Raw genomic sequence first — 72,089 nt, 5'->3', positions numbered from 1 at the left:
GACCGGAATCAAGCATCCTAGGACCGGTTTATGGCTATCAGCTGTCTTCAGCCAGGATAGCTTGACTCCAGTGGTGTGGAGAGCATGGGACTCACGTCTGAGCATACCTAACCTCCCTCGGACAGAATGCAGAGCAATGTCATACATTCACCCCAGTACAGAATGTATAAACCATTTATGATTGAATATCTGTGTATATCATGATTACTATTCTACTTCTTACCAACAGAAATGTATTAAAATGGAGTCAAGCACCCATGCCCGTACCCACGTCAACTATCTATCGGTGTCAGTGTAACTATTATGTTTGTAAAATGGTGCTCCTGCGCCCTACCACATTATTCCTCCTTTGTTCTTTTTTACCATTTTTTTTATGGCGCAAAATCAACCCAAAACTATGTCAGCGATTTACATGAGCACTGTATTTACAGTACAATTTCAGGCATGCGTAGATTACGTCAATACTCTACAAAGGATGTTGAGGCAACTCCGAGCCTTGAACACTGATTTCCAGCTCTAAGTTCGACCGTGCGTGTACCTGAATGACCACATACATATATATTTGCTGCCCTTCATGTGCCGAAAACTACAACTTAAACCTTTCACAGCCCTGTATTACTACAGCTACAACACTCCACTGAATGTACAACAAACATTCATAATCTTCAGAAATGTCCATCATCTTTTTTGTGTGCAACTATGGATGAATATAGATTCAGTGATACCCCGTACCTTCCATGTTGGCCATGTTGTGAAAATGTACAGATAAAATAATACATTTGCTTTTAAGACACAGGTGTCGTCAGCACCACAAAATGGACAACTTAATCATTTGATTTCTCATATAGCTAATGACGGAACCACGCCCATAGCTCCGGAGTCATGGTTCAGAGCCTCGAGCAGCACTGGAGTACATCAGTCCAGCCCACTCCACTTACGCTTCCAGGAAAAAACAAAAAAGCAACATTGCCCAGATTTCCATGGTACTTATTCCTTAGTTCCAGGTCTAGTTGTCAGAACAGCAAGCACACACGCCCTCATGCCTGGCATACTCCCACACCACACCCATCCAGCACATGTGTCACTACACACGTGACCCTTCCAATAAAAAAGACGGGGCACATGTGCTCTACGCCATTTTAGAGTTGCTCCAATCGCAAGCGCGGTGATGGCCCGTCCTTGTGGTTCGGACGCCTCATGTAGGCCCGAACCACCGAGTACAACGGTCCACCACTATGTGCATGGCCTCTTTGGTCACAGAGTTAGTGATACCGCATAGACTGCGCGGGTAAGGAACCTGCGATGATGATGGGAGCAAGAGTATGTCCTTTCCTATAACCATATCAAGACTCAGCACCAAATGTGAGACTTCTTGGTGGCAGAGCGGGATTACATGATGTAGAAGGTGTCCTGTCCATGAAAAGGTGAGCAATGAGGTCGATGGGGTGTACCAGAATGGATACAAAAAGGTGACGCAGCGATTTAGGCGTACGCAGTCTTATATACTGTATCTGATTGCATTGATATATTTTTTTCCATAAGCAGTAACGTTTTTATAATCCGTCAAACGTCCGACGCTCGTGATAATTGAAACCACGTGTATCACTTCCCACCACTTTCTTTCACAACCGCATAAAAACATTAGTTCTATAGTAATTTTTCAAAAATTGAAGCCTATTAAACAAGTTGGAATTGTACAAATTGTTGTTTTTAAATGCGGGAGGGAAGCTGTCTGAAAAGACGATGTAATTCTACTCCACATTAAGATAGTAACAAATACCAATCATAACATATTTCTTTTACTATCTTGTAGACGTAGAGCTTCAGGGTGCATTATGTCCCGGCACGTGGTAAAAAACACACCGGTGACAGAAAGGTGAGCTGCGAATATTCTTTTCAGTCACTCTCCCACATCCTCTCTCCTTCGATAAAGAAATGACCCACAATGCTAACTTCCTTTTATCTTACAGGTTGTGTTTCACAAATTGGCATCCCCCCTCCCCCAAGACATCTCCAAAGCTCTACGTTTGTGCATTCTGCGATGATGCGTGGCCATCGTAACAACGTCTGAGAAGGCTGCTTCGACACGTGGTGCACCCTCTATGAATCACGACAATGGCACAAGGTGAGCAAAGAAGCTTGTTTCCGAAGCAACAACAAGTAATCTGTGGGCGAGAGAGTGGGTAGTGTGCAGTAGCTTAACTGCGTAGGAATGTACAATTACCTCCGGGCAGTGAGAATAGATACTGCCCGGAGGGCAGATTTACAAGCCCCTTGCGCCACTTTTGTGTCACTTTTAACATGGGAAAAGTGACGCAAGGAGCTTGTAAAACTGCCTCTGAGTTCGCCAGAAAAAACACTCACCTCCGGACTCTGCGAGTCAATGGGGTGCAGTATTGAGTACTCACCGCTATGGAGTGGGAGTGCATGGGATAAACTACTTTAGAAGAAAAACATCACACAGACACCATCTTACAGTGGAAGTTGATGAAATACATTATCCTGAATGTAGAAATAAATAAACCAAAAATACACTTGTACAGCTGTATGTACTATGCTATTACTAACACTATATACTATCTTTCAGATCACTAAACTGGAGGGTGCACTATAAACCAACACATGCTTGGACACACAACGGTGGCAAAAGGTGAGTTACGAAGATTTTCTCCAGTATTAACCACATCGCTGCAGCGGCTATTCCGCCGCAGTGCTAAGTGGGCGGGGCGGCGGCGCGGCGGCCGCATGCTGGTGACAGAACCGCTCCGTCACCAGCCGCGGTTGCGCTGTGCTGATGACGGAGCGGTTCTGTCATCAGCATGGAAAGGGTTAACAGCTCCATCTATAACTTTCTCTCTCACCCAGTTTTAATGTTGTTTTTCTCTCTCTCTCTCACTCTCTTTCACATTGTTTCTCTTTCTCTTTTAAAGTTATGGACAATGCTGTCCACTCTTCCGTGTACAACCAAAGCTGAGTTCAAGTTGTGAACTCTGTTGGTCACAGTGTTTACACAAGGCAAGCAGAGCTGCCTAGAGATACAATGCCTCCGATTAAATGCGTTAGAAATAAAGTGGCTTATTTACAAGCCCCTAGCACCACTTTTGCTTCACTTTTAACAAAAGTGGTGCAAGGGGCTTGTAACTAAGCCCCAAAAAATATTGTCCTGCATAATGACTTGAGCTCTCACCTAATTCTACCTCATCTCTGAATCATTTTAAAGACCTGTTGGTCCACATTGTAAATCTGACGCAGTAGGCACTTCCGTACAGACACCTCTTGAACGTGGGTCTATAAGAGAGGTGGAATGTATCAGGCACACTGCAGATGTGCAAATCAAAAAATATTGCCAAGTAGTACATTAACTTGTAATGTTTGACCACTTTTAGTCATATCGATCTAATTTTGAACACTTATTTTCATTTTAGTTTTGCAGATTACCTACCCTATTTCTATTGAAGTCCATATCAAATTTTGTGTATTATATTGTTTTTTAAAAGTTATGTTTCTAATTATTTATTATATTGTTATCTTTAAGTTACTTTTCCAGTTATTTATTGTTGTATCAATAAAAGTTAATAAATATACGTCTTCTATTTCTGACAACATTTCACTATTATTTAGTGTGATAATAATACACTTAGAAAACATTTAAAAATAGAAATGATATTTATAAGTAGAAGTATAATACTGAGGCTAACTCTTTACCAGCTATTTACCAGAGTCTATAGCTACGACTAACGATTCCTATGGAAAACATTTAAAACTCCAGCACAGTAACTGTTTCGATTAGCAACATAGGGGCCCATTAGGATGGCGGGCGGATTTCCCCCGCCAGGCTGGCGGTAGCCACTGCCGGCCTGGCAGGGGCAATCCGCCCGTCATCTTCACCTAAATGACCCCCCGCCATATTAGGAAAGACCGTCCGCCGCTTTTCTTAAATGTTTAATATGGTGGCGGTGTCTATCAGACACCGCCATCCATATTAAAATTAGCCTCTTTAGATGCCTTTCTGTGGCGGCGCTGCCGCCTCGGAAAGGCAGGCGGTCTTCACTTTGGGGTCTTCACTTTGGGGGCCCCCTGTGGGCCCCCAGAGTGAAGGAGAGGTGGGGGGTGCACATGTGGTACCCCCCCTGCATTTACATAAACAAAGCGGCAGGCACCGTGCTGTGCCTGCCGCTTTGTGTATGCAAATGAATACCTGCAATTTTAACATTGTGGCGGGTGGTACTGAGAGCACCACCCGCCACAATGCTAAAAATGCAGGATGTGCCCGCCACTGTGGCGGGTGCATCCTAATGCCCCCCACGGGACCCCCGCCCTTATTGCGGGTAGTCCCAATCACCGATATCTTAGTCCGCCCGCCATCCTAATGACCCCCATAGTGTGGTGAACTTCTAACCTCAGTGCTCCCTTAAGTGTTCCATGAACTGTTACTATGGTAACAGGCAGTAAGCAGTTTGGGGGTAAAATTGAAAGGTTCTGGCTGTACAGAAACCGTTATATTTACCCAGGATTCTCTACATGACAAAAAGGAAAGCAAAGTAAGACAGAACACTGTGTACCAGATTTACAACTCTGTTGTGCCACTCTTGCGTTACTTTTCCCATCTTAAAATTGATGCTATTGTAACGCAATGAACTTGCAAATCTGCCCCTATGCACATTACGAGCAAAAGAAGTACACAACGCTTTCAATTCTTCAATGATCACAAATAGACAGTTTTGCTTCACGAATCACAATGCAGTTCAATAAATACTTTGTGCCTATTTGAATGGGAGACGTGATTGTCGACATTTCAAAACTTAGGGGCATAGTTACAAAGACGGCGTTAAAATTGTTGCCGCTTTAATGGCAGCAAAGTACAACAAAAACGCCAAAAATGGACTTCAAAATCCTTTGTTATCTTACCGGAAGATTTTCCTAACATTGCTGTTTGCTATGCAAGAGTATGAGCCATCCCCGGGGCTATAAAATAAATGGTTGGGGGCGCTCCAATGTCCCCCCTGCAAAATTAGTAGTGACGCCCCAAAGCCCTGGGGACCTCCACCCCCCAGGGCCGGCTCCTGCAGTGTCCCGGGGTGCCTACCCCAGGGACACTGCTGTTTGCTATGAGAGGGTGGGTGTCTCGCGGCTCCCGCCCTCCCATAGCAAACTTGGGGATCGGTTATGTTGGCGGTAAATCCACATCCTCCGGGCCGGTGGAAGCCACCGCCTGCCCGGAGGATGCGGGTTCACCGCCGTGGACATTGCAAACACGGTGGGTTCATCGGCGGACGGCAAGTCCGTCCACCACTGATCCGCGGTGAATGCACACAAATATGGTGGCGGTGTCTGCAAGACACCTCCAGCCATATCAGGTTGCAGGCATAAACATGCTTTTCCACGGCGGCTTTTCTGCTGTGAAAAAGCATGTGGTCTTTTGTGTTTGGGGGCCCGTTGCGGGCCCCCAGGGTGTCGGGGGTAGGGGGTGCACATGGGGGGTACCATGGTACCCCCCTGCATTTACATGCACAAAGCGGCAGGCACCGCGCGGTGCCTGCCGCTTTGTGCACGTAAATGCAAAGCATGCATTTTTAACCTTGTAGCGGGTGCTGCTTCAAGCAGCACCCGCCGCAAGGTTAAGGATACGGGATGTGACCACCACGGTGGCGGTCACATCCTAATTGGTGTGGAGGGACCACCGCTACCCCTGCGGACGGTCCCTCCACCTCAGGGGTGGCGGACGGACGCAGGTCCGTCCGCCATCCTAATAGGACTTTTGGTTTGGATTTTGAAACAAAGAGCAGTGAAATCTGTTCTCTCTTTCAAAATCCAAACCAGATTGCTTTTCCACATGCAAGTTAGCAGCTCCCCATCTGAAAAAGCAATGCCTGCTCCCAAAGGATGAGAGGAGCCGGCGGGACCATGGGGGCATTGTGGCTCCCCCAACATTTTTTGGAAGACTCAGGGGATGGGGACCCAGGGAATATTAGAAATTACTGATAGGGGCTATTTTTTTACGGTAAAATGAAAAGTTGCACACCCAGTGTGGCGCTCAATGCGGTCCCCTGGTGTGCATGTGCTGGATGCACGACTCATAATCTGTGGGGGGCCCCGACTCCAGCACATTCGGTGCACAACTTCTACGTGCTTGAGAGCCGGCATTGCTTTTCCACATGGGCATCTACTAACATGCAGCTCCCTATGTGGAAAACCAATCTGGTTTACATTTGGAAAGAAAGAACAGATTTCCCTGCTCTCTCTTTCAAAATCCAAACCAACTGTGCAATTAGAGGGCGGGAGCCTCATTGCAAACAGCAGTATCCCGGGGATGGGCACCTGAGCCTCGGCTCCCGCCCTCCCATAGCAAACAGTGGTATCCCGGGGATGGGAACCCCGGGACACTGCAGGAGCAGGCCCTGGGGCGTGGCGTTCCACAGAGCCCTCGAGTGCTCCAGGAGGGGGCCACACAGCCCCCCTCCCACAATACATAAAGCCCGAGGGTGGTGGTACCCACATCTTTGGGGACCTTGGAGCCCCCAACCAATTTTTTGTAGCCCCGGGGGTGACAGTACCCAGGGCTGGGCAGGCCCCTCTGGGCCCCCCATAACATTTTATAATTTTGCCACCGTGATTTGGCCTTCCGGGTGCTAATTATGAAAAAAGCTCAATTTTATTTATTTATTTTGTTACGGCAGAGTCCGCACACCCTACGCAACACCGTTTAAAATAAAAATAATAGTAAAAAAAATTTGTGGGCCCTGAGGGTCCTTCTGGGACCCCTTAAGCAGGACTAGAGTGTCAAAGTATTTCTACCCTGCCCCCTTTCTATGTTTTTCACACTTGTTCTACTGAATTCTTCAGCCTCGCTTCTACCGAGGCACAACATGGCTGCCAACAGTTCTTGGTTTTGAATGTTAACAACCCCTTGACAGCCAATTAGCATTCAGCGTGTGATCGGAAGGGTGCACTTATCATAAACTCACGGTGCGCTCCGAATTCGCAGATCCACCGCATCCATAGATATATATATGCTTTTAGGTTTAATTTTCTCTGGAACTACTGAACAGATTGACACCATTTCAGAAAAGGGCACGAGTCTGAACTGAGGACTACATCTCTGTTAAATTTGGCGTTATTCAGTTCAGCAGTTCGGGCTGTAGCTATGGCTAAAGGGTCTATTGGAAATTGCATAGGGAAAACACGTTTTGGGACCCCCCTTTTTTCTCGGCCCCCGCTTGACGAATCACCCCCAAACTTTCAGGAAAGGAGCGGACTAGAGCACCTCACCAGTTTTTAAAATGTTGTGAAGATTCATCAACCGGCGCCGATCGAGTACGCACAGCTCAAGCCTGCTCGAATGAAACAGGAGAGCAACGAGAATCAAGATTGGAAAACGATCAATTACGCACTGCTCAAGCCCACTCGAATGAAACAGGAGAGCAACCAGAATCAAGATTGGAAGCCAATCGAGGATGCACTGCTCAAGCCACACTTAGAAATGTTAAAAAAAATAAAATGAATAAGTTTCAATAACAATGACACAATGTAAATTTAAAGTTAGCATAATGAGTTTCCTTGAATTTCCTTTCTTTTGAGATCACAGCAACGTGCGACGGGTAAGCTAGTACCATATAAAAACAACAAAACATAATAATTTTGAAAAAAGTATTAATTCAACTTTTCACTTTTCCAATTATTTTTTTTATTTAAATATAACTCTGCAAACGTATCTGCAAATTCCATAAATTTTCACTATTAATAAAAAAGTATATTAACATTTGTTCATTTTTTTATTTTAAATGTACATTTTTTTGTTATTAAAAACTAACCAGTTTATCGACAATACCCGCAACAATCTGCTTCTAAATTTCAATTTTACATTTATGTATTATAAAATAAAAACGTATTTTTAATTTTCAAAATAGTTTTTTAAAACAATCCCCACCCCTATCCCTTATAACCCCAACAACCCACTTCTAAAATCCAATTTAAAAACTATTTTTATAATCCTGCTCCTCAGTTTTTCTATAAAACATATCCAATTTATTAAAAATTATTAACACATTTACAAATATATACTATAATAAAAATAATAACGATATTTCAAATTTGATATTTTAACGATATTTTATACAACACACTAAATCGATATTCTCAACATCAATATTTTAACAACAATATTTTTTACTTTTGACATTTAAAACTCAATATCATTGTACAACCATATATAAAACTCAATGATATGTCTACTTACCCAAGCAGATTGTCACTGCTCCGACCCACACAGCCGACTCGTTTTCTCCACCAGAGGGAACTTCACCTAGAGCCATACAATCAAACAACCTCTGGACCGACCACAACTGCATACATCTCATCTTCGCCACACGCACCACAGCTCTCATCACCCCACACTGGAGCTGGTACAAGGGCACTGAAGAATATCTCATGGACTTCCTCACCACTACCACTCCACCAACTCCAACAGGCGCCAACACCGCAGCAAGCAACCTTCATTAATCGATCTCCAACTGTGCCGACATTCTGTCACCCCTCAAGAATACACTAGGCAAGCAACACTCCAAGAAAGCCAGCTGGTTTTACCCCCACCATCCACGCATCCAGACATACCTGCAGACAACTAGAAAAGAGATAGAAGAACAACATAACCCTGGAAACCCATGTAATCTTCATATCCACTGTCAACACACATCTTCATCTTCTCAAAACCACAAAGAAAACAGCCTCCCAAGATAAAATCAACACCAAAGCACACAACAGCTTATAACTCTTCGCCATCATCAAGGAGTTTGTCAGGCACAACAGCAAGACCACAGACGTCCCACCCTCCCAAGACCTATGCAACAAACTCTTCTCTTCTTCGCCGCAAGATGAGGCAGATCTACAACAGCTTCTACACCCAAGACTCTGCAACTATGTCAAACATCACCACACGCAACCATGCCGCACCCCAACAGATCGTGCTCATCTGGTCTTCACTCACCACAGATGACACACTCAAGACTATGAAGAGCATTCACTCTGTAGTCCCATCAGATCCCTGCTCATACCACATCTCCCTTAGAGCAGCCACCACCATTGCCTCTCACCTTCGCGGCACTGTGAAATGATCCATCCAAACTGCTACCTTTCCCTATGACTGGAAACACCATGAGATCAACCCCCTGCCGAGAATCTGTCGACCACCCAACAGACCTCAAGAACTTCTGACCCAGCTCCCTGCTCCCCTTACTAGCCAAAGTCATCAAGAAAGCCATCAGCCCAAATTTTCCCAGTTCATTGAAGAGAACCATGTCCTGGACACCTCCCATTCTGGATTCTGAAGCAGCCATAGCACCGAGACCATTCTCGTCGCCTCCACAGACAACATACGCTACCTCCTCAACGGGGCAAAACCAAAGCCCTCAACCTACTGGATCTCTTGGCCGCCTTCTATACTGTCTCCTACCGCACCCTAATCATGAGACTCCACAACGCCGGCATCTGCAACAAGGCACTGGACTGCATCCACTCTTTACTGACCAGCTGAACACAGCGAGTCAGACTACCCATGTTCCTCTCAGAACCTACAGAGATCAGCTGCACCCAACCCTCTTCAATGTCTACATGGCTCCCTCAAAGCCATTGTCAGAAGCCACTGACTCTCTTACACAGATGACACCAAGCTGATCATCTCACTCACCAATAAACCCAAAGCCACCTGGATCAACTTTCACAATGGAATGAAGGTCAATGCTACCTGGATAAAAGACAGCTGCCTCAAGCTCAACTCAAACAAGACTGAAGTCCACCCCCTCAGCCTGCGATGACTCCTGGTTGCCTACAGCACTTGGAACCCCTCCAAACTACATATCACGCACACAACCTCAGCATCATTCTGGACTCCACACTCACAATGAACCACCAAATCAACACAATATCCTCATCCTGCTTCCACACGCTCCACCTGCTTCAAACCAAATTCAGATGGATCCCCACAGAACCCAGAAAGACAGTCACCCAGGCACTTATCCCCAGCAGACTTGACTACAGCAACACACTTTCTGCTGGCATCACCCAGAAACAGCTCAGGAAAATTCAGAACGTCCAAAACGACATAGCCAGACTGGTCCTCGAAATCCCCCACAGCAGCCACATGACACAACACCTCTGACAACTACACTGGCACCCAATCAACAAGAGAATCACTTTGAAGCTCCTCACACACACCTACAAGGCTCTCCGTGATGCAGGAACGGTTTATCTGAACCATCGGTTCGCTTTCCACAAATCCACCATACCAGAACGCTGCTCTGTCCAACTCACCCTGGCCTCTGTCCGACGGATTCACAAGTCCGGAACTGGAGGAAGATCTTTCTCCTACCTCACTGCCAGGACCTGGAACACCCTGCGCATCCACTCCCCCAGCGTCTTGAGACCCTCACTGTTGAGTAGCCACGCTATATAAACCCCTGCTTGATTGATTGATTCCTTCACAAAATCAATCAGCCCCACAATGCAGGCACCCTTGAACCAAAGTGCAAGGGTGCCTGCATTGGCGCATGCAGTCCATTGGGCACCAACATCGGGGAAAAGGGCCGCAATGCACTGTATTTTAGAGATAGGGCATGCTTGCCCTTTTCTTTTGATGCAGGGTAGCGCAGGAAGACTTCTTGCGGAGCTGGTCTGCGCCAAAACCTCATAAATGAGGCCCCCTATAATTCAACTGTATTAGCATCATTTCTAAGACCAGGTAATCTCTAGCAGTAAGAAACTGCTGCTAATGTTACTGAGTAGCAGTTTTTCTTTTTTAGCGACGTACAAGAAAATCCTTATAAATTTTGCATTGTGTGTTTTGCGGGAGTGTTTTTGTGGGAACGCTTAAAAAGCACAGTAAGTCATGCTGAACGAAGTGGCATTGTGAAAAATCATGTTAACGCTGATAAAATGCAGCTAACTAGATGTTGCTGCAACTTGTAAATTTGTCAATAAAAAATGCTGCGGTAATATAAAAAAATTGATGCTATGGCAACATTAACTTCTTGTAAATATGCCCCTTGCTGTATACCATTGTAAAGTGATGCAAACAAATAGGATGGATACAATTTTGAGATTCACAAAATGCTCACACAAGCACCAGAGTCCAAAAGATCTACCTATCCCCCAAAACACATCATTATGTCCTGGAGGTCAAGTTGAACACTAATGTACCATCAATCTCTGTTGTGGCAGGCATCAAATCACATACAAATGCTCATTGCAAACTGATGACACTTTGGACCCCAAATTAAATATTTTGACCACTATCAGAAGTCTATTGACATTTCAATACATGTAGTTAAGCTATGTATCACATGTAACAGATAAAGGTCCATGAACACATTGCAGTCCGAACATTGGGGATAGATATACTTTAAAATCAAAAGACTCCATATTGCAATATGAACATACCCAGTCCTGCTTGGTACAGGTGTTGATGCCAGACACACATTGTATGTCCACAAGCCAATTAAGCTTTGAAGGTAATGGGTGTCCTTGAACATCTCTGACATGAAGATGTGGGATCACTAGAGTCACAATGGATGAGCACATCACACCACTCTTTGATATTGCATACTCAGATTGACTTGGAAGACACTCACATAGGTTACCCTTAGTTCTACTCCTCACTCACTCATGAATGTTATCAGTCAGTAAATGAGTGTTTAGGAACACTATTGCAGAAGAAACTTCAACTGCCAAATGCACACTGGTCAACATGTAAGCACTAATGTTTTTGTCACCAGTGATGTTTGCACACTCATTTCACTGTATAACCAGTACTTGCCAATGGGAACTGTTCTACATTCACTGCATGTGCTGTGAACTCTATGTCATGTCACATGCAATAGGGCCACCATCAACTGATAGTCATTAGTTATGGTAAATCACACCACACATACGCATGACCTGTTGCCTTTGTGGTACACTTTTCTCCCAGATTCACTAAGAACATGAGTTGATTACTCACTTCACTCAGTCAGGTGTCTACTCAAAAGGAGAAGATTGGATGTTGACAGGACTCTACTCTGCTGTCTTCCTGGTCAGAAAGACAATAGTCACAGCACAGGACCATGCACCTACGTCCACACTTACACCAACAAAGACTCAACTTTGGCCACCACTAATCATGGTTGGGACATGCCTGCTTTTAACACAAATATTTGGCAGAGTAACATGTATGACTGTGGCCAAGACTCACCCTTTAGTCGCTGCTGTTGGGTCCCAACTGCCCATCAAGGTCTGAGTAGGCCACCTCCAGTATGCCGGCTATCAGGGCTATCATGCCACTTCCGTGTTAGGAGGACTTTCCCAGCTGAACCTCTGTGATCTTCTGGTTCCAGCGATGAAGGTCCTCCCACATCTTCCTGCAGTGGGCGCTGGATGTAGACCGTCAGGGTTCACTCCTTCCGGGTGATGAATAAACAGGCTTGCTGCAATGCACAATTTTTCAATTAATGCCCCATAGTATGTAATTTACATCACAGGTCTAGTGCTCAATATATTGTGCCTTTTTGCTGGGACTGATTCATCTTCACTGATAATAATACAGCTATTAGACGTTTGTGGTTAAGTTATTGGTGCATGGGTCCTCCAACCTTAAAGAACTGGTGGCCATTGCTTCTGCTACGTTTCAGAGAGACCACTTCCAAGCAGGATTTCTCAATATGAGGTATCTTGCCAAATCCATAAGCTTTCCAACATGAAATACTTTGTTGCCAGACTTCATTGACAGCTTTCACTGTTTAAATATACTTGTATATTTCCATATATAAAAGTCCATTCATTGAAACCGTCCATTCATTCTCAAGAAACACCGTTTTCTTTTATAATTCAGCATCTCTTTATAGTAAAAAATATCTCAACTCAAATGTCAAAGTTTATCTTTGTAGAAAATGTAGATGCACTTTCCTCTATACTTATTCAATTGCTAATCAACCTGGAATTGCCTTGGAAATATTCTCTAGAAATAACATTGTTCTCCTGTATCCTGTACTGCCAAAGGGCTTGTCCTAAAAGCTGTTCATATTTTTTTTTTGTTTAAAAGGAAGAACTTACGAATGAAAAATGGTGAAAAAATAGCATGTTTTTCACGTGAACTCAAACAGGGGCATTTGTTACAAGGCATTTATATCAGTTTCTTCCACGCTGTTGTCTACCTTTGCAAAAGTACAATCTAAGCTTCCCCAGCGGCTACCAACAATCAATTCTACACGGGAGCTGAATTAAATCTCAAGGCAGGCCCAAAACAACCTTGGCTAAGATACCTAAACGTAAATACCTGGAAAATCTACATTTTCCACTAAGTTAACCAATAACATAGCGAAATGAGTGCGAAAGCAGCATCTGCTATTCCAGCTTCTATGGAAAGGTGCCAAAGTGTATTCAAGGGACTACCAATGCAAAATGTGTGCCATGAGTTAGATAAAAATAAATGTTTCATTCTGTAAACCATGAAGGTTTAGTATAGGCAGGATTTCTTCCAAGGTATTCATCATGCAAAATATCCAATATTACAAATTAGAACAACTCATATTGATCACTTATGCTTATCACTTTATCGTAATGGTTATTAGTATTACCTTAACTGTGACAAACCAGTAATATAAATTAGGGAAAAAAATAAAAACTTTTTCCATAGGGTTTCATGAGGCGAGAGAGATTTGAGGGAATATATCCGGCCACCCATTTTGTTTGCATTCCGTGTTGCGGATATGGCTGAGATACCCGCCACCCCCTCTCAACACAATCATCCCCAAGAATTGGGAAACCGGAAACAGTTCTTGAACTTTTGGAAGGCGGGAAGGGAGTTACCCTTCCCGGCCGTATTTATTAAAATATGAAACAAAAATAAAACATTAAAATAACAGTTTCATATTATGTACAATTTCATTTCCACATTACGATGTTTGGCTAACCTTAACAGATCTCTAATACAAAGGTTCTCCTAGCCGAACTAACATCCTGCAAAACATTTGACTTGAAATTGTACATCCTAACGTTAAGGGCCAACGGCAAGGTCGTAACCGGTGTCAGATCCCTAAACCAGAAATACCCCCCTCACTTGTGAGAGGAGCGACCGCACAGAGGCGTACCTCAAGTGCATCTACCAATTTCCCTTTGTACTTGACGGGGGCCCCAATAAACTCGACGCCATTTAACGGTCGTTCGAGGACTCGTGTGAGGTGTCTAAAAGGTAGCGTAAACCCCCTCCCGCACCCCACACAACTTACCCATCTGCCGTCGCAGATGTCCTGGCCCCGGGAAATTCCCCAGGAGGGGCCGTAGCCCCTCCTATCCAGGAAGGGGCCTTGACCACCTTTCCTTTCCTTCCGGCGGCCTCTCCTTAGACAGGACCGCCTCCCCGTTGAGGGGCCAATTGGCCACCTCCCCCGAGCGCTCCCATCCATAATGGGTGACGCCCCCTCATAGGGATCTTCGAATTACTGCTCACCGATCATGACCTTACCGCCCGACCAAAATAAATACGACAGTTCTACCTAAGTTACTAAGATTACAAAGCAAACATCACTTATTACCAAGCGTAAATACTGATCAATCCTTGTTCCAAATTACTTTATTTGCAAAACATACTGAAAATAACCAATCTTTATTGCATCTTAAGAAATTTCACGACAATCATCACAACCTGTAAGAAAACAGAGAAAACAAAAAAGATACTATGTCAACTGTATTCACAACGAATCGCTGTCCTCAGGGGCTGGTGGGTGGGTCAAAATTGGCTCTTCGTTCCGTCTCGAGCTCACGTGCAGCGGGGAGGTGCAGCTTCAGAGCACAGGAACAAGAGGATGCTTTCTTGGCTTCCGCTCCTTTTATCCGTCTTCAGGGCGGGCGTAAACCCGCCCCCGCCTGCCTCCGAGGGCATGGCCGGCCGCGTCGGTGTCTAGGCCAGCCCACTCTAGGGCGGGAAAAAGGCGCGCCCCGGCTACGCCGCTTCGGGCATACCAGCCGAGACTCGCCTCCCGCCCAAGATGGCTTCCCGGGGGGATCGTGGTACTCCACCATACGTTTGGGGGGACCGAATGGTCGCCCCTTTCCATATGGCTGAGATACCCGCCACCCCCTCTCAACACAATCATCCCCAAGAATTGGGAAACCGGAAACAGTTCTTGAACTTTTGGAAGGCGGGAAGGGAGTTACCCTTCCCGGCCGTATTTATTAAAATATGAAACAAAAATAAAACATTAAAATAACAGTTTCATATTATGTACAATTTCATTTCCACATTACGATGTTTGGCTAACCTTAACAGATCTCTAATACAAAGGTTCTCCTAGCCGAACTAACATCCTGCAAAACATTTGACTTGAAATTGTACATCCTAACGTTAAGGGCCAACGGCAAGGTCCTAACCGGTGTCAGACCCCTAAACCAGAAATACCCCCCTCACTTGTGAGAGGAGCGACCGCACAGAGGCGTACCTCAAGTGCATCTACCAATTTCCCTTTGTACTTGACGGGGGCCCCAATAAACTCGACGCCATTTAACGGTTGTTCGAGGACTCGTGTGAGGTGTCTAAAAGGTAGCGTAAACCCCCTCCCGCACCCCACACAACTTACCCATCTGCCGTCGCAGATGTCCTGGCCCCGGGAAATTCCCCAGGAGGGGCCGTAGCCCCTCCTATCCAGGAAGGGGCCTTGACCACCTTTCCTTTCCTTCCGGCGGCCTCTCCTTAGACAGGACCGCCTCCCCGTTGAGGGGCCAATTGGCCACCTCCCCCGAGCGCTCCCATCCGTAATGGGTGACGCCCCCTCATAGGGATCTTCGAATTACTGCTCACCGATCATGACCTTACCGCCACAGGCCGGATAGTTGACCGGCTATCCGGACCCCCCACAAAACACTCCTACCTAAAGGTCATGCTGTAAACTCCTTAACCATGCTATGAAGTCTCCTATGAGTAACTCGTTCCCCACCCGGGACAAATGAACACCGTCCCCCAAATACATACTGTCCCCTTTGATACAACCATGCGAAACAGAATGCAGTGTATTTGAACGAAACAATCTACTCACTTTGTTATTTATCTTCCTTACTGAATGATTTAATGCAGTAACCGAAATAGCCCCCCGCCACACTTTCCGTGGGATCATATGGGACCATGCAATTGTGCACCCTGGAACTCTCCTTGCCAACCAACTTACTGTGGAAAGCATTGCCTCAAGAAGAAGTCGTCTACCAGTGGCCACCAGATCGTTACCCCCAAGATGGACTATGATTATAGACGGCGGTGACCTTGTCCGCTCTAACAAACCCTCAAAAAAGAATTCAAACTGGTCAATACAGAGCCCGCCCTTTCCGTAGAAGGACACCCTGTACCCGTATTCCCCAGCCACGTGAATCATATCACCTGCTTTGAATACGTCCGCGGCACGCCTCACATATGAGTGGCCCACGACCCACACCTCCTTATTCGCAGACGGTGATTTCTGACCGCTGATCCCCAGGAGTCGGGTCGACTGTACAGTCCACCCCGCTTCGTAAGCTTGCGTAACTGAAAATCAAACAGAAACAAGAAGCGTGAGTATATCATTACAGCTTCACAACATGTGCAACCGCACATACCTTTTATAACAGTTCGAGGACCAACGCCCCACACGTTTTACTTGTTCCACACTCAGACCCCTGGCTGTAGCCTCAGTAGCAGCCCCTATCCGAAAGGAATGGGTCCCGAACTCGCCGGGGTTCAAGCCCGCGGCCGAAATCGACATCGCAAGCACCCTCTGGAACTGAAACCTCGTCAGTGGGGTGGCGTCAGCGTGTCTCAAGAAGGTCCCCCCCCATGCTGCAACCCTCTGCGCCAAATATTCCTCTATGCATACCACAGGGCACATGGAAGACCCGGGGATCCTCTGAATGATTACACAGTCCCCGATTGCACCTTGATCGGATTTGGACCTAACAAATGAGACCGTCATCGTCTCCCCCCTGACCTGAATGTGCTCCCGGCACAATCCCCCCATCGTATCCCTCTTGTTCTTCGCCACTAGTTCGCTTACCCGCATAGCCCCATGGAATGCTAGCGCAAATGCGGCTCGGAATAACACAGTTTCATACTGGGATGAACATGTTGCAGGGAGTACGGAGGATAACAGGGCCAACCTATCCAGACCTATCGGGTGCCTCTCATCCACTCTGCGACCCTCAAGGCGTTGCCACCCACGTAGCGCTTTCTGCACAACGAAAGACGCTGTCGGGTCCTGGATCCCATGAGCCTTTGCCATAAAGGAAATGGCGGCCCGATGCCTCTGGGCCGTAGCTACTGATTTGCCTGCCTGATGTAAAGAGAGCAGAAATTGTACTACAAACTCTTCCTGACCCCAAAACTCTCCCCTAGCAGTACCCAAAAAGGCCCAATAGGAACGGAACGACCCTTCATATGCCTTCCTCGTCCTGGGTGCTAAACTCTCTCCCACGAGGTTTTGTAGTTCGGGGCACCGAGAGACCAGAGAGCTTCGGGAAAGGGTGCCGCCACCGGGTCCGCTGTGGGCAGAAAACCCCAGAAGGCCTGCATACGGAAACGAGAAAGCGCATCAGCCGCTTGGTTCATCACCCCCGGCACATGTCTTGCCCTAAACAGTACATTCAGTTGCATGCATAACAACACAATCTCCTTGAGCAGTCTCAGAATCAATCTGCATCGTGCTGCCTGACTATTGATACACTCAACCACGGTCATGTTATCAGACCAGAACACCACAGAGTGATCACGGAAACCCCCGGGCCACGTTTTCAGGGCCACCAAAATAGGAAAAAGTTCGAGAAAAGCAATGTTACTCGTCAACCCGTACTCATGCCACCATGACGGCCATTTTTGAGCCGACCATTGTGTACCAAATATGGCACCAAAACCTATACTCCCCGCCGAATCTGTCCAAAGGCCCAGCTCCTCGGAGGACACCGCTGGTTTCTTCCAGACAATTCGACCATTGAAATCCGCCAGAAATGCCAACCAAATGCGCATGTCCTGGCGAACCTCTGCCGAGAGTCTCGTGCGGTGATGTCCTTCCTTCAGGCCGACCATGGCTTGTGCAATCGAGCGGGAAAAGGGGCGCGCCATTGGTATCACTCTTAGGGCAAAATTCAACTGACCCACCACCTGTTGCAATTGATGCAGGTTTACTTTTGTTGCACGAATACATGTCTCAAGGGATAACCTGAATTTCAACACCTTTTCCTTGGGTAATCGAAAACAACCTTCTACCGAGTCGAGCTCGATCCCCAGAAACTCGATCAAGGTCGAGGGCCCCACAGTCTTACCTGGCGCCAATGGCACACCAAATCGATTCATTAAGACACAAAATTCCTGTAAAGCCTGTCCACACTCAGGATCCCCGGCTGCCCCCAAAAACAGAAAGTCATCGAGATAGTGCATAACATGTTGAAAACCTGTCTTCCTTGTGAATACCCACTGCAGGAAACAACTGAACTTCTCGAAATAGGCACATGAAATCGAGCACCCCATTGGCATACATCTATCCATGTAATAGCGACCCTGAAACATGAAACCAAGAAGACGCTGATCGTCTGGGTGTACCGGGAGCAACCGGAACGCTGACTCGATGTCTGATTTCGCCATCAGCGCCCCGGGCCCCAGGCGATTCAACATGGCTACGGCCTCATCGAAAGATGCATACCGCACTGAACACACTTCCGGGTCTATCGCGTCATTCACGGAAAGACCATGTGGGGCTGATAAGTTATGTATCAGCCGAAACTCACCCGGGTCCTTCTTGGGGACCACCCCTAGAGGGGAACAAACAAAGTTAACAACCGGTGGCAAATCGAATGGACCGGCAACACGACCTCGAGTCACCTCCTTCCCAATCTTTACCTGTACCACCGCCGCGTGCTGCAAGACCGACAGTTGATTCTTACAGTTTGCTACACCCTGAAAATCCCCCACTGGGATGCGGAAACCATATGAGAACCCGTTTCGCAACACCCCAGCGGAAGCATGATCCGGGTATTCGTTGAGCCAAGGAATCATTGCCATGGTATCAATCGGGGTAGGTAAAGGCGCCCCTCGGACTATATCAGACCTGTTTGGCGCCTCCCTTACCACCGTTATCACCCGTTTTGGCTCTGCACAAGGACTCAGGATGGGATGGCTGCCCACACCCCCCACACTCATGTCTGAATTTGCATGACCCCTGGGGCCTCGTACATTTCCCTCTGTTAAAATTCCAACAGATCCCCCTTTTCCCTGTGTTGCCACTCGGTTTCGAGTGGTACTCATTACCTGCACCCGTCCGAAAGGGCGTCCCAGAGTTTTGGCGGGAAGATTCTCCTCCGTTACTCCCTACCAATGGTACCTTCAACATTCCTGTACTCTCCATTTTTTTGCCATGACACGGAGTCGTAACAATCCCAAGTCAACAATGGGTTGTGTTCCTTAGCTTTTCTAAAAAGATTGTCATAGCAGAACCACTGATTGCCCCCATATGCCACAAAATACTCCATAATACGTGACTGATAAATGGGTAACTCGGTCAGCAACTCGGGCCTGCGCTCGCCCATGATGGAGGTAAATATGCCCCACGCTCTGCCCCAAGTACCAATGTTCTCGTCAACCTTAAAGGCGGCCATTTTTGCGCGCCAAACACTCGGATGCATGAGCTCCTTTTGGCTCTTCACATGCTCTATCTCGTAATGGTCGGTAAGCAATGAAAACATGTTTACATACTTATCCGCCCAAATCAATTCCTTAATTTCTAGTGGGACATGCTGGGCAATCTTCTCCCTTCGAGAAGGTACAGACCCCTCCCCCGCAATCGGCAATGGCCGCTTACCTGAAGTAGACCCCGTGCTTGTCGCCGAACTTGGGCCTGCTGTACTTCCAGCCGCCGGAACCTGTGGGGGAACAGAAGATGTTGCCTTCTCAGCCTCCCTAGATTCCCGCAGTTGCCTCATTACTGCCCGGGCGTCGTCAGCCGTGGCGCCCTCGCTATCTTTTCCCAACCACGCTGCCAATTGTGCCGCTAACTCGGGGGGCATATCCTCCCTGTTCACGGGGGTGACCACCACAGGAATTGGATTCCCCTCTTTCGGCACCGGGATTGGCTCCTCACGTGGGGTATCGGGAACCGGGGTGTCTCCCCCAAGTGCTCCCCTTCTGGGCCTCTTGCTTTTTCCATCGGGGAGTGCTCCCTGCAAAGGCCGTTTCGGTCCTCCCGCCCCGTCCTTAGCCTCCACCTTTTTCTTCAGATCGGCTATCTCCTTCATGAGCATGCGGAGCATCTGCTCGGTACCGACCCGCTTTCCGACTTTCTTGGGCATTCTCAGACGGGATATCTGTAAGACAAAAGAAAGATTACAACGCTCAAAATTGGCTCTTCGTTCCGTCTCGAGCTCACGTGCAGCGGGGAGGTGCAGCTTCAGAGCACAGGAACAAGAGGATGCTTTCTTGGCTTCCGCTCCTTTTATCCGTCTTCAGGGCGGGCGTAAACCCGCCCCCGCCTGCCTCCGAGGGCGTGGCCGGCCGCGTCGGTGTCTAGGCCAGCCCACTCTAGGGCGGGAAAAAGGCGCGCCCCGGCTACGCCGCTTCGGGCATACCAGCCGAGACTCGCCTCCCGCCCAAGATGGCTTCCCGGGGGGATCGTGGTACTCCACCATACGTTCGGGGGGACCGAATGGTCGCCCCTTTCCATTTGTTAAACAATTAATTGTAACAAATGCGTATTTCTAATCAGCTGTCCATAAAGCAGACGCTGGGAATTATATGCATTACAGACAGAAATATGTAGCTATAGTACAATCGTTCCTGCTCAGAACTGTGGTAGGAGGCCTGAAATATTACCATTAGCACTAATAACATGTCAATTTCCAGAGACGACTTCTTCAGGCCAACTTCGGAAAAAGGCTCTGAATTTCAGAAAAACATATGACAATCAATGCAGCACCCCTGATTTCTTCATGTGTCCCAGATTACTAAGAAGAGATTTCGGGGACGACTGGGATTCCCCTGTTATTACTGCATTACTATTGGCAACGAATTCATTAAATCGAAGTATATTTTTCAGATATAAAATCGTAGACTTTGTAATGCAGGCACTCCTTAGGAGGTGGAATGATTCACCATATGGCCAATATTATGAGGTACGTGTTTAGTTCTTTATTGATTCTTGCTTAGAAACTGTGGCATAGAGATGTTGAATCTGCGTGAAACCTGTGATTTCTGAACTCGGCATGACTCGTTAAAAGCCCACTGATTTTCTGTCAGATTAGATAAACAGCAATACAATGATTAGCAAATGAAAATGCCGCTCCCCGATCTTTAGCTGTGTTCTCCTCCTGATGCATTTGCACAAACTTGCCACACCCACAAAAGACTAAACATACTCCAGCTATACAACATTTCACATGGATTTCTCAAACAATGCCTCTTTTAGCTGCGCTGTCCCTGATTAATCTGCACGAATTTCAAAATTCCAGGAGAAAGCTAAACATTCAAATTATCTGCCAAATTTCATTCTAATTCATCAAAAGACACTTATTGTAGACAAATACGAACAACTGTTCAGCTCTCAGGATAACCATAATTGTGTATCTCTGCAAGCTCAACTGACACATTTTTACATAATATAATTTCTCATAAACTACAAAACTGGCCACGTCAAACTAAGCGCAATGATTCCCTGAGGCAAGTTCTAATTTCTTGTCATTTATGTTGTCTTATCCATTCAGAGGTTGTTTTTCCTGTAGTGAAGAGCAAAGATTCCTATGGGAACTCAAGTGGGAAACACTGCTTTTTTTACCCCTATTGGCTTTCAGAAACATCACCTGAAAAAATCAACATGGTACTTGGTAAGCCTAACCGCAAATATATACACTTTATTTTGGAATGTTTGTTATAGAATTGTCAAATGGCACCAAAGATATTAGAAAAACAGAACAATGTCTTTTCAGTTAAAGTTCAGGCTCTGGCCATAACTTCATGCTGGCAATTACCAGTGTGTAATAATTTATATGGAGGCTTTCTTAAGGCAAAGCAATACAATGGAACAATACATTCTGAAATTAGAGAAATAAAATCTATTAAAATACAATTTCTCAACGTGAACAACAGGTGATCTTCCATGCTGCAAACATGAGAAAACAGACAACTAAAAGACATTTTCGGTTAATCGCCTCATAATGTTTCTCTTTGTTATCTTTTATGTTAAACCAGCTAATACATTATAAGAGTATTTATATCTGAAATATTAACTTTCAGCAGCTTCCACAAATGTTCTTGTCTTCACACATCAAGCAACCAGTACAGATTTTTCAAAATGGCAAATCTTGTGAGTCATGACAGTTGAACAGATTCTATTGGTTTCAATATCCAACACTATGCTGCCTAAGAGGACATTTCTTATAAACGGCAGAGTTTATTCTAGTATGGGTGACATGAAACCTCTTTCAGAACCTATTTACAGCATTTTTACAGTTTTCAGTCAATGTGCATTGTCCATCTTCATCAATATTTTGTCCAAATGGCTACTTCATTTGGTATTCCAGAAGATATTTCAGCTTCGTCCTTAGTAAGAGTTACTCCTGATATCCCCTGCTGATGTTTGTTGGAATCCTATCATACCAAAAAATGTTAAACTGTCATTAAGGACAATGTGGTGTTCTTGAAAATGTCAGATACGAGGATAATGAGTGTCTCTATTCCTAATGTCTCTTAGATGTTCTGGTAGTGATTTGTCCGATTTTATACCTTGCTATCTCTTTTTTGGATATCTGTTTTCAAAACAGTCACCACTTCTCCTTCTACTTCTCCTATCTACATCTTTCAGCTGCTAGTAAACCTTATTAGGGTAAGCCATGAACTTTACCATCATTTTATGTTTAAGCTCCACATAATCGGGTACCATACAGCAATTTTGTTTGGTGTAAAGTAGCTCTCCATCAGGATTGTCCTTGAGGTTGAGCCACAAGTGATGGCTTCTAGCATAAAGGAAGCTGTTGTCTACAGTATCTTTCCTGTATGTAATTATTTTACCATTCAACACCTTCAATTTCAACCTACCTGCTTGATATTGGTATAGATGATTTTACAAGAGAACTTTTTCAGATTGTTATTCTCTAGTTTATGAAAGAAATCTGTTGCCTCTTTCTTAGTGCTATTCTGATTTAGGAAAAGGCTGGATATACAGTTCACCCACAAAAGTATGTATTGTTTCTATGTTCATCGCTTTAAGCCATTTATGTTTTCATTGTTTACTTAAAAATGCAGCAAGCAGAAACATGGCCAGCAGATCCCCAACAAAAAAACTGGCCACCGCAGGCAGTGAAACAGGCCCCACCCTGCCAGCCCACCAAACCACCTTGAGACAGGCAGTCCAGTCCAGCACTCTGAGTGAGGGCTACTATAAGGAATTAGGTTATTGGTTGATAGGGCGGAAGTCCCAGTCAGGCAACAATCAAAATCCTTGCCAGGGTGAACCACAAAGGTCACTAGATTAACCAGTACTTAACCTTCTAGTAATCTGGCACAAAAACAGTCACGCATAACTCAGAGCCAATGTGTAAAGTAAGCAGCATACAAACTGTAATAAAGTGAAATGGTAATCCAAAAAAGATCCAAAATCAATTTAGAAAACTAGAGTGAGTTTTAAAAAATAAAATTAGATCAGAATGACAAGAATCCAGTCAGAAGAACCAGAGATATTCAGTTTCAATGTGTTGGGTAGATATAGCGCCTAAAAGCGCAAAGACAATCAGTAGTTATATGGTCGTGCTGGACTTGGGAAAAGCCACAACTTGAGACTGACTGTGATGAAGCATGGGTCGAATACAAGGACCAGGGTAGTCCGACTAAAAAATGCACCTTTTCAAAGTCCAGCGCAATAAGTTCAGTTCGCCGTGGAGGAGGCCACAAGGAGCAGGGAGAGCGTTGTGGATGGTTGTTGCTGTAATCCGGGCAGCATGGGCTGTCCTCAAAATAGCATGAAGAGCCAGTCAGGTATCATGGGCAGTCGTTGCTGGAGGTTCACATTGGTGGTCACCGCAGGCTATTGAAACTGCAATCTGAAGTGCAGATCTTGCATTGACGGTCATCACTAGCAACCACTGTTGCACGAAGAGTCAGGGTTCAAGTTGGCGATCGTCGCAGGCAGCAGAGTCTTGGCACAAACTGGCCTATTCATGAACAGCCTAAAACTTCAGGATTTCTTCTTACTTCTTAGGAGGTGCTCATCAAAGCTAGCCAAGGGTTACAGAACCTGAAGAGGTACCTCTTAGGGGTCAGAAAATCACTCCAGCAGGGGCCAGCAGGGCTCAGGCAGGTCCAGTTGTACGCCGAGGCATGCCCAGTGTAAGAAATTAGCTGGACAGTTGGATGGAGGTCTCTGGAACTTGTTGTGTCCCTGTCACTAAGACAGGATATATGTCATCTGGCCCTTGAAGCCAGTCACGTTAGCCTGGGATGAATGGAGCAGGTCCAGGCTTCCTTCTCAAACAGTAAGGTCTGCCCCGGCCTCCGGCCGATTGTTGGGGAGGAACGCAGCTCCTCCCCTCAGCCTCCTCATTTCTGGTTGCTGTATTTTCTATTTAAAAGCATGCCAATCCAGATGCAAAGCGCAGCGGGCACGCCACTGACGGGCCAAAGGCAAGCCCGTCTGTGCCCGTCCGCATCCGACCGGGCTAGGGGCCAGAGGCCAGAACCCCTGCATCTCCCCCCAAAAAAGTATTATTACAATGCCGAAGAGTTGCTCCATTTAAACGAACCCATCATAGATAAGTGTTTTCACAGTATCAAGCCCGCCAGCAACCTCATCAAGTGTGGACATTGTTCTTTCACATTGGCTATACCCCCACATTAAAAGACCAACTTCCCTAAACCCTATAAAATGTTCCTTCTTAACTGCAGGTCGCTGCCTAAGCATTCAAGAGAAATCTCCATTCTTCTAGAAGAGGAAGAGCCAGAGGTGCTGTTCCTAACAGAAACCTGACTCACCTTAGGATCTGACTCAGATCCTGTTCAAGCTCTTCCTCCGGGTTATAATATCCAGAGGTTAGATCGGACCTCCGGTAGGGGCTGCGGGATCGCTATTATCTTCAAAAACCACCTGACCTGTCGTACTGGCGGAAGTCCTCTACCAGATTGTGAAAACCTTGCATTCGCTATTAGGTTATCACCCACGCTGACCCTGTCAGGGATCTTAATCTATCGGCCCCGTGGGCCCATGGGCCAATTCTGTAAATCCCTACCTGACGTAGCCGCCGACTTAGCCAGTACTCCTAATAATTTTACACTACTGAGAGATTTTAATCTTCACTTTGACAATCCATCTCTGATAATAAATGAATTTGAAAGTTACCAGATTCTTCAAAAAAGTTGTTTCTCCTACACACACAAAAGCACACTTGTTAGATCCCATTTTTTCTAATCTGGAGGACCTAGTAGTCGGGACATCCATCTCAATACTTTGAACTAACTACCTTCTCATTCTATTCATTTGGTCCCCCAATCTTGCCACGCCCTCTATTAAGCCGGTTATACAGAGGTATTGTCCCTGGTCCAAACTCCCGATAGACCATTGGATTTCAGAAGTTGAAAAAACTAAGCCAGTTCCTGATCGAGACGCAATAGCCGCCAATAGAAATTTCAATAGGTGGTTAGAAGGCTCTTTAGAACTAGTTCTCTCAACGAAATCCACTCAGATGAAAACCAGAATCAACAGAAGGGCATGGTACTTCCCAAAGCTCCGGGCACTGAAGCAAACTTGTAAAAAAAAACTTGAACTAACCTGGAGGAAAGACTTTTCCCCTAATAAGAAATTAGAATGCAGGCAAGGCATCAAATTGTATGAGACATAAATTAAATCTGCTCAACCGGCATATTACGAAGAAAAAATAGACTCGGCAGGAACTCCCCATGCAACATTTTTCCCATAGCAAAAAACCCTGCTCAGAGTCCCCCACCCTTAGTGACCTCAGATATCCTAGGTTCACGCTGTGAACAATCAGCTGACATTTTCCTCCAGAAAATACAAGCCATGGTCCGACAAGATGGCCGCTGGACTGGAGCTCTAGTGAGGAGCTCTGGGGCTAGGGATCTCCAATCTGGAAATAAATCCCTCAATAACCCGTAGCGCGTCCATGAAGCCAACAGAGCGATTAACGAAAGGAAAGAGCAGAATAAAATCGAAGGAATCAGAGTAAAAACACAAGGGTTAACATACCTGGTCATTAATCATCCCATCGGACTTCACGGACGACGGACCTCGGACTACAGGCGTCACAGCAGGGACACTGGGAAGCAGGGCGAACCCACAACGACGGCATCGGGAGCCTTCGGATGTCACTCTGGGCTACGTGAGGCGGGAGGCTAAGAGTACTCATCGGCGACATCCCCGGTGTCCGAGGACAAGATCCGATCACAGGGGAGAGAAGGAGCTGAGGAGCCTGGGCGAACGACGGGCAAGGTACAAGCACCCGTACCCCACCGCGCTGCCCCCCGCACCCCTTCCCTTAAGATACGCGAGGGAAAAACAACTCGGGTGGAGGGAAATGAGATGAGAATGATCGAGCGGCGCGCCTGACACTAAAATGGCGGCCGCGCAAGACATTCATTTGCAGTTTCACACGATCCCCTCGGCACTGGCCATAATTACTGACGGAGAATCATCTTGGAAGGGGGAATGAAGATACTGAAAGTGAGAGTAACAATACCTGACCCCTGATCAGAGAAGGGAAAGGAAATGGTATAACAACAACATAGACAGCCACCCATTGCCAGCAAAGATCATTATTCCTGGGGCATAGACATGGAAGATGGACTGCCGACACACCAAGACAGGGAAATCTAGACTCATAACCGATGAGTAAAAGGGTAAGGGGACTAACTGCAGGTGGGGAAAGAAAGATAGCCCACTCCCCCTTAGAAGAACAACACGAACAGAAAAGAAACGGCGGACATCTTGTAACGGATAGCTCCACACCACACCTCTCACAATTAGGGAGAGCTAAATTAATGAATTTTTTGTGGGATCAACTCAGAACAAACCAGCATAAAACTTACAAAGAGAAGGGAAAATGAATGAAAGACATCAAGCGTCGACTGGCACCAAAGCACAAAGTATAAAATATCCATCTACTTTATCCAAAAATGCTGCCAAAAAATTCAAACATTACACCTTGAAACAAAACCCAGACATACTGTTCGCCGACCCTTACTTGGATATAGTAAAAGGGTCCATAATCAATGACCTGATCTTCTTCACGCATAAATCAGCCAAATGGCGCAAGGCCATCACAGAAATGTTGCGCATAAAAGATGTGAAAAACATCCCTCATGGTACAAAAATACTGACTTCACCCTCAAAAAGATGCAATGCAGAACTATGCATCACATTATATAAAACGGGAATAGTGCTGATACAAGCAGCCAATAGGGACCTTGAGGAATTTGAAAAGTCCTTCATAATTATAAAAGAAACTATGGAGGGACCAAGATACCAACTACCCATGACCACAGCTGATGCCACTCCTGACAACAATGATACTACCACTGAGGACGCCAACCGAACTGGGGGACATAACACTCATACATCCAGCTCTGGAGATATAACGGAAAGCGAGATGGTATCCCCAGAGAACGAGTCAGAAAGGACAGAGAGGTCTACTAATCGTTCAAACGAAGAGGAGGACCAGGCCCAAAGGGAAGAGCTGAGGTCACCACCAGTCGATGCAAATTTACTTGAAGAGGGTACCTCAGGACCAAGCGAGTCACCCTTTGACCCGCTACCTCTCTCGAATGCGATACCAGAGTCTTATAGACCCCCCCCCACAAACTCACGGATAGCATCACACAGCATAGATAATATACGTGACATTCCAAATAGTATCGGAAGCGACAACCTAACCAAGGATACAAAAGAAGGAACAGTGGGATCGAGAACAGAGCAACTACGCAGAAGAGCAAAATGCAAAACCCGGATTGACAGATCAATCCTCCCTAAGAAATCACCTCGAAACCAGAAAGAAATTAGGGAGCTCCTGAAATTAGTAGGCAACATGGCACAAGGCTCGTTGGAAATTTCACAGGCAATCGAAAAAATGTGGGAGATGACAGTAAGCACGCACTCCAAGGTCTCGCACATTCAGAATCTAGTACTCTCCGCACAAAGAAGGAATGATGAGATGGCCTTGTCTCAAAAAAACAGACTCAATAGACCAGACAGGACAAATCCCTTGTCGAACGAAGAAACACTAGCCTTACTCCGAACATATGAACAACCGGCCCGGGGAAGGGAGGAGAGAATCAAAACAGTACCAATTGATTCTAACAGAGTATCCAGAAAGAATGACAGGAAAGCAATTCACCTCAACTTACAACAAATCCAGTTAACAGCAACTGAATCCGAAAAAGGGAACCCCATTAATTCAGAAAAACCCTTTTGCCTTCTACTCAATTGTCGTTCTGCAAACAAACATGCATCAGACATAGCAGCCCTCATCATCAATAAAGAAATTGACCTGGCAATCCTTACGGAAACTTGGCTCAATGAATCATCATCGCCTGTCATTGATCTCTTAGTACCACCTCAATATAACATCGTGAGACTGGATAGGCTAAGGCAAGTAGGAGGAGGTATAGCCTGCATCCACCGTTCAGAGATTGAGGTCTACCAAATCCAAGCCGACCCCCTGGAATCCTGTGAATACCTTGGTCTGAATATAAGATCATCAGGAACCAAAAATGCAACCTGCATGCGTTTTACCATCCACCAGGTGATAACGCAAAGTTCACAGAGCAACTAATAGAGATCATAACGGCCAACTCCAATTCCGAGACCAACAACATTTTCCTGGGAGACTTTAATTTACACTGGGACGACGATAATGACAAAACGGTTAACTCGCTCAAAGAGTTCCTGGCCGAACTAAACCTTACACAAGCATGCACACAACCTACACATGCACAAGGAGCGACCTTAGACTGGATTATCTCAAAAAAGAAAGAGACATCAATCCGCGCTATAGATCCATGTGATTGGTCGGACCATCACACCATAACATTCGTGATTCCCAAAGTGAAAAAGGGTAGGACTGTGCAACCCCCCAAGTCCAAAAAAGCGATCCGAGATACAAAAGAGGCGAATATTGAGCTACTGGTTGCTAACTGCGAAAGAGACTTAAAGCCACCTAATGACATGCAGAATGTAAACAAGCTGACCGATCACTACATTACCTCAATTGGAAATATCGTCAATGACACCATGCCACTAAAACTAAAAAGAGTCACAGAAAAGCCAAAAAATCCTTGGTTTAGTGAGTCACTGAATGAGGACAGGCGCAAACTGAGAATGGCCGAAAGAAAATGGAGACAACACCCTTCCTCCCCAGAGCTGAAAGCCCTCAGAAAAATCAGGAACCAATATAACAAAAAGATAATCAACTCCAAAAAAGAATTTATAAGAGCAGAACTTGACAATGCCAAAAACAGACCACGGAAACTCTTCGAGATCTTAAAGCAACAGTCGGATAAACTAGCCAAATCGGCCCAAGAGAACTCAAAAACGCCCTTAAGCTGCGAGGAATTCTCTTCATTTTTCACGGAGAAGACCAAATCGCTAGAGGCAGAGCTCTCAAACGCTGTGGCTATCCTCCCAACCCAACCGTTGCCGACCAGCGAGGCTTCCATGACAGCAGAGAATACTAAGACAAAAAAATAAAGCAAATTGGGACACATTTGAATTATATGACCAGGACAAGATCGCCAAAACGCTGTCGGAAATCAGACCGAACAACCACTATCAGGACCCTCTACCTGCAAAGTGTGTTAAAGAAATCAGCCATATCGTGGTCCCGATCTGGACCAAAATAATAAACGCGTCTCTTGCACAAGGAATCCTCCCTGACTGCCTAAAAACAGGACAAGTTGTGCCAATAATCAAAAAACCAACAGCGGAAACAACAGATCCGAATAACTACCGACCAGTAACCAACATCCCCCTACTGGCCAAAGTAATTGAGAAATGCGTGCAGAGCCAACTGAATCAACACATCACCAAGCTCTCCTTACTAGACGAATGCCAATCAGGATTCAGAGCAGGACATAGCACGGAAACAGCGATCCTGCATATTGTAGATGACGCGTTACAAGCCCTAGACCAAAATCAAGCATGCCTATTGATTCTACTCGACCTATCATCCGCATTTGACACGGTAAATCATGAAGCATTATTGTCCAGGCTGCAGGACAGGATGGGACTATCCGGAAATGTGCTGAAATGGTTCAATTCTTTCCTACGGAACAGAACACAACGATTTCTGGTTAACCAAGCAATCTCACCCCCTTGTCCTAATACAATTGGGGTCCCGCAAGGTTCTACGCTATCACCGGATCTATTCAACCTGTATGTCGAACCTCTTACAGACATTCTTCGGAACTCTCAGATATCCTACCACATGTACGCAGATGACACGCAAATATACTTGAAGATCACCTCCCTTGATGACATCGATCTAATGAATGAGACATTAAAGATGGCGTTACAATGGTTAACTACTAATCATCTGAAACTAAATGCCCATAAAACAGAATTCTTGCTAATTTCACCTCCAAGGAGCCATTCTGAAATAAAGGAATGGACCAAATTGGTGACTGCGCTTAACTGCACCCCAACCCTAGTCAACTCAGCTAAATCACTAGGAATCACATTGGATGAGAACCTTGACATGAAAGCCCACATTAATTCAATGGCGAAAAGCGCCCGCTACCATTTGAGCTACCTAAGAAAATTAAAACCATTCATTTCAGAGGCAGATCTAAAACTGGCTATACAATCTCTAGTTATATCGAGGATCGAATATGGTTGCTCCACATTAGCTGGCCTACCTAAAACATACACAGCACCACTAAAAGCCTGTCTCAACGCAGCGGCAAGACTCATCACAGGATCTTGGAAATTTGATCATATATCTCCTCACTTGAAAGCACTAAACTGGCTTCCTTATGAGGCCAGAATTCAAATGAAGTTAGCATGTATTACCCACAAAGCGGTGCACTATGACACGCCAAGATACCTAGCCAAGAAAATCAAGCTATCGGGAGGAAACAGACCAACTAGAAGCGCTAAGGAGCTGCTGTTGCGGCCAGCCATCTTCCGAAAGAAAAAGTCTTATGACCGAACATTCTCTGGAGCTGCCCCCAGAGTCTGGAATTCACTCCCTCCAAGTCTGAGGAAGATTCAAAATATTGTAACATTCAAACGGGAATTGAAGAGTCTTATGTTGAGTAAATACCTTGCATAGGGAAGCAGGCGGATCGTGGGTTCGAATACTTATGTCAGCGGAAGGATGGCCCTCTCAAGAATATTACTCAAGAATGCTATCATTGATAAGGGACTAACTCCTCACACAAGCCCTGACTGTGTCCTGAACGCTACCACAGGCCTAGGCGAACTTATAATTGTTTTCTAAAGCCAAAACTATATAACCTCTATATACCTACCTTTATTGCTAATTGCACATGCGTTTGGAATAGTTAGATTTAGGCACCCTCTCATAGCCACAGTTTTCCTCTACCTCATATCTGTTTGTTTGTATAAATGATTCTGTATTGCCAATATGTAACCTACCTCGATGTTAAGCGCTCTGATACCCACGGGTCTTGTTCGCGCTATACAAAACACTATAATAAATAAATAAATAAATAAATCTACACGTCTTTTCTGTTGATGGATGGCCAAACATGGGACCCCAGGCCCCAGAGTCTGGATTTTCTTCTGGAGGCAATTCCCCTGATGAATTTCAAGGCAATCGAAAGCATCTCCTCAAAGGTGAAAAGCAGCTAGCCCAGAGACCCACCACCTCTTCACATCCTGAAACAGGCTACCACACCATCCTCCCCACTACATTGGAATTAATCTATGCCTCACTCACCACTGGAATGGTTCCCCCTTCTTGGAAGAAAGAGATGGTGAAGGCACTTCTAAAAAAGCCTAACCTCGACCCTGAATCCCTGGGAAATTAATGCCCCATCTCACTTCTCCCAGGGATCAGTAAAATAGCTGTAAAAGATGTCAATTCTGTGCTGTCAGCCTTCTTTGAGATCCATAATCTCCTCCATCTGTCACAGACTGGCTTCTGACCACTCCAAAGAATGGAAACAGTCTTATTATCTGTTGTCGAAGAGTCTAGGCAAATCGTGGATGCAGGAGGTACTACTTTCATCATCCTCTTATATCTCAGTGCTGCCTTGGACAGGGCCAACCCTCAAATACTGGCACACAGACTCACAAGTTTGGGGGTGACCGGGGTCACATTGACGTGGCTGCAGTCCTTCCTGGATAATGGATTCATCCAGGTTTCCAAAGCTGATTTGACCTCAAAACAGATGCCTCTCCGCTGTGGAGTGCCTGAGTCCCACCCTATGTAACATTTAACTGACTCCTTTAGCGAAGACAGTACGGCCTTTTGGGGTTCACATAGTGACATATGCAGATGACACACAACTTGTGGTGGGACTCAACCAGGCAGACAATTCCTCTCCTAGCCTCTCTCCCTGCCTGACCGAGGTAGCCAAATGGATGAATGCCTCCTTCCTGAAATTGAATGGAGAGAAAACCGAAATGATGATTTTGGGGAATCCTTCTCTAGGTGACTCTAATCTAATGTGGCCAGCTGACCTGGGCCCTGTCCCTACTCCCAAGAGTCAAATAAAAAGCCTGGGTGTTTGGCTGGATTATGAGCTGACCATCAAGGTCCAGGCACGTAATGTGGCAGCCTCATGTTATGGCATACTAAAGATGCTCCGCGAATTACTCCCACTCCTCTCCTTCCAGGCAAGGAAAATCATGGTTCAGGCACTCATTCTATCACGTCTGGACCACAGGAATGCCCTTATCTTGGGGCCCCATGCACTACCCTTACAAAACTCCAGAAAGCTCAAAATTGGGCAACTAGAATCCTTCTGGACATTTCGGAGTGCCAATCTGCAAAACCCACCCTGAAATCTCATCACTGGTTACCCATTAGGGAGAGAGTTATTTTCAGGGCTATGTGCATTGTACATAAGTCCTTAGTCAGAAAGGGCTCTCCTATCAATCATTCTACTGTCCAGCCCTATCGTGAGAACAGACGCCTCCGCTCAGGCGATCTACATCTTGCTGTATTTCCCAGGATCCTCAAAGCAAGAAGTGGAGGACGCCTGTTCTCATACAATGCCGCCAAGTGCTGGAACACCCTTCCTCTTCATCTGTGCAGGAAACCCAATTACCTCACCTTCTGAAAGTTATTAAAAACATGGCCTTTCCCCTAGATCAGATGGTTTTGCTGCCTGCTGCTACCAGCGCTGGGATGCCCTTGGGTAGCCATGTGCTGTATAAATTGACTTTTCATTTCATAATGCAGTACTCAAATAGCAGGGCAGTCCTCAAGTAGCAGCATGGTGGTAGGGCAATCCTTCTTTTGTAATGTCCACAGGCCCAGAAGTGTACTCAGGAGTGCCTAAGGAGGTCCAATATGCATACCTTCTATCAGTATTTGTGTGTGGGGGAGCAGACTTTCCTACCCCCACTTCTGGTTCTGGAAAGTTCTCCCCTTACCCTGTCAAGGCTCCAAGAAGTCTGGAGTGACAAAAGGCTTGTATCCGGTTCCTTTGTGTGGGCTGGATGTAAAACCTTTAAAGTGTAGGTGGGTCAAGGCACAGCTCCACTCCTAGTCATCCTGGCAGGATGGCCCAATTTGCTCCTTCCTCGTCCCTTTGTGCCAGTGTCTGGGAGGAACACACAAACCCCAAAAGCGTAGCCATTTCCAGTCATGTGATCCAGGACACTGGCAGAAGGCTCAAATCGTCAGGACAAGATGACAACTTTCTAAAAGTGGCATTTTCAAAATTGTTACCTAAAATATGACGTTGTCATTAAACATGATTTTAAATTACTGTTCATTTCAGTGTAAACAGCATATTTCCATATGCTCTGAAGCTAAAGTTAGCAATTAGTATATATAAGAAGGTAACCTAGTGTTAGCCAAAGGGAGAGATCCACCTTACGGTAATGAAAAATGAATTTTGGAGTTTTTCACAGCCAAGACATGTAAAACTTAAACCCAAATGACCTATTTTTTAATTACTATGCACCTTACCCTATGAGCCTTTAGGATCTATCTGTGGTGTCTTATAAGTATTAAATGGAGGATTTAGGGCTAGCAAAATGCTTATTTTGTCATGCCAAAATGGCAGTTTAAAACTGTGCCACAGGCTGCAATGGGAGGCCTGAGACACATTTTAAAGAGCTACGATCGTGAGTGGCACATTAGGTGCTGAAGGCCCAATAGTGGCATTTAATTTACAGGCCCTGGGTACGTGGAGTATCATTTTACTAGGGACCTACAAGGAAAATAAATTGCCCAGTTAGGTGTAGTCCAATCATGTTTGAAGGAAAGAGCACAAGGACCTTAGCACTGGTCAATAGTGGTTATTTGCAAAGAGTCCTAATGCCATAAAATTGAATCCGATTCAGAAAAGGAGGTGGTGATGAACAGAGTGTCTGAATTAAGCAGACCACTCTTACCCAGTCCAAAGATCAGGGCTTGATCCATCACCGGTATTTATCTCACTGCACCATCCCAGCTCAGAACCTGGCTATATGCAAATCAGTCTGTCCCTGGCCCAGTGCATCATGGGAACAGGGCAGACTAAACTACCAAGCCAATTCTTCACCAGAAAGGAGACAAGCTACCGGGGACCGGTTTCTGGCATTTCAGCCGTCTTCGGCCCGGCTTGCTTGAATCCTGATGATGCAGTGAGAAAGGGACTCATGTCTGAGTATACCCTGCCACACCTATAGTGGCCAAAAACGATTCAGAAAAGGGGCTGGTGATGAACAGAGTGTCTGAATTAAGCAGACCACTCTTACCCAGTCCAAAGATCAGGGCTTGATCCATCACCGTTATTTATCTCACTGCACCATCCCAGCTCAGAACCTGGCTATATGCAAATCAGTCTGTCCCTGGCCCAGTGCATCATGGGAACAGGGCAGACTAAACTACCAAGCCAATTCTTCACCAGAAAGGAGACAAGCTACCTGGGGCCGGTTTCTGGCATTTCAGCCGTCTTCGGCCCGGCTTGCTTGAATCCTGATGCAAATCAGTCTGTCCCTGGCCCAGTGCATCATGGGAACAGGGCAGAAAAAACGGTGTTGGATCTAGCCCTGATCTCTTGACTGGGTGAGAGTATTCTGCTTAATTCAGAAACTCTGTCCATCACCACCCCTTGTTGTTAAATATTTTGTCCACCCTAAGCGTGGAAGGGTATACTCAGATGTGAGTCCCTTGCTCATTGCACCATCAGGATTTAAGCAAGCCGGGCTGAGGACGGCTGAAATGCCAGAAACCGGTCTCCGGAAGCTTGTTTCCTTCCCAGTGTAAGAATTGGCTTGGTAGTTTGGTTTGCCCTGTTCCCATCATGCACTGGGACAGGAACAGACTAATTTGCATATAGCCAGGTTCTGAGCTGGGATGGTGCAGTGAGCTAAAAAACGGTGTTGGATCTAGCCCTGATCTCTTGACTGGGTGAGAGTATTCTGCTTAATTCAGAAACTCTGTCCATCACCACCCCTTGTTGTTAAATATTTTGTCCACCCTAAGCGTGGAAGGGTATACTCAGATGTGAGTCCCTTGCTCATTGCACCATCAGGATTCAAGCAAGCCGGGCTGAGGACGGCTGAAATGCCAAAAACCGGTCTCCGGAAGCTTGTTTCCTTCCCAGTGTAAAAATTGGCTTGGTAGTTTGGTTTGCCCTGTTCCCATCATGCACTGGGACAGGAACAGACTAATTTACATATAGCCAGGTTCTGAGCTGGGATGTTGCAGTGAGCTAAAAAACGGTGTTGGATCTAGCCCTGATCTCTTGACTGGGTGAGAGTATTCTGCTTAATTCAGAAACTCTGTCCATCACCACCCCTTGTTGTTAAATAAAATTGAATCCAGCAAAACAGGAAGGGTGAAGGCAAAAATCTTGGAGGGGCACCACACCAAAGATGGCAGGTCTAACAGCTACTCTAAAAAATCTCTGCCTTGCATGGTGGACACATATGAGGATAAGAGTGACCATCCCAATAATGAAAATATCTTTGAAAGTGGCAATTGAGAAAGGAAATTACATAAAAACTCCTGTTTAAAGACATATGTGCTTTAAAAGCTCTCGAAAGGACTAGATGCGAGAGTGCCAAAAGAGAAGGATTCGATGGATGTGGGTTAGTGAAGAATTCTTTTTTTTTTTCTAAACAACGAAAGAGTGACTATACAAATGTGAAAGGTAACTTTTTTGAATTACAAAAATAATAATATTGAGGTGAGGCAAAAACAAAAACGGAATATTACCATACCCAAGTGAAAAGAAAAAACATTTTCTGTTAGAAAGAACCTTCACTCACCACTAGTTGGTGACAACCTTCATCATTGGGTTCCCGCTGGGGAGACCGAATGTCCCCCCAGCGTGCTACTACGCCTGTTTACAGCGGAGCTGTATCTTTGATGTGTGCAAACAGTGAAAAAAACTTATTAGGTGTTATTAAACTGTGTGTGATGTTAAAAAATGCAAAGTTGTAACCTATATAAATTTTAATAGAGGCCAACCTGCATTGGATTAAAAAGGGTGAAAAAGCGTACTACTCAGGGTTTTATTAATTGAAACCCATGTCCTCTTATGTGAGTGGTCAACATGTTTCTGCTTCCTTCAGTTTATTCGCTAAGCATTCGTCAGGACCTAATTATAATCCTCTGGTGGTATGCACGCACTAAGGTGCACCCTCCCGTGGGGATCTGTATGTGAAAAATTATTCAGAAAGTACTCATGAATACTACCCGTGGGGGATCACCAGACTTCTCTGGGGCCCGTATCTGTGTTAAGAGCGTGATCTCGCTACATGAGCTCAAGCGGTAAGGGTTATCTTCACGCCGTGCTCCATTTGTTAGCAGGCGACTCCCCGTGGTCTACCTAAATGCAGCGCTACCGCTGGCCCGAAAGGTTAGTGAAGAATGTCACACATAATTCACAAATGTGTCTATGTCGAATATTTGAGAAATAATTAATGGCTTAATATTGGGAATGACCAGATTCCAAACAATAGTCTTTGGCAATGCAAAGCTTTAACCCCTTCGCTGCTAGGCCTTTTCCCCCAGTGCTAAGCCTTTTTTTGGCAATTTGGCAATTTGGGGTAGTTCGAGCTTAGGCCCTTTTCTTCCAATATAATGGGCATTGTAAACATACCCAGGTTTGTGGATTACCCTGGAAGGGACCAAGAAATTAGTCAAAATACAGCTACATATTAGAGTTTTTGGGAAAATTGCGAAAAAAGGGCTGCAGTTGAAAGTGTCTGGTTTTTTTCCCTGCAAATGGTATCGACAAAGGGGTTGTGGTGCTGAAATCACCATCTTCCGGGATTTCAGGGACAAGCAGACTTTTGTCATAAAACCAACATTTTTTGCATAGTTTTTTTCACTTTTCTGGGACATAGCCTATTTTTGATATTTTTTTGCTTTCAACCTCCTTCCAGTTAATGGTAGAAATGGGTATGAAAGCAATAATGGATCATGGAAAGCTATACATTTTTAAAAGGTAGACAAAATTCTGAATTCAGCAACGGGTCATTTGTGTAGATCCTTCAAGGTTTCTTCATAGAAACTAACAGTTAAATATAGGACAAATTGAAAATTAGTTGAAAAAAACAGCCATTTGTGTCAACGTTTTCACCTGTAACTTCTTCTAATTATGACAGCTGTTTGAAAGCAATATATTGTTACATCCGCTGGACCTTTCTGGTTGTGGGGATATATAGGACTTGTAGGTTCACCAAGAACCCGAGGAACCGAGAGCCAATACCTGAGCAGAGTCTTGCAATTTTTTTTATTATGTTCCGTGTATATAGCAATTATTTGGGGAAAATGTATACAAGGAAAAATTGGTATTGAAGACACCTATGTATTTCTGAAATGGGAACAAAATATAGAATTTAGAAACAGTAGATAATTGCACATTTCCGAAATTGAGAGTACCCATAGCAGCATGAGAATTATTGGTCATTTTTCAAAATAACTTCTTTTTTACACATTGTCTTTCATTTGGAAGGCAGAAATGCATTGAAAATCAATAGGTAATACCAGTTGCTCCACAATTCTGTATTACCCTGAGTCTCCAAATAAAAAGGGTACCTCACTTCTGTGGGTAGGCCTAGTGCTAGCCTCAGAAAACGGCTCAAAACGCAACATGAACACACTTTATTTTTACAGTGAAACCTAGAAAACCTATACATCTTTGAAAACTAGACACCCAGGGGAATCCAGGATGGGGTGACTTGACTCTCTCTCACCAGATTCTGTTACCTAGAATCCCTTGAAAACTTAAAAAGTTGTCAAAAAAATAAATGTTCCTCAAATTTCTGTGGTGGAAAGTTCTGGAATCTGCGTGGATCTACGAAATCCCACCCACTGTGCGTTCCCCAATGTCTTCTAAGAAAAATGGTACCTCACTTGTGTCGGTAGGCTTAGTGCCTGTGACAGGAAACGGCCCAAAACGCAATGTGGACACACCACATTTTCACAGTGATAAATGACCCTTTTTTTGCAAAGTGCCTAGCTGTAATTTTTTAAACCCTAGCTCTGCCACCACCCAGGGAAACCTGGCAAACCTACACATTTTTTAAAACTAGAGACACAGGGGAATCTAGTTCTGTTACCCAGAATCCCTTGCAAACGTACAAAATTGTCAAAAAACACATTTTCCTCACATTTCTGTGGTGGAAAGTTCTGGAATCTGCGTGGATCCACAAATGTCCACCCACCCCGCATTCCCCAAAGTCTTTTGAACCCTAGCTCTGCAGACATCTATCGAAACCTAGCAAACCTATACAAGCGAAAAAAAAAATTAAAAATACTTTTTTAGCCAATTCTGCATTGGACACCCACACAAGTGAGGTATTACTCGGGACACTAAGGAGAACGCTGTGGGGTAGGACATTTGTGCCGGCACAGTGATTCCAAACCAAAATATGAGGAAAGCGTGTTTATTTTAGCTAGATTTGAGGTTTGCAGGGCATTCTGGGTAGGAAAATATTGGGGATCCACGCAAGCCATACCTCATTTGACTCCCTCAGGTATCTAGTTTTCAGAAATGTTTGGGTTTGGCAGTTTCCCAAGATAGCCACTGAACCCAGGGCCAAAACCCCAGATGCCCCCACAAAGTTATGGGTAATTTTGAAGTCTCCACAGTAAGATTTGGGCCATTTCCTGTTGCAGCCACTAAGCCTACCCACACAAGTGAGGTACCATTTTTTTCTGGAGACCTGGTGGGAATAAATTTGTTGATCCACGCAGATTCCAGAACTTTCCCACACAGAAATTTGAGAATAAAGTGATTTTTTTCAGCTAAATTTGAGGTGTGCACTGGATTCTGGGTATGAGACTGTTGGGGAACCCCTGCAAGCCATACCTTGCTGGACTCCCCCAGGTGTCTAGTTTTCAGAAATGTGTGGATTTGGTAGGTTTCCCTCGATGGCCGCGAGCCCAGGGCCAAAAACTCATAGGAACCCCCTTGCAAAACCAGGTTGGTTTATGATAGGTAATTTTGATGTCGCCTCACTAGGTTTTGGGCCCTTGCCTGTCGCTGGTCCTTGACCCACCCACACGAGTGAGGTACCATTTCAATTGGAATACTTGGAGAAATGCTGGGGGTAGGAAATTTGGGGCATATTACCAAGCAATAGCGATAATTATCGCTATTGCTTGGTTAGTGACAAACATTTACCGCTGAGCTGCGGCGATTTTTATCGCAGATAAACCTTGGTATTACCAAGGTTTATCGCAAATGCGATAAAAATCGGCCGCAATGCATGAATATCGCTGAAAAGTCAGCGATATTCATGCATAACCGAGCTAATGCTCTTAGCCATGTTATCCACCTCCCATTGGATAACATGGCTAAGAACTGCTCAGGGCAGGTGTTAGCTTTTGGAGATATTCGCGCTTAGCGCAAATATCTCCAAAAGTTGGTAATAGGAGATAGCGATGTTAGCAACTGTTTCCAGTCACTAACATCTTGGCACGCCCACTTTGCATGTTATTAGTGATCACTGACATGCAAAGTGGGGCCCAAGATGGTAGCTATCTCCTACTAGCTGTCGCTAACTGGTGTTAGCGACAGCTAGGTAATAGGGAGATAATTTTATCTCCGCTTTCTTGGCTTTTAAAGCCAAAAAAGCGGAGATAAACCCCCTTGATAATATGCCCCTTTGTTGTTTCTTTCTGCAGCATGAACATTTTGGCACAATAATGCAAGGTAAATGTGACAGCCACATTTTGAGATTTGCAGGACATTGTGGGTACGATAACTTGTTGGGGTCAACAAGAGAGACATCACCATGTACTCCTATAGGTGTATAGTTTACAACAATATCTACAGATCGTAGATTTTTCTTAGATGAAATGTACACCTTGGCAGAGAAACAAAAAAGCCAAGATTACTGCACAGTCATCTATTCCTCAAGCACACACACATACTAGCTGGATTTGATGGTTCAGTATATACAATTTTATTAACAAGAGATTTCACAAAAATGAAATGCACTGTCAATAATTGAAAGGAAAAACACTGAGCCAGTGACTCGCAGCTCGTGAGCTGTAAAACCACATCAAGGCCCCAACCGCTTTACAGGCCATTCACACACCTTTCATACGTGATACACACAAGACCATTAACGCCACCAGGCACAAAATCAACACATAACAACATTCACAAAAGTAGACAAGGTATACCCTGCTCGAGAAAGATACAAAAGACAAATATGTATGCACAACCACCTATTCCTCAAGCACACATACATACCGGTTAGATTTGGCACAAGGGTGAGTGATGGTTCAGTATATACAGTTGTATTAACCAGAGATTTCACAAAAATTAAATGCACTGTTAATAATTGAAAGGACGAGAAACGGAACCATTGACTCACAGCTTTTGAGCTGTAAAACCACGACAAGGCACCAACCTCTTTACAGGCCATTCATATACCTTTCATATGTGTGACACATACAAAACCATTCACCAGCTCACGGATTGCATGAAGTGGTGTTTAGCTGGCAGTGTGTGTAGTGACCAGCAGCAAGTCACTACTCACACAACGCCAGCCAAGCGCCACTCAGCGCACACCGCCATCCAAGTGCCAGTCCACTCACTGCCAGCCAAGCACCAACCCACACACACCCCCAGCCAAGCACCAGTCCATGCATACTGCCAGCCAAGCGCCAGTCCACGAACACCGCCAGCCAAGTGCCAATCCACACACACCGCCAGCCTTCAAGTGCCAATCCATGCACACTACCAGCCAAGCACCAGTCCACTCACCGCCAGCCAATTGCCAGTCCACACACACACCCAGCCAAGCACCAGTCCATGCACACCGTCATTACATTATTTTAACAAGAAAGAAAACACAAACTAATTGCAACTAAATACAAAACTGCAACTACAAAAACAACAGCAGTAACTAAAGACATCATTCTATTGCCAAACGCAAAACTGAACAACAACTATATAAAACCATACAGACCAGGCAGTACACTATTAGACTCATGGTTGCTCCCAAAAACTCTTTTGAGTGTGATACAATCTGAAACATGTGGGCACACACAGCCGAGAGTTAGAAGGACAATCAGCACAGTGCATACAACTCTCCTCCTGCATACCTCTACGTAAGCAGACTATACATCTCATACAGGGATTGTTTTTTTTGCGAGTGGGAGGAATTATATCAGGAAAATGGCGATCTTTCACTCTAGCCACATCATCCACCACTCCAACTTCACTTGCCAGGTCCACAACAACAAGGATGCCTATCACAGACTCCTGAAACTGAACAAAAGTAATCACTGACGCAGGAGAACACTCCTTGAACACAACAAAAGCATTGAAAGTTACTAAATTGAAGAGATGGATGGCCAACGTCTTATACCAAATGTAAGCCTTATGAACAGCATAAGGTTCCAACCTCTGATGAACTCTATCAACACCACCCATGTGCTTATTGTAGTCTACAATGCACACAGGTTTGTGCACTTCAGCAACTTGACCCCAAACAGTCACAGGTGAGGCACTCTCATCATGAATGGTAGTCAGCATGTACAAATTTCACAGCTAGCAGTTCCTCACTACGCAAGGCACTACATCGTCCCCTCTGAAGCTTTTTCCAAACAAGCTCTTTATAAGAAAATGCAAAACACATTGCAAAGAATTTCATGCTCAAACCACTAACTAAATATGCTGCCATTGTGACACCACTAACAGAAAAATTAATTCATGCATGACAATACTAGTCAATTTCACTGGGTGCAAGTTACCTGTTGCTGCATTCTGAATCCGTGCATCCCTGCATCCCTGCCGCCACCACTAGGAGAGTCATTCGGGCAGCCCATAGACCCGGTTCCAGTCATGAGCGCGGGACGCCAGTCTGGACTACAAGACCCAGAATTCTCAGCGGCGCGCACGGCGCAAAGCACCGGGAGGTGCTTAAGAACACCGCAAGGCTCCCGCAACGTGGGAGTCACTTTCACTCAGTGCAATGTACCTGTTGCTGCATTCTGCATCCCTGCATCCCTACCACCATCACCAGGAAAGTCATTCGGGCAGCCCATAGTCCCGGTTCCGGTAGTGAGCGGGGGACGCCGGCTGGGACTACAAGCCCCAGAATTCTCATCGGCGTGCACGCCGTCCACGCACGCTGCAAAGCACCGGGAGGCGCTTAAGAACACCGTAGGGCTCCCGTAACGCGGGACGCTCATGGGCAAAGTCCAGGCCAAGGCCGGGCCCATCTGCACCCGTCAGAGCCCAGAGGAGGCCGGGCCGGGCCACCCCTCGCTTAAGTGCAATTCCAAGTACATCAAGGTGAGCCAAAATCTATCGTATTTGTTACTATTACAAACACTGCTAAATACATGAAAATGGGGAAACATAATGGAGCATCAAGCTTAAACCTCAGCACCACAACAAGTTAGAGAGAGCAGACAACATAGTCGCTAATGAAATAGAACTAACTGAGAGGCGCATGTCATTGGGTTTGGTTGCACCACCATGCAGCCATGCATTATGCAGCCTAATTGTCGGGGAAGCCTTAGACGATAATGACGATAATTTGAAGGCACTTAATACACAGACTGTAACGCCCAGCACCCAGCCACTAACAAGATCTAGTGACTGTAATAATGAGGATGTATTGGTGGCATCCTGTAACAGCGTTTTGGATGGTGTCATGCATCCCATAACTACATCAACAGGCGCAAAACGGAAAAGGAAGCCAACTAAACCAATTATCTCTAAGAGGAAACAACCGCCCCGTGTAATTTATCTCCGCACGGCCATCAGTGCATGGATCCAGGGTTTTGACAACGCTTCTGAAGGCGAAGCGGCTGATCTAATAGTGGAGCCAACACAAACTAAGGTACTAACTTGCTCCATCAGTACACAAACTGACGCCGCCATGCCCTTCTCCACCAGCTGCAGACTGGGTGAGGCCTCAATTAACTCCATTGTGGACACTGTATGTGAACGCTTTAAAGACATTGTGGATAAGAACTTTTCCGCTCTTTGGCGACGATTAGATCATCTGGCGACACTGTCAGACAAGTTATATGCCCAAATACCTACCCCTAAAGCTATTTCACCACATGGGTCAAGCTCTAATCTCGTTGTTGTACCTCTTGGTGGTCAGCAATCACAGGCACCAGTTACAACAGCTACTGCCTCCTCAGAAACCTGTGTTACATGCCACAAAGTTAAGGAATGTTTCTTATCTAAATCTATCGCTACCCATGGTAACCAATCCAGCACAGGCTCAATGAGTTGCCCACCTGTTATCCCATTATGTGGGCCATCAGTGCCACATTACACCCTAGAGAGCACTGCAGCATGAGTAAATTTGGGGAGTTCGAGGGTTAGCCCACATAGCATGCATAATACACAAAGTGGTGGAGTCCCTAGTTGCCTGAGTAGGGAAATGACAGAAGGCATTAGGGAAGTTCTCAGTCTCCCCCCGGCAGCTTGCCCATATGTATTGGTTAGGGTCCTAACAACTGACTATGCCAACATTCAGGTGTTAATTTATACTCGGGGTCTTTCCATCTGTTTAATTAATTTTTTTAATAATGATTTTCATACTATTCCAAATGCGTATTTTACAAACTGTTTAATTTTAATTTAAATTTACAAAGGCAAAGGTTGTTTGACAAGTTAGCTGGTATTTGTCTAGGTGGTGACTTTAATGTCAGATATCTAACAATAATATATTGGGCAAGGAACCCACCACAGATAAACGCCCGTGTATTAGGGGGGAGAATTGTTGGTTCACTTGTCCAATTGTAATTTAATAAATGTAATGTAAATTGCGTCTGTATCCCATAAAGATAGTCACATTGTACCTTCATATAGAGGGCGAGGTTGTGCCTCCACTATTGACTATGTGGTTATATCTGCCGCACTAGAAGATTGTTTGTTAAGGGCAGAGGTCATACAAACCTTCTTGGGCGATCATAATCCTATTGCCACAACACTAAGAGTGGCCCCTAGGCCAAAATTTGTGAAAGAATGCGGGGCTAGTAATCTAGTGTCCTCCACTGACAACTTAAGATTGGCCTGGCGAGGTGTTGATAATAATGACTTATTTCCTAGAATGATAAAAACATATCCAACATTCATTGACCGTTGTTTGTCACCAGTTGACCACAACGCTGCGGTAATTGATGCCTTTGTCCAATTGTGTGGGGGCATTAAACAAATGTTATCTAGACCATTAACTGAGTCAAATCAGGGTCCACGTTGGTTTAATAGTGCTTGCTCTAGAACTAATAGAGATCTCCGCGAGGCCCTTGTGATGAGCCCAAGGGAACCGGTACTTGTAAAATCCCAGAGAAATCAATATAAGTGTATCACTAACAACGTGAGATGCAGTATTAAGCGAGAGATGGGATAGCTTTGGTGTGCTGCTAAACTTAATAATGGGAATGGCTTTTGGTTAGCAACGACGGATATGAAAACTCCATAAGTTGTACAATTTCCAGTGAAGCATGGGTTTCCCATTTTTCAAAGATTTATCTAGCCACACCAAGGAATGAGGAACTATATAACCATGAAAGACCCTCCAGGATCGAGATATCCATATCAGAAGTCAAGGACGGGCTACCAATAGATCTTATTAAACACAAACCTGATTTCTGGGCATCCCTCCTACTGAATGTTTTAAATATTCTAACTGTTGCTTCAATTCCCTGCACATGGTCTACTAGTATTACTGTCCCTATTTTTACAAAGGGCGATCGTTCCAACCCTAGCTGCTACAGACCGATCTCCTTGATTGATAATACATTAAAAATCCTTGGGAGAAAGGTCCTAAAGCCAATGCTCAGAAGCAACTAGCTAAATTTGCCTGGTGTAAGGCGGGACACAAAGGTGAATCACCGCAGATGGAGAAAGAAGGGGGAGCTGTTGCCTTTAAGCCAGGAACGGAACCAACACTACACAATGTTATGGCAGTGATCAATGGAGTGCGTGCCTCGCTGGACTCAGTTACGGCGGAGGTTTCCCTCATCGGGCCGACTTCAGAAAGATGGATGCGAAAGTCAAGGAGCTGAAGATAGTCACCAACGCTCTGCAGATGGATACGTCTGAGCTTCAAACACAGATGATCGAATTGCAAAAAAAGCAGGAGCAGATGGCACAACAGCTTGATGATTACGAAGGCTGGGCACACCATAATAATATCCGCATCATAGGTGTTTCCCGGAAAAGGCTGAGGAGGCTGCAGAACTATATGTGGAGGACCTTATTACCAAACACCTCAAGCCTAAGACTTTGTCCAGCTATTTATCCATTGAGAGGGCACATCAAGTACTGGGAGGCAGGCCAAAACCAGGAAGAACCCCCGAGACCCCTGATTGCTTATGTGTTTAACCATCGCGATAGAGACATCATCCTGCAAACTGCAAAATCTAGTCCCCCATTGAAAATAGAGATTTACGAGGCTGCCTTTTTCCTGACTGTACGGCCAAGGTCCAGGCCCAACATTGCAGCTTTCAGGCAGTGAAGAGAGAACTATGAGACCTACAGGTGAACTACGCCATGCTTTTTCCAGCGAAGCTGAGAGTGGAATCGGATGGGAAGTCATGGTTTTTTGAGTCACCGGAGGCGGTCTGGGACTGGATGGAAGGCTGGAGCAAAGCAGGAATCCATAGACAGGATCGTCCTGGCAGATCTGGTCAACATAGAGGTAGCGATGCGGGAGCTATAAACAATCGTCAAGCGGAGGAAGACGGCCAGAGGTCGGAGCGAGAGTGACACCATCAGTGAGAGTTGCAGTGAGCCGTCGCCTGGTTGGGAGCACAAGTATGGGGGGGGAAGGGATGAGGTTTGTGATCCTATTGAGGCGAGACATTGAGGTTGCGACCTAGTGAACAGACCAAGACTGTTGGGTTTACACTATGTGATTTGAACGTAACTAGACTAGGAATTAGTAGTGGATGGCTCAAATTCAAAATGACTGTGTGATGTGTATATGCGGGGATGGGAGTTGACTAACCCCGTGAGTTTTCAGCATTTCAGGGGGGAGTGAGGCACTCTGCCATGTTATGATAGTGGGTAGTTCTAAATCCACGGGCTGGGGGACAGGGAGGGGGGAGGGAACCAAAGAGTTAGGGAGAAGGGGGTGTTTCGCTGTTTATTGTTTTATTGGTATAAAATGTGATTTTGTGATCCTAATGCGCAAAGTAGCCATGCTGAAGATTGGACGTGCTATGATAGATGTGTTAGTACAAACCTTTTATTTGTTTGCATTGATTCAGATATTTGAGAAGTGTGTATTTATTAGATATGGGGGATAGAGATCGGATACTTTCTGTACTGACTTGGAATGTAAACGGGGTGGGGGATAAGATTAAGAGAGTGATAGTGCAACAGTATTTGAAGCGGCACTCACCTGATGTGGTTTTGATGCAAGAAACGCACCTCGTGGGACAGAAAACTAAGGTCCTCACTAGGTGGATGTACAAACTCTTGGTACATGCTGATTATACCACGGGATCGGGGGGGAAGGCAATCTTGGTGAAGAAGAGTACACCTCTTATAGTTCATAAGACATGGGCAGACCCAGGGGGTAGATTTGCAGTAGCGGAGGCCCAATGGGATGGGAGAGATATAAATAGAATTTCTGTGTATTTACCGCCTGCTTTGGGTAAGGCAGCACTAGAGGATCTTGGAGCTAAATCGACAGGACTGCGAGAGGGCACGTTAATCATGGTAGGGGACTATATTATGACCTTGGATGACACCTGCCAAAGTCTAGAGCCCAATCAAACGCCCTTATGGCGGACCTTACGAAGGCAATGGGTCTAACAGACGTTGGTCGAGCGTCCCAACTGACTGACAAATTATTCACGTATTTTTCCAGTGTACAGAAAAGTCTTTAGCGTATTTACTACTTTCTTACGGATTTGTCCTCAATAGGTAACTTGGCTCAGTCTAGAGTCCTGCCCAGAGGCCTATCGGACCACTCCCCAGTTTGGGTTGAATATACACACTGGGAACGGCAGCCAAGCACCACCATTGTTCTTAATCCATGGCTTCTACACATACCAGACATAAGGGAGAAACTCTGCACGCAAACAGAGACCTATTTTACTGAGAACTTAGGCTCGATTGAATCTGCACAAACAATTTGGGAAGCATACATGGTGGTTCTGAAAGGGCACGCTTTATCTTTAAAGATGGGATATATCGCCAAGAAACGTGAGCTCCTGGTCCGGGTGGAGAAAGACCTCCTTGAACTGGAGCGGGAACATGCACAAGATCCCTCACCAGACATTAGTCATAGGTTCCTACTGAAACAAGATGAATACAGAATAAAGACTAGGGAACACATGAGGGCTAAATATCATGCCACCCAGCATAGACTCTATGAAATAGGGGATAGGGCTGGCAGGACACGAGCGTGGTTGGAAAGGTGAGAACAGGGAACAAGATGGGTACACAAATTGATGAAACCAGGGGGTGTCACAGTAACGCATCCACGAGAAATAGCGGAGGAATTAGCTGATCACCTGGAAAAGGTATACTTCCCCTCTACTCACTAGACTGCTGACGATTCGTGCCAGCTCCTTCGAGATAGTGACGTGCTGGGCCTCTCCGATGCAGAGAGGGAATCCCTAGAGGTAGATCTTTCGAATGAAGAAATTAGCAAGGTCTTAGGACAGATTAAATTCGGTAAGGTGATGGGACCTAACGGCATACCGGTTGAGTTCTTAAAAGCGACTGCCTCTCCGACTGTGCCACCCTTAAGAGCCATGTATGAAGAGAGCCTGGAGGTGGGTAGGTTATCAGTGGACCAGCGGCTGGCCACTATTGTGGTCATCCACAAGCCGGGCAAGCCAGCGGACAGCTGTGGCTCCTATAGGCCAATATAGCTGGTTAATATAGAGGCAAAGGTTTTGGCGAAAGTCCTGGCAAACAGGCTTGTGACGTTTATTGCCACACTGTTACATCTGGACCAATCTGGTTTTATGCAAGAAAGGAATTCGGCCCTTAATATAAGGCACCTTCACAATGTGATGGCGTGTAGGCAGTATATGGAAGAGGACGCAGCGGTGTTATCTTTAGATGCCTCAATGGCGTTCGACTCCGTAGAGTGGCTGTATTTGATTGAAGTCCTTGAAAGTGTGGGATTATGCCCAAAATTCATAGCCTGGGTGAGGCTGTTATATACAGATGTGTTGGGACAGGTGAGAGGTAACAGTTATACGTCCCGCACATTCATGTTAAGGAGAGGAACTAGACAGGGCTTCCCACTATCCCCGCTGATATTCTCCCTTCTATTGGAGCCCCTTTCGGCCTGGGTGTGCCGGGATGCGATGGTACGAGGATTGCGTTGGGCGGACGAAGTGGAAGATCGCATATCCTTCTATGCGGACGACGTATTGGTATATCTAGCCTCCCCATATAAATCAATCAGAGTAGTTCTCGACATTTTCACAAACTTTGGCAAGTATTCGGGCTATGCGATCAATTGGCACAAGTCTATACTACTTATATTGAAGGGTCAAGTCCCCCGACTTCCGACTGAATGCACCATAGCGGTGGCGGAGGAGGGGTTTCGTTACTTGGGGATCTACGTCACTTCGGATCCAGCCCTTTTCTACAGCTCCAATCTGGCTCCACACTGGCTAGACTACGAGCGGATGTGAAGCACTGGAGGTCCTTGCCTCTCACACTCTTAGGACGTGCTGCACTCTTTAAGATGCTGGCCCTCCCTCGTTTCCTCTACATACTCCGTAAGTGTCCGCACAAAGTCCCAGGCTCATATTTTAGAGCAGTTGAGGGTGAAATCTGCACACTGCTTTGGCATGGAGGGGCCCCTAGGGTCGCACTGAAGAAATTAACAAAAGGCTGATACGATGGAGGCATAGCATAAAGGTATTCTCCCCCGGTGCTGCATTCCCTGATTTACCATTGTTCATGACGAGCTGAGCTCGTCATGAGCACAGCTCAACCGTGCCTCATCGAAGGGGTTAATGATAACATTTCTGAAGATTTTCCTAAACAGAAATGTTTTAGGTGTGGGAGTTTTTCACACTTTTCTAATTATCCACATTGTTTCGCCAGGGAATCTATTTGTAACAACTGTGGTGTCAAAGGACCTTATGCTAGTGTTTGCAAGACCTCTACCAGAGAATCCTGAGGTTGTACATAGCATCATTTTGAATGTTGGAAATGATGAGAATGATGTGGATGGTGGGAAGATTGTAATGCCTGAGTGTGATATTACTGTTGATGGTCATGAGTTTGTTGTTTTAGCCGATTCAGGGTCACCGTTTACTATGATAGGAAATAAACAATGGGATGAAGTTGTAGGTTTAGACAGTATGATGTTGTTACCCCCTGATATGAACCCTGTTAGCTATGGTGGCGCTAAGATTATGGTTATGTTGAAGCAAAAATACACTTCAAGGGAAGAGAAACTGTTGGCAACGTTTATGTGGCTTAAAGAGGAGATAATCTCTTGGGATGGAGACATCAATGTGATTTAGGTATCATACTTAATCCCAGTGTTAATAGATCTTGATCAAAAAGAACAAGATTCTGTCTATTTTGAAAAATGTCCTGAAGTCTTTACAGACACCTTAGGTTGTCTCAAGGGTTTTGACCATAGGATTGTTCTTAAGGACAAGGCGGTACCATGTGTACATAAAGTCAGAAGAGTTCCCAACATGATGATGGGACCATTGGAGGCTGAGTTGAAAAGGCTTTTGAATCTCGGCATCACAGAAGAGATAGAAGGGTCAGAATGGTTGGCTCCGATTGTTTTGGCCCCTAAGGATGGTGGTACTGATGTCAGGATGTGTGTTGATTTGAGAGGTCTTAACAAGTGGATATGGGTAGATCGCCAACCTTTACCGAATATTTCAGAATCTCTTAGTTTGCTTAAAGGAGCACACATATTTAGTGTACTGGACCTATTGTCCGCTTATCACCAGATTCTTCTTCACAAGGATTCTAGGCACTTAACATCTTTTGTGACGCCTCTGGGAGCATATCGTTTGCTAAGGATGCCATTTGGATTAGCAGCGGCATGCTTCCAGAGAGTGATGAAGTTATTTCTTAAAGGAATAACTGGTATTATGTTCTTCCAGGATGATATTTTAGTATATGGGAAAGGTGAATGTGAACACTACGCCACTCTGATGTCTGTGTTGGAAAGATTTAAAGAGAAGGGACTCACACTGAAGAAGCAAAAATGTCATTTTGGTGTAAAATCTGTCACTTATTTGGGACACGTAATATCGGGTGAAGGTATTCAACCAAAGTTAGAACTTGCTGAGAGTATTGTGAAAGCTCCTGCTCCTAAAGATAAGGATCAGGTTAGGTCATTTTTAGGGATGGCTGAGTTCTATTCCAAGTTTGTGAAAGGATTTGCAAGTGTGGCTGAACCCATCAGAGTTTTGCTTAAAAAAGGAACACATTTTTTATGGACAGAGGAGTGTTAGAAAGCTTTCCTTGACATCAAAACAGATTGGAAAGTTACCAACGTTGGGGTATTTTGACGTTAACAAAAAAACTCTTTTAACCACTGATGCCAGTCTTAAAGGGTTAGGAGCAGTTCTTTCGCAGGTGATTGATGGGGAAGAAAGGACTGTTGCCTTTACCTCTAGAGCACTGAGGGATGCAGACATGAATTATGTGTGTATTGAAAGAGAAACATTGAGTGAATTTTGGGCTGTGCAACATTTTTAAATTTAATTTTTGGACGGGTCAAGGTTGGCCTGAGTACAAGACATTGGGTTGAAAGCATATTGGTCTGTGAGAGAATTGTAATTTTTTGGAGGAAACTTAATGCGTGGCGATAGAGTAGTTCCTCCTATGGAATTCAGGAACAAAATAATAAATATTGCCGATGAAGGACACATGAAGGACACTTGGGTAGGAGCCTCACCAAAGCTAGGGTGAGAGAAAAGTATTGGTGGCCTAATATGGATCGCATGATGGAAGAAGTTGTGAAGATTTACGTGTTGTGTGCTTCCAATGATAAGTCAAAAGTCCCCAATGCAGCACCGTTGTCTCCTGTGGAGGTTCCTGAGAAGGTTTGGACTAAAGTTGGTTTAGATATTGCAGGGCCGTTTGAACTATTACCAACTCATGAGCGTTTTGTAATTTTGTTAGTGGACTACACTTCAAAATGGGTGGTTACCAAGTGTGTGTCAAGTGTAAATACACAAAAAGTTTTTGACTTTTCTTGAAGATGTTTTTGCCATGGAAGGTAATCCTACATTTTTGATAACTGATAATGGGGTGCAATTTGTTTCTCATGAGATGTGTAAATTCCTTAAAGACCGCAATATCATTCATCAAAAAACAGCTTTGTACACTCCACAAGCTAATGATTTGTCTGAAAGAATGAACCGTGTTGTCGAGTGTTGTGCTCAACGTGCTTTAGAAACAAAACTGTCCTTCAATAAGGTGTTAAGAGATACCTGGTGGGCACATCGTACTACTCCAAATGAAGTAACACAAAAATCACCTTTTGAAGCATTGAGAGGAAGGAAGGCGGTTTCCAAATTAAATCCTGGTTGGTTGCCTGTTGGATCTGATTGTGATATTTTTTACTGAGTCCAGACGTAATAGGATTCGTGAGTATCAACAAAAATATAAAACAATTTATGATACAAAGATGTGTGTGAAGAAGAAAAAAAAGTATATTGGTGAAAGAGTTTTGGTAAAGAATCCTAGACATACTCTCAAAGGGAAATCTGGTTATCTGGGACCCTTTACAATCATTGCCATTAAAAAAAATGTAGGGAAGGTGAATTCTGGCTGTGTGTGGAGTATGTCTAGGCTCGTGAAATTCACAGATAAGCCATTATGTTCTTCTCCCAGTTCAGATGTTTACTCTTCAAAAATGAGTGTAAATAACAAAAAAGGTTCTTATTCCAAGAGGAGCAGAAATTTAGACTAAAAGACTATGGGCCAGATGTAGGTAAGTATATTTTACCGATTCATAAATACCGAATTTTACCGATTCGGTATTTATGAATCGGTAAAATAGAAAGGTGGAGATGTAGGGAAAATCGGTAATTGAATTACCGATTCTGTAGGAATCGGTATTTACCGAATCGGTAAATTCCGATTCGGTAATGCCCATTGATTCCTATGGGCATTGAAGCCCATAGCAATCAAAGGGCATTACCAAATCGGTATTTACCAATTCGGTAAATACCGAATTTTGCAAGGGTGCAGGGGGTGTCACTTTGACACCCTTCAGCACCCCGATTTAAGTCATGTGTGACATGTGGCACACAGACATGCCCTAAGGGCATGTCCGTCTGTCACATGCCATAGATGTGCATGCACACATGTGCATGCACACCTGGAATCGGTATTTAACCACCCAATTGGATTGGGTGGTAAAATACCGATTCGGTAAGGCCTGTGGGACTCAAAAGAGTCCCACCTACATTTCAAAATTACCGAATCAGTATAAATACCGATTCGGTATTTTACCGATTCGGTAAATTTACCGATTGAGTAAATTTACTGAATCGGTAAAATAGGCCACCTACATCTAGAATAGCCATTTACCGGTCGGTAACGGCTGAATCGTCCGTTACCGGTCGGTAAATGTCTACCTACATCTGGCCCTATGTCATGACTTAGAATTTTGCTTCGTTTTTACGGTTACTTACTGTATCTACCTTTTATTTTTATTGTAACTTTATCACATTGTTTGCTTTTGCCAGTTAACTCATTGTTCATATTTTTGTAACTTATTTCTTCTCTAACCTTATTTTATTACAGCTTTATTACATTGATTGTTCTTACGAGGTATTTTTTATTCATAAATCTGGCTTTGCTATTAACTTGTTTTTATTAAATTGTTGAAAGGGGGATGTGTTGTAATTCAGAGCATGTTTTTGTTGCCAGGTTGCTTTGGAATATAATGATGTCATGGAATGTAGTAATGAGTATTCCTAGTTGGTTCAGGCATTCCATACCTGACTCTTCTGCTGTGCGTTGGTGCTGACTACTACTCCTTAAATACATCTCGATTATTCTACTCTTACTGAAGACTTGTGTCTTAACCAAAACTTTGGCCAGAATAGGGTCCAGACCTGACGAACGATGCTTGAGGGGTTGCGGACAACAGGCCACCTTTTATCATACATTGTGGAGCTGCCCGACGATATGTGCCCTTTGGGAGTAGCTTTGGACCACATGCAGACATCCTTGAGAAAGGAGATAGTGTTGATGCCATGACTGGGACTGTTAAACATGTGGGAGGCGACTGATCTCAGGGAAGTCGAACAACAATTTGCAGCACTGGAGTTAGATAGATGTATGTTGGCAGAGACCAAAGGTTTTGTAGCCCGAGGGTGCCCCAAGAAAATATGGGATAGGAAATGGTCGCAGTGGAATAACTATCGGGGAGAGAGTAATGATTAATATGTAGTTTGTATTACTGTTCGCTTACCTACTGTTATAATTGAATTGAAAATGTCATCCAAATATTTCTGTATGGCTGTCATTTAAACCAATAAACACATTTAACAAAAAAAAAATCCTTGGGACAATCCTTTTTAATAAGATTACGTCCTGGACCGAGGATGAACATATTCTAAACCCTGTCAGTTAGGTTTCAGAAGTAAAATAGGCGCTGTAGAACAGTGCCTAAGCCTTAACTTGATCATCGGTAAATATACTGTAGCACGAAAATCCCATATTTATTTGGCCTTTATGGACCTTACTTCAGCTTTTGATTTTGTCAACAGGTCACACCTTTGGTCTATTCTTTTAAAATATGGTTTGGACGAAGTTTTAGTCAATTTTTTGGTGTACTTACATAGGGACTTAAAGGCCAGGGAGAGGATTGGCAAAGGTAGTGAGGTTACACAGGATATCATTATTGGCAGAGGGGTCAGGCAGAGGTGAATATTGGCCCCACTTTTATTCATTTTATATATTAACGATCTGCATGACTCCCTGACTAAGCTCACTAATGATGTTCCTATTATTAATGGTAATATCCTACCCGCCTTATTATATGTGGATGATGCGGTTCTGATGGGCCGCACACCAAAAGCACTGCGCACTTTAATACAGGGCTTTGTTGATTTTATGGCTGCTTTAGATCTTCGTACAAATTTTAGCAAATCTTTTTAATTGGCATGTGGTCCAAAAAAGCACCTTGTTAACTCAATTTCCATATGCAACAAACGTTTACAATGCACCTGCACTTTTCTATACCTGGGGCTGGTATTCGCAGCCAATGGCTCCTGAACTACTCACGTGGCACACAGCAGGGGAAAATTTACAAAAGCAATCAATTCGGTATTGTCACTACCCCTACCGAAAAAAATTGAGGTGGTACTACCCAGCACCAAAATTGTTAAATGATAGTGTATCCCTGTTTCAACCTACGGTGCAGAAGTTTGAGGCTTCACGGGTTGTAGTGGCATTCAGGGTGAGGAAAAAAGATTCTGCAGGAAATTGCTGGGGGCCCCGATCCCCGCATCACAGTATATCTGCAATGGAGAGTTAAAATTGTCATATATTGAGGATTTTATTAGGGCCCGGCCTAGCATATTTTGGCTTAAAATTTGGCAGATCCCAGCAGCAATACTCACAAGAAATATAATTTCTGATTGCCTTAAATGAGAAAAGGGGATGGACATACCGTGGATTTTTGCTGCACGGGAAAGTCTGACCAGTGTAAACCTCGAACATATTTTCTTAAACCCAACTAATATGGGCGGTGTAAGCAAAAAATCACTTCAGGAGGTGTTATATGATAAGTATAGCAGGGCTAGACATGATGAAGAGCTCCTGAAATCCTCAGTAACAAGGTATATGACTTTATATGATGTACGACTGCCACCAACCTATTTGCTATCTAGTTATCTTCTGAAGAATATTAGCCGCTGGAAAAGAGGATTGTTGTTTCGTCTAAGAGTGGGTACTATGAAATATATGCTCTGTTTTCCCCTAGGGTTTGATGCTAAGCTTGATCAAATGTTATGCCCATGTGATAACCATAGCAAACAAACAATGCCACATTTTCTTTTTTTCTGTAATTTTTTCAAATGTACACGTAATTGCTTTTGATTCTTTTTTTTAAGGAAACTAGGGTTGGGCAGAATTCGTGTAATCCCATTACGCAAATCTCCGCGAAACGGTAAAAAATCTCCGTAAATACACAGAAATTCCACGAACACGCGGAATTGCTTGTTAGCAAAGCTTTTTTACTGTTCCCAATTGCTGTTTGCGTGCTCGGGAGGAAATATCTTGCAAACACGCATTTGCGAACGCGAACAAGCAAAAAATGTTGCGGAGTGGCAGAAGGCAGAATTTTGGCTGATTTTGCGTTCTCCGTGGAACGCAAAATTACCCAAATTCCGCAAATTCCGCAAGCGGAACGGATTTTCCCGCCCAGGCATAAAGGAAACCGCCATCATTTATCATTAAACAGCCTACACATAAATTCTTAAATTAGAAGAGGATGCTCTGGTTTTTCGTGTAGGTTCCTTCCTGAAAGCGGCAGGCTGCTCACTCACTTATATGAGCACTAAATGAAGGCCTATTTTTATGCGTGTACTTTATGTGTTATTTCCTTCTTTGGGATTATATGAAACTGAGGCCTTTTGTAATGAACACATGTAATTAACTGTATTTTACAGTTATATCGTAGTGCTATTTTGTACCAAATGGCCTTTTATGTATATTGTTTTGTACGATGTTGCTGTTTTTATATCTACTTTATGTATTTTAATATTGATCTATTTGACCTGTGCTTTTATGGATACATCTTCGAATCCGAATAAAGATTAATTGAATTGAATTAACTAGTCATTTGGGATAAATACAACAAAAATGTTTTTCTTACCAAAAAATGCAAATACGCAAAACTGCAGAACAACCACTGCCGAAACTGCAAACAGGAATCATATGGCTGAGATACCCGCCACCCCCTCTCAACACAATCCCACAAGGAGGGAAACCGGAAACAGTTCTTTAAGTTTTTGGATGTGGGAGGGAGTGACCCTCCCGCGGCCGTATTTATTAAAAACAAAAATTAAACATTAAACGTTTCATATTATGTACAATTTCATTATCACATTGCGATGTTTGGCTAATCTTAACATATTTTCTAATACAGAGGTTCTCCTAGCCGAACTAGCATCCTACAAAAACATTCTCTATAAACACTGAAATTGTACATCCTAACGTTTAAGGGCCAACGGCAAGGTCATAACCGGTGTCAAGATCCCTAACCAGACTTACCCCTCCCACTTGGGAAGGGCGACAGCACAGAGGCTTACCTCAAGTGCAACTACTAACAATTTCCCTTGACTTGTCGGGGGCACTTAAGACTCGACGCCATTTAAAGGTCGTTCGATTACTTGTGTGTGGTATCTAGAAGGTATCGTGGACCTCCCCCCACCCCACACAACTTACCGCATCTGCCGTCGCAGATGACCCTGGCCCCGGGAAATTCCTCAGGAGGGGGCTGTAACCCCTCCTACACAGGAAGGGGCCTTGACCGCCTTTCCTTAACTTCCGGCGACCCGCCCTTAGACGGGACCGCCTCCCCATTGAGGGGCCAATGGCCACCTCCCCCGAGCGCTCCCATCCGTGTTGGGTGACGCCCACTCATAGGGATCTACCAATTAGTGCTCACCGATCATGACCTTACCGCCTACCAAAAATAAATACGACAATTCGAACTTATGAAAACATTGGTCGCTACGACCGAAAGAGCATGCTTAAAAGCAACACTACATCAAGTCCTTTTAATCGTAACAACCTAACGATATTCACCATACTTTATTATGATAAACCACAAAACTGATACTTTCACAACCTGTAAACGAAAAGAAAGAACATACTTAGTAAATTCACTTTAATGCACAACAACTTGCTGTCCTCAGGGGCTGGTGGGTGGGTCAAAATTGGCTCTTCGTTCTGTCCCGAGCTCACGTGTGGCGAGGAGGTGCAGCTTCGGAGCACAAGAACAAGAGGACGTCTTCAGGCCTTGCGTCTCCTTTTATCCATCTTCAGGGCGGGCGTAAACCCGCCCCTGCCCGTCCCGGAGGCGGGTCTGGCTACGTCGGTGTCTAGGCCAGCCCACTCTAGGGCGGGGACAAGCGCGCCCCGGCTACGCCGCTTTGGGCATACCAGCCGAGACGCGCCTCCCGCCACAAAATGGCTTCCCGGGGGGATCGAGGCACTCCGCCATACGTTCGGGGGGACCGAGTGGTCGCCCCTTTCCATATGGCTGAGATACCCGCCACCCCCTCTCAACACAATCCCACAAGGAGGGAAACCGGAAACAGTTCTTTAAGTTTTTGGATGTGGGAGGGAGTGACCCTCCCGCGGCCGTATTTATTAAAAACAAAAATTAAACATTAAACGTTTCATATTATGTACAATTTCATTATCACATTGCGATGTTTGGCTAATCTTAACATATTTTCTAATACAGAGGTTCTCCTAGCCGAACTAGCATCCTACAAAAACATTCTCTATAAACACTGAAATTGTACATCCTAACGTTTAAGGGCCAACGGCAAGGTCATAACCGGTGTCAAGATCCCTAACCAGACTTACCCCTCCCACTTGGGAAGGGCGACAGCACAGAGGCTTACCTCAAGTGCAACTACTAACAATTTCCCTTGACTTGTCGGGGGCACTTAAGACTCGACGCCATTTAAAGGTCGTTCGATTACTTGTGTGTGGTATCTAGAAGGTATCGTGGACCTCCCCCCACCCCACACAACTTACCGCATCTGCCGTCGCAGATGACCCTGGCCCCGGGAAATTCCTCAGGAGGGGGCTGTAACCCCTCCTACACAGGAAGGGGCCTTGACCGCCTTTCCTTAACTTCCGGCGACCCGCCCTTAGACGGGACCGCCTCCCCATTGAGGGGCCAATGGCCACCTCCCCCGAGCGCTCCCATCCGTGTTGGGTGACGCCCACTCATAGGGATCTACCAATTAGTGCTCACCGATCATGACCTTACCGCCACAGGTCCGGATAGTTGACCGGCTATCCGGACCCCCCACCAAACTCCTACCTAAAGGTCATGTTTTAACGATTTTAACCAAGCTAGGAAGTCACCTATGAGTAACTCATTGCCCACCCTTGACAAATGCACACCATCCCCCAAATACATATTATCATCATTAATACAACTATGCGAGATCGAATGCAATGTCTTGGAACGGAACAACCTACTCACTTTGTTATTTAATTTTTTAACGGAATGATTCAAAGCAGGGACCGAGATAGCCCCCCGCCACACTTTTCGTGGGATCATATGAGACCACGCAATTATACACCCCGGAACTCTCCTTGCTAACCAACTTACCGTGGAAAGCATAGCCTCCAGGAGAAGTCGTCTACCGGTGGTAACTAAGTCGTTGCCCCCCAAATGTACTATGACTATGGACGGCGGTGACCTCACCCGCTCTAACAAACCCTCAAAGAATGCCTGAAACTGGTCAATACAGAGACCGCCCCTTCCGTAGAAGGACACTCTGTACCCGTATTCCCCAGGTACGTGAATCATATCACCTGCTTTGAATACGTCTGCGGCCCGTCTCACGTATGAGTGGCCTACGACCCACACCTCCTTTCTCTCAGCCGGTGATGTGTGACCGCTGGCCTGGTGTTGGGTCAACTGCACAGTCCGCCCTGCCGCGTAGGCTTGCGCAACTGAAAACAAACAAAAGACAAGAAGCGTGAGTACATGATTACAGCTTCACAACATGTGCAATCGCACATACCTCTTATAACAATTGGAGGACCAACGCCCCACACGTTTCACTTGTTCTACATTAAGACCCCTGGCTGTAGCTTCTGTGGCAGCCCCTATACGAAAGGAATGGGTCCCAAATTCGCCCGGGTCCAAGCCCGCTGCGGCAATGGCCATTGCAAGCACCCGCTGAAACTGAAACCTCGTCAGCGGGGTGGCGTCTACATGCCTCAACAATGTCCCCCCCCATGATGCCACCCTTCGTGCTAGGTAATCTTCTACGCACTGAACCGGACACATGGATGACTCGGGGATCCTGCGAATGATCGTGCAGTCCCCCCTCCCATCCTGGTCAGTCTTGGACCTGAGAAAGGAGACAATCATCGCATCACCCCTGATCTGAACCTGCTCTCTGCACAAGCCCCCCGTCACATCCCGTTTGTTCCTTGCCACTAGCTCACTAACTCTCATAGCCCCGTGAAATGCCAGCATAAAAGCAGTCCGGAACAAACAGGTCTCGAACGGGGACGAGCATGTGTTAGGGAGTGTGGTCAGCAACTGGGACAACCTGTCTAGACCTATCGGTCGTCTTACGTCTACTCTGCGACCCTCTAGGCGTTGCCACCCACGCAGCGCTTTCTGTACCGTAAAAGACGCTGTTGGGTCCAGGATGCCATGGGCCCTGGCAACAAAGGAAATGGCGGCACGATGCCTTTGGGCCGTAGCCACCGATTTCCCAGCCCTACGTAAAGACATCAGGAAAAGTACTACCCACTCCTCCTGCCCCCAAAGTCCCCCTCTCTCTGCCCCTAAAAAGGCTAAATAGGCCTGGAACGCCCCTTCGTATGCCTTCCTTGTCCTGGGTGCTAGACTCTCTCCCACGAGGTGACGAAGTTCGGGGCACCGAGAGACCAGAGAGCTTCGGGGAAGGGTGCCGGCTCCGGGTCCGCTGAAGGAAGGAAACCCGAGAAAGCCTGCATGTGAAAACGAGACAGTGCATCAGCGGCCTGATTCATCACCCCAGGGACATGTTTTGCTCTGAATACCACGTTCAGCTGCATACACCGTAAGACGATTTCTTTGAGCAGCCTCAAAATCAATTTACAACGGGCTGCCTGCCTATTGATGCATTCTACCACGGTCATATTGTCGGACCAGAACACAACGGAATGATCTCTGAACCCTTCTGGCCAGGTTCTAAGGGCCACCAGAATGGGAAATAGTTCGAGGAAAGCGATGTTACTTGTCAGCCCCTTCTCGTGCCACCATAGGGGCCACTTCTGTGCCGACCATTTTGTGCCGAAGATGGCGCCAAAACCTACGCTTCCTGCTGAATCTGTCCATAGCCCAAGCTCATCGGAGGACATGGCTGGCTTGTTCCAGACAACTCGACCATTGAAGTCCGCCAGGAATGCTAACCAAATCCGCATGTCCTGGCGGACCTCGGCCGATAACCTCGTGCGATGATGACCCTCCTTTAGGCCAACCATCGCTTGGGCAATTGAGCGGGAAAAGGGGCGAGCCATTGGGATCACCCTCAAGGCAAAGTTCAACTTTCCCACTAATTGTTGTAACTGCTGTAGTGTAACCTTGGATACATGTAAACACACTTGGAGGGCTGCCCTGAATTTACTGATTTTGCTGGCTGGTAAACGGAAACACCCCTCCCTTGAGTCCAACTCGATCCCCAAAAACTCGAGGCAAGTTGTGGGACCCATAGTTTTTCCCGGTGCCAATGGTACACCAAACTGGCCCATCAACACACGGAATTCAGCTAAGGCCTGTGCACATGCGGGATTTCCGGCGGGGCCAAGGAACAAAAAATCGTCAAGGTAATGCATCACATTTCGGAAACCCGTTTTCTTGGTGAACACCCATTGCAGGAAAGTACTGAATTGCTCAAAGTAAGCACATGATATAGAGCATCCCATTGGCATACACCTATCCATGTAGAATGACCCCTGGAACCCGAATCCCAGCAGACGCTGATCGTCTGGGTGTACCGGGAGCAACCGGAACGCTGACTCGATGTCTGATTTTGCCATCAGCGTCCCGGGCCCCAGGCGATTCAAGATGGCTACTGCCTCATCAAACGATGCGTATCGCACCGAACAAGCTTCCGGATCAATTGCGTCGTTCACCGACAGACCAATGGGAGCAGACAGATTATGGATCAAACGAAACTCACCTGGGTCCTTCTTGGGGACCACCCCTAACGGAGAACAAACAAAATCTGGTACCGGGGGTACACTAAACGGGCCGGCGACCCGGCCCCGGCTAACCTCTTTGTGGATTTTTTCTTGTACTACAGATGTATGTTGTAAAACGGAAAGTTGATTTTTGCACATCCCTACACCCTGAAAGTCCCCTACCGGGATGCGGAAACCATTTGTAAAACCGTTCCGCAGCACCCCGGCAGAAGTCCGATCCGGGTAGTCGCTGAGCCAGGGAATCATTGCCAGGGTATCAATCGGGGTTGGTAAAGGCGCCCCTCGGCCTATCTTAGACCTGTTTGGCGCCTCCCTTACCCCCATTCTCACTCGTTCTGGCTCTGCACGATGACTCAGGATGGGATGATCCACACGTACTACATTCGTGTTTGAATTTACACGACCCCGGTGGCCTAGTACACTTACCCTTGTTGAAATTAAAACAGAAACCCTTCCTCCCTGTATTGCCCGCGGGCCTCGACTGGTCGTCGGTGCTCGTACTTGGGCGAAAGGGCGTCCCCACATTCTGGCGGGAGTAATCAACAACATTGCTCCCAACCAATGGCATCCTTAACATTCCTGATTCCTTCATTTTGTCCCATGTTAGAGAATCGTAACAATCCCAAGTCAAACTCTTGTTATGTTCCTTTTCCTTCCTGAACAGATTGTCGTAACAAAACCAATGGTTGCCTTGATAAGTTATTGAGTAACCCATAATCCGTGATTGATAAACGGGAAACTCAGGAAGCAACTCAGGCCTACGTTCCCCCAGAATCGATGTGAAAATTCCCCATGCATTGCCCCAATTGCCAATGTTCTCATTTACCTTAAAGGCGGCCATTTTTGCGCGCCAAACACTCGGATGCATTAAGTCCTTTTGACTTTTCACATGCTCCACGTCATAATGATCAACAAGCAAGGAAAAAATATTCACGTATTCCCCTGCCCAGATCTTTTCCTTTATGGCTAAAGGCACATGTTGTCCCAATCTCTCTCTACGAGAGGGTGCTGACTCGTCCCTTGCAATCGGCAACGGCCGCTTACCTGAACTGGACGCAGCTTCTGCCGCTTGCGGCTTGTCTATCCCCGTCAATGGCGCAGCTACTCTTGCTGCCTCTCTCTTCTCACGAAGCCCTTTTATCAGCGCCTGTGCCTCGGCAGCCGTGGCGCCACCACTACTATCCCCCAACCAAGCCGCTAGCTGTGCTGCCAGCTCGGGGGGCATGTCTTCCTTGGGCGTCGGGGTGACGACAACGGGGATTGGATTCCCCTCTATTGGAACTGGGGTCGGCGCCTCGAGCGGTGCAGGGGGAACCGGGATGTCTCCACCGGCTGGAACCTTTCTCGGCCTCTTCGGTCTCCCTCCAGCCGGCGCAGGGCCCGAACCCTCCTCCCCGTCTCGCTCTGCCAACCGTCTCTTTATGTCTGCCATATCTTTGAAAAGGGCCCGCACCATCTGGTCGGTCGACATTTTCTTTGCGACTTTCTTTGGCATCTCTCCGACGAAGTATCTAGAAGACAAAGAAAAAAGATCAAAACGCTCAAAATTGGCTCTTCGTTCTGTCCCGAGCTCACGTGTGGCGAGGAGGTGCAGCTTCGGAGCACAAGAACAAGAGGACGTCTTCAGGCCTTGCGTCTCCTTTTATCCATCTTCAGGGCGGGCGTAAACCCGCCCCTGCCCGTCCCGGAGGCGGGTCTGGCTACGTCGGTGTCTAGGCCAGCCCACTCTAGGGCGGGGACAAGCGCGCCCCGGCTACGCCGCTTTGGGCATACCAGCCGAGACGCGCCTCCCGCCACAAAATGGCTTCCCGGGGGGATCGAGGCACTCCGCCATACGTTCGGGGGGACCGAGTGGTCGCCCCTTTCCAAAAGCTTTATACTAGATTAAAAAGGAGAATAAAAAACATTACAATCACATATGCAAATAATGCACCAGTCCACACACAATCCACCAGTCACGCTATGGGGTAGGTGGGCCTAAGAGCATAAATAAAATATTCACCCCCGTAAAAGGGGAGCAACCCTTGCCCTTGAGGCCACTCCCCCACACAAAAATTTAAAAACCCCTATTGTCTAGTGGCTTCTGCCCCCCTTGGGGCAGATGGGCCTAAAAACATAATGCTAATCTGCCACCCAAAGAGGACGGAAATGGCCACAGTCATCCTCCCATAAAGGGGAGCAACCCTTGTCCAAGGGGCCGCTCCCCAACATAAAAAAAACCTGGTAGCCTAGTGGCCTTACAAAAAAAGAAAGCAGCCAAACTGCTCCTCAGGGGGGCAAAAATGGTCAAATTAATGCTCCCCGAAGGAGATCGAATCATGCCCAAGGGGCCACTCCACAAACAAATCCCTGGTGGTGTAGTGGGCCCCATTTAAAAAAAGCTAGATTTGCCCCTCTGTGGGACAGACACAGCCAAAAAGATTGCCCATAAAGGGGAGCGACCCCTGCCCAAGGGTCTTTCCCCGCAAATAAATCTCTGGTGGGCTAGTAGCCACACCAAAAACAAAATCAGCCGATATGCCCCCAGGTGGGGCAGAGAAACGGCCAAATTAATGCACCCCAAAGGGGTGTGACCCTTGCCCAAGGGGCCACTCCCCAAAAGACAATCCCTGGTATTCTAGTGGGCCCAAACATGAATTTGAATTTAATTTGAATTTACAGGAATTTATATAGCGCTCGTATACCAGGCGGTTTCATGGCGCTGAAGGATGCTTAACCTAGGACTAGGGCGACAGAGTTACTGAGGTGGGAAGGCGTGGGAAAATAAAAAAGTCTTGAAGGCCCTGCGAAATTCAAGATAGGAGGAAATAGATCTGATGTGAAGGGGGAGGGAATTCCAAAAAGTGGGGGCAAGGACAGTACATTTCAAACCCCCTGATTTCCTTTTTTTGAACTGGGGTACAGAAAGAAAAAATGTAGTAGAAGTGCGAAGTTCTCTGTTGGGACAGTAAGCACTGATGGCAGAAGAAATGAAATCTGGGGCAGTCCCCGCCATGGCCTGAAAGGTGGTACAGCCCAATTTAAAGAGAGCCCGTTCTTTAATGGGCAGCCAATGTAGGGATTTGAGTAGGGGAGTGATGTGATGGAATCTGGGCAGGCCATAAATGAGGCGGGCAGCCTGGTTTTGGACATGGTGAGACACAGACCCTTAGGAGAGAGACCATTGCCCAAGGGATCACTCTCCCCCCAAAAAATCCCTGGAGGCCTAGTGGGCCCTACATAAAAAAGTCAAGAACAGACCCCCCCACTCCCCCCCCTTGGGGCCGGTAGCCAAAAACATAGGACCCTAAGGGGAGTGACCCTTGCCCAAGGGGCCACTCCCCGCAAAGTATTACCTGGTGGTCCAGTGGGCCACTTTTTAAACACTAATGGCAAAATCTGCCCCCCAGGGGGGCAGACAAAGCCAAAAAACATTGTCCTAATAAGGGGAGCAACCCTTGCCTAAGGGGCCGCTCCCCAAACAGTAAATCACTTTCCCATTTAAAAATAAATAAATCCCTAGGTCTTGTTGGCATTCCTGCTGCACGATCGTGCAGCAGGAATGCACAAAAAAGGCATCGGGGGAAAGGAAAACCCTTTTCTTTTCCCCAATGCCTCTTTTGTTTAAACCCCCCTTCCCACAAGGAGAATCTTACCTTCTCTCTTCCCAGTGTGCTGGAATAAAATGGCTTCCACCGCGTTGCGAATCCTCTAATGACATCAGCGCGCCTCTCGTGCTGACGTCATTAGATGATGTGGCGGGCGGGGGGAGGTAGGGGAATGTTAAAGGATGTTCCACAGGGGGAGCACCAGTGCTTACCCTGTGGGTGGGTGCTAAGACGGGTGGGCGCCGTCTGACCACAAGCCCACTGTGATGTCGGACGGCTCCCGGCTGTCCAATGCACGGAACGGGTTAGATGCTTATAATGCAGCATTTAACATGAATTCACAGGGATAGCAACTGCAACACCTGGATTGCCCTCTGGCATTTCTGCCACTGCTCTTGCTATCTCTTACCTCAGGGGTCAGGAAGGAAGAAGGAGGAAGAGAACCAACACAGTAATTTAGGAACCCCTTTTACTTTTTGCACATTGCACGTCTTTCTTTTTCCAAAGACCTTCAGTCAAAAGTAGAAAGCTGTGGTAGGGAACGAGTAGACAGAGAACAATACTGACTTTATAAGTAGGCCTGTGCAAAACGTTTATCATGCAAGTGTAAGTTCACATAGCTCTCAATTATTAGGCTACCTGGCACTTATGTCATTTTATGATTTTCTCACTCTTCCACCAACTGTGTAGTTTACTTTTGCAGGATGGTTAATAGAGCTGACATACCAAGCAACAATGCACAGACATAAACTTGCAAAAAAGTGAGAATTGAGCATTTACTCACCAATGCCCCCTCGTTTAGCACACAGAAAACCCTTAGACCCTCATTTATGGGGAATTGGCGTAGAGCAGTGCAGCTAGTCACCTTGCACCGCTACCCCGCGCCAAATTGAAAGGGCAAGATTGCACCATATTTATGCACTATGGTGCAGTCTTGTCCTTCCTCCCCGTGCGGCCCCGTTTCAGTAGACTTGTGCCAACGTAGACAACCATGGTGCCAGGGTTCCTCTGTTGTTGGCAGTATTGTTTTTGTGCAGGAAGGGGCACCCTGCAGCCATAAGTGTGGCAGGGTGCACAGGGTCAGACTGATTTGCATATAGCCATGTCTGAACTGGGGTGCCAGAGTGGGCTAAAGAACGGTGATGGATCAAACCCAGATCTTTTGACTGGGTGTGAGTGTTTGATTGGTTCAGATGCTCCGTTCATTACCACCCCCTTTTGTACCGCTTTTGGCCACCATAAGTATGGCAGGGTATGCTCAGACGTGAGTCTCTTGCTCACTTTGCCACTGGATTCAAGCAAGCCGGGCTGAAGACAGCTGGATTGCCAGAAACCAGTCCTCGGAAGCTTGTTTCCGGTCCAGGAAAGGCATGGCTTGGCAGTTCGGGCTGGACTGTTCCCATGAGGCACAGGGTCAGACTGATTTGCATATAGCCATGTCTCAACTGGGGTGGCAGAGTGGGCTAAAGAACGGTGATGAATCAAACCCAGATCTTATGACTGGGTGTGAGTGTTTGATTGGGTCGGGTGCTCCGTCCATTACCACCCCCTTTTGCACCGCTTTTGGCCACCATAAGCGTGGCAGGGTATGCTCAGACGTGAGTCCCTTGCTCACTTTGCCACTGGATTCAAGCAAGACGGGCTGAAGACGGCTGGAATGCCAGAAACCGGTCCTCGGAAGCTTGTTTCCGGTCCAGGGAAGGCATGGCTTGGCAGTTCGGGCTGGACTGTTCCCATGAGGCACAGGGTCAGACTGATTTGCATATAGCCATGTCTGAACTGGGGTGGCAGAGTGGGCTACAGAACGGTGATGGATCCAACCCAGATCTTATGACTGGGAGTGAGTGTTTGATTGGTTCAGATGCTCCGTCCATTACCACCCCCCTTCGTACCGCTTTTGGCCGCCATAAGTGTGGCAGGGTATGCTCAGACGTGAGTCCCTTGCTCACTTTGCCACTGGATTCAAGCAAGCCGGGCTGAAGGCGGCTGAAATGCCAGAAACCGGTCCTCGGAAGCTTGTTTCCGGTCCAGGGAAGGCATGGCTTGGCAGTTCGGGCTGGACTGTTCCCATGAGGCACAGGGTCAGACTGATTTGCATATAGCCATGTCTGAACTGGGGTGGCAGAGTGGGCTAAAGAACGGTGATGGATCAAACCCAGATCTTTTGACTGGGTGTGAGTGTTTGATTGGTTCAGATGCTCCGTCCATTACCACCCCCTTTTGTACCTCTTTTGGCCGCCATAAGTGTGGCAGGGTATGCGCAGACGTGAGTCCCTTGCTCACTTTGCCACTGGATTCAAGCAAGCCGGGCTGAAGACGGCTGGAATGCCAGAAACCGGTCCTCGGAAGCTTGTTTCTGGTCCAAGGAAGGCATGGCTTGGCAGTTCGGGCTGGACTGTTCCCATGAGGCACAGGGTCAGACTGATTTGCATATAGCCATGTCTGAACTGGGGTGGCAGAGTGGGCTAAAGAACAGTGATGGATCAAACCCAGATCTTTTGACTGGGTGTGAGTGTTTGATTGGTTCAGATGCTCCGTCCATTACCACCCCCTTTTGTACCGCATTGTTTTCAAAGGCATAATCCAGATAGCCCTACCTATCTTGCAGACAAGCTCATGAAATACATACCACCTTGCTCCCTTCGTTCCAAAGGAAAGGGCCTGCTCATTGTCTTGCGCATAAGATGAGCCAGGTTGGGAGGAAAATCTTTATCCCACCTGGCCCCCAAACTGTGGAATCAACTGCCTCTTGAGATCTGTCTCACCACTAATTACCTAGGCTTCAGAAAGAAGCTCAAAATGCCACTTTTTTAATCCTGTTACTCATCCCAACTGCAGTCCTCAGCGCGGAGATACCCTATTCAGGGTGATTCAGGCGCTTTATAAATGATGTAAATAAATAAAATAAAATAAAGATATATCTCCTCGTTACATCTCACCTCGGAAGGCGTAAGGATTTGACTCTTCCCCAGGTTTACATGATCTTGTAAATCTGGGGCAGCGCCAAACTTCATGGATGTTGTGTGGGAAAACTCACTGCAGGACTCATGGAACACCTTTTGAGTAGAGAATAAGGCAACGCAGCGATTGCTGCTGCCTTACCTCACTCCATATCTATAAAGCCATCCAAAGCCGTGCATAGTGGCTTTATGTGACGTCCTAGATGGTGAGAGGAGGCAGACCTGGAAGCAGAGGTCAGCCCGGGACCAGGGTTCAATTCCCCGCCTCGGCGGGTCTTGGGCTCAAAAATTCCACGGATTCGACAATTCTCGCTCTGGTGCCTACTCGATTCACGGGTTCACACTCTGCGACTCTGGGCAATAGCTTGCTTAATCTCCACAACGGCCCCTCGCGGTAGGATGCCTGGCTTTCACCTTGTGGATACCCTGCCGGGGTTATCTCACAGGGGAATACCAGGATGGGTTCCCTAAGCAAGCGCTTAGATACCGGGTCGGTGATTTACGCTATATAAATACATGTACATTTACATTTACATTTCCTCTATAGCAGTCCTTTTCGTCAATCATATACATAAATGTAATCTTGTAAAGTATGGCATGCTTATAAAGTAGGTTAGATTATAACGAAGATATCTAGACAATTGGAAGCAAGTTAAGGATTGATTAATTTTGTTTAGCACAGAAAATTGAATTTTAGTATTCTAAGATAAACAAAGTCACGCTAAGAAATCTACTTAAAATAAAACTGATAGACTTTTGATGAATTTGGACCCAACTTTCAACCTTTCCTCATTCCAGTTAAATCTATATTGACTTTGTTTTTAAGTGTAAATGCTATGTTTGTATTCACAAAAAAAGAAGGTACATTCACAACGTGATTTATTCGCATGTAAATGCATACATGTGCTAATTAGATCTCAATTGTAGAGAGCATTGATTCCAGGGCAAGGACGCCTTGGAAATTTGCTGAACCTCTACAAACATACAAGTTTGCAGGCAGGTATGAAGAAATGTTTATGAAGTACATTCTTACTTTGCAGCTGTCAGATATTTACCCTTTTCCACTGCATGAGTACATTCTTCTCCAGGGTGGTGATCGGAATGGACCAATTCAAAAAATTGGAAAAGTAGTTACCCATGGAAAAAACATGAAACAAAAAATGCATTTGCTAACCACGTATACATCCGTATATTTGCACCTCCTACAGTTACAAAAGAACACATTTTTAGTTCTGGTGTTAGCCAAGATCTTTTGATTTTACAAAAAATATCATGCATAATATAATTATTTAGAGGGGCTTTCGACCACCTCTCTTCACCCATTGACCTGTTGTTGTGTCATTCTCATGTTGCTTCTGCCCACCTCACCATAAGCATCGGCAATAGGTCAGCTTGCTTAAGCCTCTGGTTAGTGGCACTTTGAGTGACTGCATTTTGCTCTTTCACAAGGTGCACATCTGCACACATGGAGTTCCCTTTAGTGCCATTTTTGCCTGATGTGATAATGGGACACATTTGAAGTGAACACTGGGCACAATCAGCTTTATCATTTCCTATCTCCCTTCAATGCTGCTGTAAATTCCTTTTGAAGTGGGCTGCTGCTATTTGACAGCATACAATATTGTGTTCCTGGACTTGTTTCACCAATGGTTCTTTGAGAAACTTTGCCCCGGAAGAAAACCAAACTTTAAAGTGGTTAATTTGCAGCACACTTACGACTTAGGACCTGATTACTAGTAGTCCACGGACTGACAGACTCATGGTGGCGAGGCAGTGGTGGTCTGGCCACTGCCGCACTGCCCTACTACAACTAGGGTGGAGGATCGCCATTGCACCGCCGCAACCGCCAGGGATCAGAGAGGGCACAGCAGGTCTTGAGGCCAAAATATGCTTTCACAAAGTTAACCTTTGCCTGGCAACACTTGGTATTTAGCACTCAGCATTTCATATCAGCATATAGTTGATCACCTGACCCTGTGTTTCTGCACTTTTTACTTTCCTTTTGTTTAATAGTTTTCTAGTCAGTCATTGTGGTCATGCAGATGTTCCTTGTGTTAGTATTTTTTGGTTTGCCTCTTGAATTCGAGTTTGTTTCAGTCCTGGAGGTGTCTTGGATTGCATACCTGCACATGGCCAGTTGTGGAGCTCTTTACACCGAATCACTGACAGAATATCGACTACAGAAATATTGACGTCAAAAATATCGAAGGCGAAATATCGATGTCCACAAAATCGAAGTCCTATCTACATTATGTTAAGTGTAACAATATCGTTGTCAAAAATATTGTTGTTAAAAATATCGTTTTCTAAAAATGTTAACAAAATTATGTAAAATAAAGTACATAATACATATAATTAAAAGAAACAGTTAAAAATATTTTAAAATGTTTACAATGATAAATACGTATAATGTTAAAATAAATTAAACATATACTTATAAAATACAATATATATACTTACTTAATAAAATGTATAAATAATTATTGTAATAACTTATAGATTGTAAAAAACATTTTTTAAATATAAATACATATATACACATACAATATTAATATAAATAAAAATATTAAAAATATATATACCAAATTAAATATGTATTGTTAAAATAAATTATACACTACATTAACTAAAACAGCAAATATTGGATAGCGTAGGGGTAAAAATTACTATTCCCACTCCAGAGAGGGCAATAGTAGGGAAAGTGTTGGATAGCGTAGGGGTAAAAATTACTATTCCCACTCCATAGAGTGCAACAGTAGGGAAAGTGTTCGATAGCGTAGGGGTAAAAATTACTTTTCTAACTCCAGACAGTGCAACAGTAGGGAAAGTGTTTGATAGCGTAGGGGTATAAATTACTATTCCCACTTCAGAGAGTGCAAAAGTAGGGAAAGTGTTGGATAGCCTAGGGGTAAAAATTACTATTCCAACTCCAGAGAGTGCAAGAGTAGGGAAAGTGTTGGATAGCGTAGGGGTAAAAATTACTATTCCAACTCCATAGAGTGCAACAGTAGGGAAATTATTGGAAGGCGTAGGGGTAAAAATTACTATTCCCACTCCAGAGAGTGCAACAGTAGGGAAAGTGTTGGATAGGTTGGGGTTAAAAAATTACTATTCCCACTCCAGAGAGTGCAACAGTAGGGAAAGTGTTGGATAGCGTTGGGGTAAAAATTACTATTCCAACTGCAGAGAGCACAACAGAAGGGAAAGTGTTGGATAGCGTAGTGTTAACAATTATTATTCCAACTCCAGAGAGTGCAACAGAAGGGCAAGTGTTGGATAGAGTAGGGGCAAAAATTACTATTCCCACTCCAGAGAGTGCCACAGTAGGGAAAGTATTCGATAGCGAAGGGGTGAAAATTACTATTCCAACTCCAGAGAGTGTAATTGTAGGGAAAGTGTTGGATAGCAGAGGGTTGCATTTAACATGCTTACCATTTTTTTTTAAATAACCAATTAATAATGAATTAACAATAAAATAATCATGAATACCAATAAATTAAAATTAATAATTACTTTATTAAAATTAAAATACTTACCACACTATTCCCCTAAAAAACCCACAACTCATCCCTAAAATAAATTAACACAATTAACATAATATTGACTTAATCAATAACTAAAAACTAATGACCAATTATTAATTAATTAGCAAAACTTAATTATCAATACCAATAAATAACATTTCTTTTTTACTTTATTATAATTAAATTACTTCCCACCCTATTCCCTTAATAACTCACAACCCACTCCCACAACAAATTAACATAATTAATAACATTATCAAATAATAAAAATAATTATCAATTAATAATTTATTAACAATAAATTAATTATCAATACCAATAAATAAAAATAAATAATTACGGTATTCAAATAAAATACTTCCCACCCTAGTCCCCTATAAACCCACACATCATTCCCAAAATAAATGTACACAATAATATAATTATTAATTAATTATTTAATTAAAATTAATTACCTATTAATAATTAATTAACAACAAATGAATTATCAATACCACGA

Source organism: Lissotriton vulgaris, chromosome 2_1 (assembly GCF_964263255.1).
Source record: "Lissotriton vulgaris chromosome 2_1, aLisVul1.2, whole genome shotgun sequence".
Lineage (NCBI taxonomy): Eukaryota > Metazoa > Chordata > Amphibia > Caudata > Salamandridae > Lissotriton > Lissotriton vulgaris.
The sequence above is the reverse complement of the archived record's forward strand: the minus strand, read 5'-3'. Positions refer to the sequence as shown.